The sequence below is a fragment of the Nicotiana tabacum genome, chromosome 7 (genome assembly GCF_000715075.1).
Source record: "Nicotiana tabacum cultivar K326 chromosome 7, ASM71507v2, whole genome shotgun sequence".
In the NCBI taxonomy this organism is placed as follows: Eukaryota; Viridiplantae; Streptophyta; class Magnoliopsida; order Solanales; family Solanaceae; genus Nicotiana; species Nicotiana tabacum.
In genome coordinates this window covers 86,793,161-86,865,249 of record NC_134086.1, presented here as the reverse complement: position 1 = coordinate 86,865,249, position 72,089 = coordinate 86,793,161, and the positions used below count along the sequence as shown (strand labels likewise).

Here is a 72,089-nt window from a genome sequence, read left to right as displayed (position 1 = left end):
GTCGTTCTTTGAAAAAGGAAATCGAAAGAATGATTCAGGAAGGGGCAATTGTGATCGACGACAGTGACAGGGAGCAGGCGAATCATCTTGAGAACTTGTTGATTGATGTTGATAATACTGAAGTTGGGGATGGTCTTGGCAATGTTGATATAGAGCTCAATGGCTAAAATGTCATGCTTTGCAGTTGGAAGATACTCCATTTTGGGTCAGCCGGAGATGCCGTGCTTGGATAGTTGGAAAGACACTCCATTTTGGGTCAACCGGAGGGGATCTTTGATGGTCTATTTTGTTGTCATTTCCGTTGTTCGGATTATTAGGATTGTAATTCGGATTTGTTTTGTGTCAATGACTTTCCGCTTATCTTTCTTTTTTGTCATAGCGGTTTGTTTAAGTTTTGTCCAAGTTGTCTAGGATTTTATTCCGTTTTGCTTTGTTTTTAAAACCATTTGTTCAGTCCAATGCAAAAAATTCAGTCTTTGATTATTCCCAGTCATCTTTCTGTTTAGTCCTTTTATCATTTCATTCAATGTCGATTCTAGGGACATGACATGCACACACACTTTGGGCCTAGTCTTTAAAATTAATCATAAAACCCCAGAAAGGCGATCAGACCATTTAAAGAAAATAAGGACGGTTTGAGATTATTCAGAGCCCGAGTCATGTGGAACTGGGGCGAGTTAAACACAAAGAAAATCGTTAAAGAAAGATTCGCCTAAATTGGCATGAGGGTCGTTCATAATAATGAGAATGAGAGTGTCGCCCAACGGTGCTTTAGAAGTGACAAATGAACAAACAGATGTTGAATCTAATTGTCAAGTCCAGCACCATCAGAAGAGACTACAAATTTAAATCGTGTTGTTTGCATTTGGCATATTTTGAAGACTGGAATGACGAAGGCATTTTGTTCTGCTACCCAAACACTTTATCCTTCGTTACCCCTTTTGAGCCTTATTTATTTTTCTTTCATACCCCTCGTTCGGAATTAGTAGCAACGAATAAAATACGCAAGCATGGCGGATAAGAGAAAAGAAAGAAAAGAAAACAACAAAATGGAAAAAGAAGAATAAAAGAAAAAGAGAGAAAGAAAAAAAAACGACAAAAGAAAATGAGAAAAGAAAAAGAGAAAAGAAAAATGATAACAAAAAGCAAAAAAAGGAAAGTCAAATGAAAAAGAGGAATTGGGAACTATGTTTGACCTGATTCCTCAAAGAGGATACGTAGGCGCTTCACGGCTCGGTCATAGTTTTGAAAAATGAAAAAAAAATCAATTAAAATATCCCCAAGCAAGAAACTGGGGCAAAGATTGCGTTTGTGGTAAATAAATCTGATTCCGAAGGTTGTAATTAATAACCCAAAATTAATGTATTCTTTGAGCCTTTTATACCCTTTCTTTCTAGCCTATCCAAAACCCACATTACGGTCCAAAGAAAGACCTTCCGATCAGTCTTCAAAAGATGCCAAGTCAGACAAATGAGAGTCTTACCGGCGAACATAACATTCTTTTCCACAGCAGAAAAGACTCTAATCTCCAACAGAAAGAGTCATACCGGCGACACTCCAAATCCCCCAGCTGGAAAATGATACAAATGAGAGAGTCTTATCGGTGAAAACCTTCACAGGCACCATAAGGCGATAAAAGCTGAGAGAAAACCAAAATGAGAGAGACTTGAATAAGATTGAGAATCAGATGGGGAATCGCCAATTGAAGATTTTGAAAGATGATTGACGGTAGAGGATAAGCCACATACGCATGTCATGGCCATTAGAGTCGGTATCTGCGTTTGATAGGTTTTTATTTATAGTTTCTTTTGTAAAAGAGTCATCGTGTCCTTTGTCTTTTATTTTGTTTCTGTTGTTTTTCTCCTTTCACAAAATTTCCCCAATAGAGTCTGTCCGGTCAGAACAAGTATGAAATGACTTCAAAAATATGCCATCAGCTTTCCAAGATGAGATCTGACTAGTATATCCAAATGGTATAGTCAGCAAGGAACAAGCGCGAGACCAGTGTCAATAAAGATATCCCCAGCAAAGGGAATTGACAAAAGGATTGACGAGCATCAAGAGGGATATCCTTGCCAAAACCAAGGTTATAAACCTCAAAGACAAGGCCCGTGAACAGAGCAAGGAGAGCAGTGAGCATGATTTGGCGAAATCCATACTAGACTAAAAGGTCGGGAAAATGCCAGTTTCCGAGCTATGCCACAAAAGAAGATGGATATCCCCAGCAGGAAGGGATTATCCCCAGCACATAATATCATCCTCAACAAGTTGTGGAACACAGAGCAAGGAGGGAGGAAGGGAGAACCATCCCAGCAGGAGTATCACAGCCAACCACCATGTTTTAAACTAACAAATTTTGTTTGATTTGAAACAGGTAAAGGAAATGGCATTGATGCAGAAGCGCATGCCACAAGGGATATTATCAAACTGGGGCAGAAAATTTTCCTTCCATTTAGAAAATTTTCTGGAAGTCAGGTACCCCCAGCTGATAACATTTTACCCCCCAACAGGTAAGTAAATCAAGGGAGGTATTCTTTGAAGGGAGAAGCTATGCAAAAACAAAACAAAAATAAAAAAGGAATAAAGAAAAAAAAAGAATAATAATAAAAATGGGGAAGGTAGAAAAGGAAAATTCATCCCAATCCCCAGCAAGTATTCAAGGTAAGACATTTTCAAGTCTTAAAGATATTTTGGGTTCATCCGCCCTCAAATAGGATATGTCGGGTTCATCCGCCCTCAAATAGGATCTGTTGGGTTCATCCGCCCTCAAATAGGATCTGTTGGGTTCATCCGCCCTCAAATAGGATATGTCGGGTTCATCCGCCCTCAAATAGGATATGTCGGGTTCATCCGCCCTCAAATAGGATATGTTGGGTTCATCCGCCCTCAAATAGGATATGTTGGGTTAATCCGCCCTCAAATAGGATCTGTCGGGTTCATCCGCCCTCAAATAGGATATGTTGGGTTCATCCGCCCTCAAATAGGATCTGTTGGGTTCATCCGCCCTCAAACAGGATATGTCGGGTTCATCCGCCCTCAAATAGGATATGTCGGGTTCATCCGCCCTCAAATAGGATATGTCGGGTTCATCCGCCCTCAAATAGGATCTGTCGGGTTCATCCGCCCTCAAATAGGATATGTTGGGTTCATCCGCCCTCAAATAGGATCTGTTGGGTTCATCCGCCCTCAAACAGGATATGTCGGGTTCATCCGCCCTCAAATAGGATATGTCGGGTTCATCCGCCCTCAAATAGGATATGTCGGGTTCATCCGCCCTCAAATAGGATCTGTCGGGTTCATCCTCCCTCAAATAGGATATGTCGGGTTCATCCGCCCTCAAATAGGATATGTCGGGTTCATCGCCCTCAAATAGGATCTGTTGGGTTCATCCGCCCTCAAATAGGATATGTTGGGTTCATCCACCCTCAAATAGGATATGTTGGTTTCAGTCTTTTATTTCAAGTTTTGAAGACAGGCGCCCACCTGAATAACGAGAGGAATACATTTTTGTCTTTTCATTTCTGTTCTAGGTCACCCACCAGTATAATGCGGGAATACATTTTTGTCTTTTCATTTCTGTTCTAGGTCACCCACCAGTATAATGCGGGAATACACTTGTGTCTGTTCATTTCATATTCTGGGTCACCCACCAGTATAATGCGGGAATACATTTTTGTCTTTTCATTTTTTTGTTCTGGGTCACCCACCAGTATAATGCGGGAATACATTTTCTGTCTTTTCGTTTCTGTTCAAGGTCACCCACCAGTATAATGCGGGCATATCATTTTTCATATCTTTACAACCAGGCGCCCACCTGTATAACGAGAGGAATACATTTCAGTCTTTTTTTTACTTTCAAGTGTTGAAATTGGGAGCCCGCCCAGATAATAGAGGCATACATTCAGTCTTTTATTTTAAGTGTTGAAATTGGGAGCCCGCCCAGATAATAGAGGCATACATTCAGTCTTTTATTTTAAGTGTTGAAATTGGGAGCCCGCCCAGATAACAGAGGCATACATTCAGTCTTTTTATTTCAAGTGTTGAAATTGGGAGCCCGCCCAGATAATAGAGGCATACATTCCACGTCTTTACCCATAGGAGATGCATTTCCTCCTAAGTTTTAGTTTTACCCATAGGAGATGCATTTCCTCCTAGGTTTGTTCAGTTTTACCCATAGGAGATGCATTTCCTCCTAAGTTCAGTTTTACCATTAGGAGACGCACTTCCTAAGAATAGGTTCACCAATAGGAGACGCACTTCCTAAGTTGATTTCACCAATAGGAGACGCACTTCCTAAGCTAAGTTTTACCAATAGGAGACGCACTTCCTAGATCTATTGTACCAGTAGGAGACGCACTTCCTAAAAGTTCAGTTTCACCAGTAGGAGACGCACTTCCTAAGCAGTTTCACCAGTAGGAGACGCACTTCCTAAGAACAAGTTTCACCATAGGAGACGCACTTCCTAAAGTTCAGTTTCACCAGTAGGAGACGCACTTCCTAAGCAAGTTTCACCAGTAGGAGACGCACTTCCTAAGCAAGTTTTATCAATAGGAGACGCACTTCCTAAGTTCAGTTTCACCAATAGGAGACGCACTTCCTAAGTCCATTGTACCAATAGGAGACGCACTTCCTAAAAAGTTTCACAAGTAGGAGACGCACTTCCTAAAATGTTTCACAAGTAGGAGACGCACTTCCTAAAAAGTTTCACCAGTAGGAGACGCACTTCCTAAAGTTCAGTTTCACTATAGGAGACGCACTTCCTAAAGCAAGTTTCACCAATAGGAGACGCACTTCCTAAGCAAGTTTTATCAATAGGAGACGCACTTCCTAAGTTTAGTTCTACCAATAGGAGACACATTTCCTAAGTTCAGCTTTACCATTAGGAGACGCACTTCCTAAGAACAAGTTTTACCAGTAGGAGACGCACTTCCTAAGAAAAGTTTCACCCAGTAGGAGACGCACTTCCTAAGGACAGTTTTCCCCAATAGGAGACGCACTTCCTAAGTTTATTTCACCAACAGGAGACGCACTTCCTAAGTTCAGTTCTACCAAGAGGAGACGCACTTCCTAAGTTTAATTTCATGCACAGGAAACACACTTCCTGAATTAAGTTTTCATTATTAGGAGACACACTTCCTAGTCTGGTTCACTCAGGTTATACTTTTGCTTTAGGGGACGCACTCCCGAGTTTGGCTTTTTAGATTATATTTTATTTCCGGAGACGCACTTCCGGAATTGAGATTTCATCCCTAGGAGATGCACTTCCTAGTTTGATTCATTTTAAGTCCGACCATAGGAGACACAATTCCTAGTCCAGTTTTTAAGTTTACTCGTAGGAGACGCACTTCCTAATCAAGATTTTATTCATAGGAGACGCACTTCCTAGTTCTGGTCACTGAAGTTTTCACCCTTAGGAGACGCACTTCCTAGTTTAGCTCATTCTGATTCAACCATAGAAGACACATTTTCTAGTTTGAGTCATTGAGGTTTCTATTTTAGCAGACACATTTGCTAGCAAGAGTTTTGGTTTTACTCCTAGGAGATGCACATCCTAGCCTAGTCTTTAGTTTACTCTCATCATTGCATCAGTAGTGTAAGTGAGTTACAATTTTACTAACGACTCACAAACCTTCCCAGTACAAACTGGGTTAGGAAATTTTGTTTGTTTTGTTTGTTTTGATTGTCAGGGACCCGCCTGTAGAACGGAGAAAACATTTTTCAAAATCAAACAGTGACCCACTGGAGAACAGAAGGATTACAACAAAAATCCCCAGCACGCAATCCAAGATAGAAGCAACAAGAATCTCGCCCCAAGAATGCGAGTCAACAGTCTTAGAGGGTCAACAAAAGCTAGTCACAAAAAAAAACAAAAAGAAAAAAAAAGAAAAAAAAAAGAAGAAAAAGAAAAAAAGAGAAAAATGAATGAATCCGAAGCACGGATGTGGAGAACAAATATGATCTGCTCAAGAACTAGCACCTACCACTAGCAAGTATCAAGGTTCAGATCCAAAGTCTGTATGAAGCACCATTCAAGACTCAAGACCAAGTTTCAGAAGACTTAAGAGATAGGAATCCTTGTAACTAGTAGCTGATAGACTTAGTTAGTCTTTTTCAGTTTTCATTTTTGTTGTAATGACAGGACCGCGGACCGGAACCTCAACGGAACGGCACCTCGATCGGCTCTTCACCTCGGTACACTCTACCATCTCTCTCATTTCCGAACTACACGTGGCCTGATTCCTGTATAACCAAGGATATGTAGGCAGCTCGGATACCAGGGCTCGGTCACATTCCCTCCCTTTCCTCAAGTGTAGTCCGTCCAAGTAATGGTCGGGTCAAAAACACGTCTAGTCGTTCTTTGCCGGAAAACTCTTCGTGTTTCCAGTCAAAGAGGGGCAGCTGTAAGCACGTGATTTTTGACCCTCCCCGGGAATTTTCACGTTCTTAAGCTTAAATATCTAATTTAGGACTAGTATAGCTATTTTAACTATTTTACTTTATTTCGTTGCAAAAAGAAAAATTTCAAAAAATATATATATAAATTTTAGTTTATGTATCTCTCATAAATTTGAAAAATACAAAAATTGTACTTTATTTTTATACCTTATATAATTTCGAAAAAATACAAAAATAATAATTCTATTAAAGTTTTATAGGCATTTTAACTTTGAAAAAATACAAAAATATTACCTCATATTTTATCTTAATATTTAAAAACGAAAATTACAAAAAATAGTTTTATTAATATTTTGTAGCTATTTTAAACCTTGAAAAATATTTAAAAAAGATATAGTTTTGTTTAAATACTAGTCTTATTTTTGGTAGTTATTTTGCTTACATAGGACTAGTTAAGCAACGTGTTTCTATTTCTCGGGTCCGGGCAAAAGAATAATATTCGGGTTCAAACTACCCGGTTTTAGGCCTAATTTTCGGACCTAGCCCATAATAAACCGTGTCCAGGACACGTGGGGAACCCCACCACGCGTGGGGGACATATGCCTCGAACCCCACCACGCGTGGGGCTCATTTTCATGGGCATGCCAATACAAAACACGGACGAAAGCCAACAGGGGAGGGGGACTTTTGAATTTTTGGGAAAAGTTCGACACTGTTCATCATCTTCTTCTTCTTCAAAAGAAGAAGAAGCAAACCCTACTGTAAAAAAACAAAAAAAAAACGATCCCTACTGCCCCCAGCTTCAAAACCCACCGGCAACCAACGCCAAAACGACCCCAAACCCAAACCAGTCCAACCCCGTCTCCTCCCAAACTCCTCCGAACGACCACCATCGTCGTTACCATCTCCGCCATCGTTGACCACCACCCCTACTGTCGCACCCAAAAACCACGTCCAAAACTACAGCCCAGTTCGTCGACCACTGCGTCGTCAACCTCCGAACAGCCCACCACCGACACTCCATTAACGAACCAGTCCAGCATCGTCAAAACCACCCAACACCACCGTCCAAAACCACCGGCAGCCCCCACGCACCAGCTCCGTCGAGCCGCTGCTCGCTGCATCGTCAGATCGGCACCCCCACGCACCATCCCCATCGACCTACTGTCACAAACGCCCGCCTCCATTAACGCCGGCACCCCTACTGTCGAAAACCACCAACTTCACGTCCAAAACCACCAACATCACCAAACGTCCGACTCCCTCACGTCAGCTTCCCGTCATTGCAGCCTCATCGCCTTGCCCAAGCGATCCCTTCTGCTTTAACTTCTCGTATCAATCTGCGGCGTCGAAAAGAATAGAACCAGCAGTCAGCCAACGCCTCGGGTTGTCGACAGTCTTGGTCCGAGTTTTCTGTTTCAGTCCGTTGAGGTCGTCTCTTGTTCGTCGAGGTCCGGTACGTCGAGGTTGTTCGTCGAGGTCGATGTAGAGGGTTGGTCCGTGGCTCTATCCATTTTCTGTTTTTTTCAGGTTAGTAAACCTCAAAGGGAAACGTTACGTTGAATGTTTGAGATGCAATATAAAAAATGGTATGGAAATTTTCTGCCTATGTTTCACCGTATGCATTTTAGTTCATTTTTGTGTTATGTTATTATTGTTTACTTGATGTCATTTGATTTAGTTGTATTAGTAGTCCCAAGATTAGTATTGTTATTATTTACGTTCAATGTGTTATGTTATTATTGTCTTAGTTTATTTGGACAAAATTAGTATTAGTGCCTGTTGTTGCTACGCCCGAAACACTCATTCGCTTAACTTCTTTTATCAAATCTTGACAAGTTATGAGATGGTAGTTGGGAAGAAGCCGTAAGGTTTATCATTGTTAAAGGCGTAAAAATGGCATCCTTTTTTAAAAATATATAAAAAATAAAAATAAATAATAATAAAAAAAAATAATAATAAAGAATAAAATGAGACGAGCCTCGCCAAATAAAAGGGACAAATTGCGGGGCCCTCACAAAAATATATGTATTAAATACTTAGATTCCGGGACGGGCCGTTAGCAAATTTCACGGCCCTACCCAAAAATAATAATGCGCTAGTTGCTTTAGGCGCGCCTTTAATAATGTTATCTCCTTAAACTCGGGTGCACATTTATGTGACCCAAATCCAAATCTCAACGAAATCGAAATGTGTCTCTAATCACGGGTACATTGACTGTGACGTGGCATGAGATGCATTTCCATGACGTTGCAAATTCCTTTTAAAAAAATAAGAATGAGACGAGCCTCGCCGAATAAAAACACAAATTGCGGGGCCCTCAGTAAATACGTGTTTAAAATTACTTAGAATTCAGGAGGGTCGTTTAGCGAATTTCGCGGCCTCCGCAAAATAATAACGCGATAGTCTCTTTAGGCGCGTCTTTAATAATTTACTTTCTTAAGCTCGGGTGTGCATTTCATGCGACCCAAATCCGATCCCAAAACATCAAATAAAATGTGTTCCGGATTATGGGTGCATTTCATGTGACGTAGTCCAAAGACGTGTTTTAAATGATGTTCACATTTCTTTTAAAAACAATAATAGTAAAGCGGTTAAAAGATAAATTTGCACATAAGTTCATATTGTATTAAAAATCAGATAAATAAGCCAAATATAACAGTTGAGCGACCGTGCTAGAACCACGGAACTCGGGAATGCCTAACACCTTCTCCCGGGTTAACAGAATTCCTTATCCGGATTTCTGGTACGCAGACTATAATATAGAGTCATTATTTTCCTCGATTCGGGATTAAAATTGGTGACTTGGGACACCCTAAATCTCCCAAGTGGCGACTCTGAAATAAATAAATAAATCCCGTTTCGATTGTCCTTTAATTGGAAAAAACTCCCCCTGCGCCCCCCAGGTGCGGAAAAAGGAGGTGTGACACTCCCCTTCTAGGGCGACCTCTACCCACCTGTCCTTTACCTCTAGCTGGCTCTGCGGGTGGAGTGGAAACTGGGGCAACAACCATAGCTTGAGAAGTGGACCTAACTGGATCCGTGGAGCCTGATTAGTCTGGGAAGGTGCACCCCTACTGAGTCTGGGGAAGTCTCTGATCATGTGGCGGGTATCACCACACTCAAAACAAGCTCTCGGTGGGCATGGTGGCTGGAACTGGCTCAGGTCTGGCCGGCTGGACTAACCGCTGAAGGCACCCCTGTGAGCACGTGATTTTTGCCCTACGAGAACTACTCCCAAAAATTCAAAATAAAATGGTTTTGTGTTGTTTGTAATTTATTTGTATTTTGTCTGTGCATGTTTATTTCTACTTTAATTAATTAAAATACAAAAAAATAAAAAGAATACGTTGCATGTGCCCTTAGGATTTTTATTTCCACAATTAGGAATTAATTAACCATAGTTTGGTTTTTTAAATAAAGAAAATCACAAAAAATACATATTTTGTATTTTTGGCATTTAATGTCCAAGTGCCCGATTTTGTTTGTAATTAATGTTTTATTTTAGTGCGATATTTACTGTTAAAGGTCAATTAGTATTTTCTAAGTTAATTTTGTTTTTACAATTTAATTTAGGAATTTTGGTTTTTAGGAATTAAAAGAAAATGAAAGGAAAAAAAGAAAAGAGTGAAAGTTGGACCAAATCGGATTTGGGCCAATTTCAATGCAAAAACCAGCCCATACCCGCCCCAAATCCAGTCCACCTGTGACTAATCCAAACGACGTCATTTTAAGTCAGTCAATCTCAACCATTCGTTTGATTGGATCGAATGGTCCAGATCAACTCCTCTAATACCCGACCCATTCCCATCCAAGACCGATCTGGTCATCTCAGGAGTGCCGAAACGATGTCGTTCCACTTAAATGATCAATCCAGGCCATCGATCTCATCATATCAAACAGCCAGGATTCGTTTCCCCCTCTGGTATATAAGCTTAACCCGTTACCCGTCCCCCCCCAAGCCAAACCCCTCCCCTTCGTCTCCAAGAACCAGAGACCAAACAACCCCTGAAACCCTAGCCGCCCTCATACCCCTTCGCTTGAAAGCCGGCGGCAACGATGTCGGTGACCACAAAATTCACACCACTGAACCTCCTAACCACCCTCAACACAGATCCCTACCCCTTTAACCTCGAATCATCCCGGTCTGTCTCGAATCTTCAATCGAAGATTCGAGCAAAACCCTAAACCTACCCAACCAGTCCCAAGTTCACACCCCAGCTCCACCTGACCTCCCTCGTTCCCAAACCACCCCTACTTTGGCTCGAGTCTTGCTAGAACTGGTCGAAGTTTAAATCGATTGAAAACCCTAGAAGGACCAAACCTGGAGTCGATCCGAGGGGAAAAAGAAATTGGGGTTTTAATCAACTTTAGTCGAGTGTTCTCAGTCGAGAACACTTGATTAAAGTTCGTTTTTACCTCAAAAGGTTCAAGTCGAAGGTCAAACTGATTGGAGTTCGATCTATAGATTTTGAGGTATTTCCTTTCCATTTCTTTTTTCATTTTTTTTGTTGTTTGTTGTTTATCTGTTTAAAGTTTCATTGTAGCCCGGTTTTGTCAATGATTTTCCTCCTCCTCTCTTCGGACCTTTTTCTCGGTCCAAATTTTCTGTTGTTGATTATATGTTATAACTGTTTAATCAATCGAATAAGTTTCTTCGATTAGTCCGGTAGGTTTGAGTGTTAGTTTAACACGATAGTAGTTTAATTTTTGGTTTTGATTTCATAGCTCATTCCTGCCTGTTTCCCCTCTTGCTTCGTTTGTGTTCTAAATTTTGTGTTAAAATGAGCTCGTTGGTATATTTGAACTTAGAACTGAGCCTGTTGGTATATTCAGTTCATTGAAATGAATTTATAGGTCATTTGTTATCCTGAATTTGTCAATCCCCTTAAGGCTCTTCTGGATGTTTCTTCTTTTGTATTCCAATCTGATTAAGGCATATGCTTGTCTAGTTGATTTCAGTTCATCTGTTGCTGAGCTAAATATGATTGGTTCCCCAATATAGTTAGTTCAATATGTGCTGCCCTAACCCTTAGTCTTCATTTTGGTGCCATTTGATTTGATATCCTGAATTACTAACTGATTTGAATTGGTTATAGCTATTGTAGTTTGTTGGATTCAGCTTAGTTAGTTTGGGGCTGAGGTTTGGGTATAAAAAAGGGGTCTGGACAGAATTAGGGGGGATCATTTTTTAGTCTGGTCTGGTTGTTCTTTGGGGCAGACTTTAGAAGAGAAAAGACTCGTGAAATCTTAAGGGTTTGAACATTCTGAAAACTGGTTTGAACATTCTTAAGGGTTGGAACATTCTAAGAGCTAGTCTAGTTCAACTAGTGATATCCCATTTGAAACTAAAAAGAGTTTCAGCTTTAACTGTGGAGTTGTATTTTCGAGTTTTTCTTGATTACTGAATTCCAGGGGTGTTTCTGCTTGTGTTTTGATTGATATTTGGTTGCTATCAAGCTGTTTTTGGGGTCAGTTACTGGGTGTTTGTGTTTCTGTTGGTATTACTGGGAATTCTGCTGGGTGTTTGTGTTTGCTATTGGTTATTTGCTACTGTTTCATTGGGTTTGCTGGAATTCTGCTGGTTCCTTTTAAATCTGTTACTGGTTTGTTATGTCACTGTGTTGTTGTTTGTTGTTGTTGTTTTGTGCTATCTGTTGTGTTGATCACTCCTTCTTCTTCTCCATTGTATTCCCTATCCAGGTACACATTCTAAAAATATGTGTTGATGTAAGCTCGAATTTGAAGTTGAAGTTGAGATGAAATGGAAATGCAGCTGTTAGTTCTATTTGACATGACTGTATAAATAAACTAAAACTGTTTCTTTATTAGCTAGATTATCACTCGATATGTCTTGAATGTATATAAGCATGTAATCTCGAGCAGTGGTTGTATTTAGTTTTATGTTAGGTTAATAGGATAGTTAGATTAATTTTAGTTTTGGTAATTTGTTTCGTGAAGTCATTTGAAAGCGATTCACATTGCAATGAATCTTTAGTAATGGTCGTCATGTGTTTTGTACTAAAATAGGACTGTTTATTTGCTACATCATGGCATGTTAAAATTGGCCCATAAAGAGTGTTGTGGTTATTTTGTTCAAGTTGTTCCAAATAGAACGACGTATTGCTTTCACTATAAAATCAGGATGCTTACCTAATGACATGCAAATGAATAAGTAAATGCTTGACTTCAGGGGCTCGATCCCTCGATCTCTCCTACGAAGCTTGGCACGCTCCATTCGATTTTGGGCTTGCCTCAAGGCCCACCGGTTGTTGTTCATTCACAAGTAGAATTAGTTGGCCCATTTAATTTGGGCCTGATTTAAAGGTTTTAGTATATAGTTAACACAATATAAGTTTGGGGCTTTGAGTTAGGTAGCGGGTTCAAATTAAAAGGTCCGTCCTTTTGTTTGGACTCGAACTTGAACTCGAAGCCCGATTTTATAATATTAACTAATTAGGACTTCTTCTCTTTTATTTTAGAGACGAACTCAATAGAAATGTAGTCACTTTAAGATTGTCCTTTTAAAATAAACGAAATGAGCCTCGCCAAATAAAGCACCTAGATTGCGGGGCCCTCGACAAATGTATGTATTAATTACTTAGAACTCGGGATCGGCCGCTTAGTGAACTTCACGGCCTTTTTCCCAAAATAACCACGCGTTAATCTCTTTAGGCGCGTACTTTAAATAACATTACCTTCTCAAATTTGGGTGCACATTTATGTGACCCAAATCCAAATCCCAACGGAGTCGAAATGTGTCGCTAATCACGGGTACATTGATTATGACGTGGTTCTAGATGCATTTCCACGACGTTGCAAATTCCTTTAAAAATAATGAATGAGACGAGCCTCGACAAACAAAAGTACACAAGCTACGGGGCCCTCTATACGTGTTGGTAAAATTACTTGGATTTTGGATGGGCCGTTTAGCAAAATTTTACGGCTTTACCCAAAATAATAATACACTAGTCGCTTTAGGCGCGCCTTTAATAATATTACTTCCCTAAATGTGGGTGCGCATTTATGCGACCCAAATCCAAATCTCAACGATGTTAAAACGTGTCCAAAATCATAGGTGCATTGATGTGACGTGGTTCAAACGTGTTTTAATAACGTTGCAATTCTCTTTTAAAATAATAATAGTAATAAGAACTGTAAAAAGTTAAAATTTGCACATAGGTTCAACATGTATTAAAATCAGATAAATAAGCCGAATATGACAATTGAGCGACCGTGCTAGAACCACGGAACTCGGGAATGCCTAACACCTTCTCCTGGGTTAACAGAATTCCTTATCCGGATTTCTGGTTCGCGGACTCTAATAAAGAGTCAATCTTTTCCTCGATTCGGGATTCAACCGGTGACTTGGGACACCATAAATCTCCTAAGTGGCGACTCTAAATCTTTAAATAAAATCCTGTTTCGATTGTCCTTTAATTGGAAAAAAACTCCCCTACGCCCCTGCGGCGCGGGTAAAAAGGAGGTGTGACAGCTCTGGCGACTCTGCTGGGGATAAACAAACCCAGAATCCCCAGTTCAGGGTTCAAGAATTCGAGCCTGGAATAATTGTTATTATTTGGCTTCATTTATTATTTGATCTTATTACATGTTTTGGCCTAAATGTGCAAAACGTTGCTTTTATCGCTTTGATATTATCTGAACTATATATAAACTGCTACAAAACCCTTCCCTTCTCACCTCCGGGGATGTGCTCACTGGTTGAGAATCTCTATTCTGTTAGTGTCATACCCTGAAATAAGAAAGAGGCCGGACAAGTTACAAAGTCGGACGATCTCGCGGGTCCCGGTACGTAGCCCCCTCCTCGACTCGAGTTGTCCGCTCGGGTACACAATCTAGAACAAATACCTAGGTTACAAACCTAGAATAACTCAGCTTCATGCCGGATCCCTAGTAGAAACATTTTTTTGCATTATGTGCATTTGACTTTGGAAGCTCAACACAGGGGTTGGGTCTGTCTAGGACAGGTGTACCAAAATGACAAAAGACCATCCTGATGCATCCTACTTGCTACCTGTGCATTTGTTTGCCTCGGACTTGCATGCTGACCGGCTTTTGAATACTTTGAGGAAAGAGAGATAGAGGTAGTTAATCGCCTGTTTTGAAAAAAAAATCAATGTCCAAATAGCGTCGAAACTCTGTCGAATTTTTGAGAAAATGAAAAAAAAAAGTTTTGTTTATGAAAAATGGTTTTATTTGTCATTGAAAAGAGTCTTGTTTTCAAAAGAAGTTTGTTTTATCTACCCGAACTACGCCGGTTTGATTCTCACAGGGTGCGGGATACGTAGGCAACCCTCATCGGGTCCAACCTCCCCTTTAGGCAGAACTACGTGCGGTCTGATTCATACGGGGACATGATACGTAGGCAATCCACATAAAATTTGACCACCACTAAAAAGAAAAAGAGAAAAGGCAAAGTGAATAAAAGAAAGGAAAAGAAAGAAATAAAAAGAGATATAAAGAAAGTTTCAGAAACACTTAAACGAGGCACAAACAAAGTAAGCCGGAATGACGCATGCGGTCGAAGCAAAGACATGTTAGAAATGGTTAAACTGCCTAGGAACATTGCATTCCCCAACGTGAAATTGCAATATGTGTTAAACTCTAACGCTAACAAGTTTGTTGTCCTTCCAGAGGTTTCGAACCAGTTAGTTTGTTAGAACGTTCTGGCAGATTACCGTTACCAAACAAGATCCAAAGGGCCCATACTAAAAAGCATGACTAGTTCAGACCAAAGTGTCGAGGATGAAAGGACGGAGAATCAAATCCTGAAGGAAGAAATGGATAAGATGAGACAGGAGATGAAAGAAATGCAGCTGGCCTTAGCTAGGGTACAAAACGTGCCTAACCCTCCCGTTACTCCCACTCTCCCACCAGGACACTCGCCGGAATACCCTCCCCCTGGCCCTTCGACAAGCTTCCCCAGTCACCAATACTATCAGGGAAGAAATGCCTATGATCCCCAAGATTCACAACCCAATCAGAACCCTCCTCCACCAAATGTTCCTGTTTTCGTGGCACCCCCACCAGCCACGCTGCAAAGATCATCTAGCGAGCCGTTGTTTTAGGCTCACGATAACCAATATTACCCCCCTGAACCAACCTTCAAAGCACCCGAGCCTCATACTTATAATACTCACTTCGAGATCCCGGTAGAGACTGAAAAGCCGGCTAAGAGCCCAGAGCAAGACGAAGTGCTTCGAAAGTTTAAAAGCCTGGAGCAGTCCTTCAGGAATATCCATGGGTTAGGCAACCAAGTCAGTGTGGCCTACAAAGATCTGTGCCCTTTCCCTGACGTTCAATTGTCGGCAGGGTTCAAGATGCCAAAGTTTGATCAATACGAGGGGCACGGCGATCCTATGGCGCATTTGCGAGGTTTTTGCAACAAGATAAGAGGAGCAGGTGGTAAAGATAAGTTGTTGATAGCTTACTTTGGTCAGAGTCTGAGCGGTTCTGCACTGGAATGGTACACAAGACAGGATCCGAGCAGGTGGTACACTTGGGACGATCTAGCACAAGCATTTGCAGGTCACTTTCAGTACAACCTTGAGATCGTCCCTGACCGTCTCACATTGCTGAAACTTGAGAAGAAGCCCGGGGAAAGCTTCCGAGAATTTGGGTTCCGCTTGAGAGAGCAGGCGGCAAGAGTTGATCCTCCGATGAGAGAGGGGGAATTGGTGGACTACTTTCTGCAGACTCTGGAGCCAACTTACTTCGGTCACCTGGTGACGTCAGTTGGGAAATCTTTCAACAAAGTAGTAAAAATGGGCGGTATGATTGAAGAGGGACTTAAGTCCAACAAAATCCTGAGCTATTCGACGATTAAAGCAACCACTCAGGCCATCCAGAGCGGCATGGGAGGTTCGCTCGGAAAGAAGAAAAGGGAAGATGTCGCAACAGTCAAGGCAGGTACTTGGTCCAGATCCAGAGGTCCCCCCCCCACTACCAAACTAGACTCCATCACTCAAATTACCCACACATTCCATACGGCCCTCCACAGCCCTACTACCCACCACAAGAGCCACATTTCTCTGTACATCACGCCCAAACTTACACCCAGCCTCCAGCTCGCCCGCAATGGCGTGCGCTGGCTCCCCAGAATACATATACACCTCCACAAAATACATATCCACCTCCACAAAACACATATTCACCCCCATAAAACATATATCCACCCCCAAGGGCCTACAGGAATCCTTCGGGACCAGGTTTCCGTGGGAATCAAACTTTCAGGAATGAAAGGGTGCAGAGGTAGAGAACATTCACTCCACTGGGAGAAACCTATACTACTTTGTTCCACAAATTGAGGCAGTTAGGCCTATTGAGTCCTGTGGAGCCCAAATTTCCAAATCCCCTTCCCAAAAATCTGGACCACTCGGTAAGCTGTGAATATTATTCGGGGGCTCCCGGGTATGATACTGAGAAGTGTTGGAAGTTGAAGACTATCGTACAAGATCTTATTGACACAAATAGGATCGAGGTCCAGGAGCCAGAGGCACCTAACATCAATCAGAACCCGTTGTCGGCACACCATGAAGCCCATATGATCGAACTAGTGCACGAAGGAGGGAAGCTCAAGAAGTCCTCATAAACGGTAATGATGATCCGTGCCAGTCCGAAAGAAAACTCGATCAGTGGAAAAGCGGTAGTACAGTCGGAAAGGGTAGAAGGTAAGCCAGTGGTGGTGATAGGGAAGAGTTCGTCTGATGTTGCCAAGAATCCAGAGCCGGTCAAAGTAACGGTGCAAGGGATATCAAGCAAGCCAGTAGCCGTGAAGGGGGCATGCATAGGACCAGTTGTTATCAGGACAGTAATGCAATTGCCGATAATCAGCAAGAAAGCTGTGCCATGGAGCTACAGTCAAGTAATGGTAATGCATAAAGGGAAGGAAGTTGTGGAGGAAATATGTGAGGCACAGGGGTTAACTCGTTCGGGAAGGTGTTTTGCTCCTGCAGAGTTAAGAAGAGCCAATCCAGTAGCGACAAAGAATCCAGACCGAGGAAGAGGCGGAAGAATTTTTAAAAAAAATGAAGGCGCAAGATTACTCCATTGTGGAGCAACTAAGAAAGACCTCGGCACAGATCTCACTGTTATCATTGTTGATCCATTCAGACGAGCATCGCCAGGTATTGATGAAAATTCTGAACGAAGCTCATGTTCCGAATAAGATCTCTGTGAATCATCTGGAGAAAATAGCAAACAAGATTTTCGAGGTCAACAGGGTCACTTTTTCAGACGACAAGTTGCCCGTGGAGGGTACAGAACATAATAGAGCCCTTTATTTGACTGTGAAATGTGAAGACTCGGTAGTCACTCGAGTAATAATTGATAATGGGTCCAGTGCCAATATTTGTCCTTTAGCCACATTGAACAAACTGAAGGTCGATAGTGACAGGATTCACAAGAACACCATCTATGTTCGAGGGTTTGATGGTGGTGGTACAGACACAGTGGGTGACATCATACTTGAATTAATAATTGGTCCAGTCGAGTTCACCATGGAGTTTCAAGTGCTAGAGGTGGCAGTGTCATATAATCTTCTGTTGGGGCGACCCTGGATCCACGCTGCCAAAGCAGTGCCTTCTACATTACATCAGATGGTCAAATTCGAGTGAGGTTTGGGTATAAAAAAAGGGTCTGGACAGAATTAGAGGGGATCCTTTTTTAGTCTGGTCTGGCTGTTCTTTGGGGTAGAATTTAGAAGAGAAAAGACTCGTGAAATCTTAAGGGTTTGAACATTCTGAAAACTGGAAGAGAGTTCTAAGAGCTAGTCTAGTTCAACTAGTGCTATCCCATTTGAAACTAAAAAGAGTTTCAGTTTTAACTGTGGAGTTGTATTTTCGAGTTTTTCTTGATTACTGAATTCCAGGGTGTTTCTGCTTGTGTTTTGATTGATATTTGGCTGCTATCAAGCTATTTTTGGGGTCAATTACTGGGTGTTTGTATTTCTGTTGGTATTGCTGGGAATTCTGCTAGGTGTTTATGTTTGCTATTGGTTATTTGCTACTATTTCATTGGGTTTTCTGGAATTTTGCTGGTTCCTTTTAAATCTGTCACTGTGTTGTTGTTTGTTGTTGTTGTGCTGTGCTATCTATTGTGCTGATCACTCCTTCTTCTTCTCCATTGTATTCCCTATCCAGGTACACATTCTAAAAATATGTGTTGATGTAAGCTCGAATTTGAAGTTGAAGTTGAGATGAAATGGAAATGCAACTGTTAGTTCTATTTGACATGACTGTATAAATAAACTGAAACTGTTTCTTTATTAGCTAGATTATCACTCGATATGTCTTGAATGTATATAAGCCTGTGATCTCGAGCAGTGGTTGTATTTAGTTTTATGTTAGGTTAATAGGATAGTTAGATTAATTTTAGTTTTGGTAATTTGTTTCGTGAAGTCATTTGAAAGTGATTCACATTGCAATGAACCTTTAGTAATGGTCGTCATATGTTTTGTACTAAAATAGGACTGTTTATTTGCTACATCATGGCATGTTAAAATTTGCCCATAAAGAGTGTTGTAGTTATTTTGTTCAAGTTGTTCCAAATAGAACGACGTACTGCTTTCACTATAAAATCAGGATGCTTACCTAATGACATGCAAATGAATAAGTAAATGCTTGACTTCAGGAGCTCGATCCCTCGATCTCTCCTACGAAGCTTGGCACGCCCCATTCGATTTTGGGCTTGCCTCAAGGCCCACCGGTTGTTGTTCATTCACAAGTAGAATTAGTTGGCCCATTTAATTTGGGCCTGATTTAAAGGTTTCAGTATATTGTTAACACAATAAGTTTAGGGCTTTGAGTTAGGTAGCGGGTTCAAATTAAAAGGTCTGTCCTTTTGTTTGGACTCGAACTTGAACTCGAAGCCCGCTTTTATAATATTAACTAATTAGGACTTCTTCTCTTTTATTTTAGAGACAAACTCATTAGAAATGTAGTCACTTTAGGATTGTCCTTTTAAAATAAAAGAGATGAGCCTCGCCAAATAAAGCACCTAGATTGCGGGGCCCTCGACAAATGTATGTATTAATTACTTAGAACTCGGGATCGGCCGCTTAGTGAACTTCACGGCCTTTTTCCCAAAATAACCACGCATTAATCTCTTTAGGCACGTACTTTAAATAACATTACCTTCTCAAATTCGGGTGCACATTTATGTGACCCAAATCCAAATCCCAACGGAGTCGAAATGTGTCGACAACCACGGGTACATTGATGTGACGTGGTTCGAGATACGTCTTCACAACGTTGCAATTCTCTTTAAAAATTATGAATGAGACGAGCCTCGACAAACAAAAGTACACAAGCTATGGGGCCCTCTATATGTGTTGGTAAAATTACTTGGATTTCGGATGGGCCGTTTAGCAAAATTTCATGGCTTTACCGAAATAATAATACACTAGTCGCTTTAGGCACACCTTTAATAATATTACTTCCCTAAACGCGGGTGCGCATTTATGCGATCCAAATCTAAATCTCAACGATGTTAAAACGTGTCCAAAATCATGGGTGCATTGATGTGACGTGGTTCAAAACGTATTTTAATAACGTTTCAATTCTCTTTTAAAATAATAATAGTAATAAGAGCGGTAAAAAGTTAAAATTTGCACATAGGTTCAACATGTATTAAAATCAGATAAATAAGCCGAATATGACAATTGAGCGGCCGTGCTAGAACCACGGAACTCGGGAATGCCTAACACCTTCTCCCGGGTTACCAGAATTCCTTATCCGGAATTTCTGGTTCGCGGACTGTAATAAAGAGTCAATCTTTTCCTCGATTCGGGATTCAACTGGTGACTTGGTACACCATAAATCTCCCAAGTGGCGACTCTGAATCTTTAAGTAAAATCCCCTTTCGATTGTCCTTTAATTGGAAAAAACTCCCCTACGCCCCTGCGGCGCGGGTAAAAAGGAGGTGTGACAACCCCGTGCAGGAGGTTCACTAGAAAGTGGCTGAGCAAAGTGTGCAGTATGAGATCTCGGAACAACCGAAGCACCACTAGAAGCTGGAAGTGCTGAGTGGACTGGACTGCTCACATAGACCCTATCATGATGGGCTGAAGTTGCAGTATGACCACCACTAAATCCCCCAATACCACGAGGCCTCTTGATCTCCCTATCATCTCTATCGTGGTCTTGCATAACCTCTAATCTCCGTGCAATCTCAACTACCTGCCTATACGGAGTGTCTTACTCCACTCCCTGGCAATGCTGTAGCTAATACTCTAGTTAAGCCCCTTGATGAATCGACGGACTCTTTCCTTGACTGTGGAAACCAAGGCTAGTGCATGCCTGGACAAACCACTAAATCAGATGGCATATTCCGCTACTGACATAGTACCGTACCCTGGTGTAGCCACTCAAAATCCGCGCGCTAAGAATATTAAAGGGTCTAAGGAACAAACTCCTTCAAGAAAAACTCTGAAAATCGATCCCATGATAGTGAAGTTGCCTCGACTGGGCTACCCATCTCGTACTTCTGCCACCACTGATAAACCGCTCCCTTCAGCTGGAACGTAGTAAAGGCAACCCTACTCGTCTCCACAATTCCCATTCTGTGAAGAGTGCGGTGACACTCCTCAAGAAACCCATGCGCACCCTCTAAATCCAAACCACTGAAATTAAGAGGGTGGTATTTCTTGAACCTTTTGAGCCTAAGCTGCTCCTCCTCAGATGTTGTTTCCCTAACCACGGGCTGAATTGGAGTAACAGGATGTACAAGTATAACCTCTGGGACCTGATCAACCTGGACCCACTGCTCTGGGGTACGGGTCGTGAGAGTCTGTGCTCCTCCCCCAACCTGAGATGTGGCTGGTGCAAGTGGTATCAACCCCGCCTAAGATAAGGTGCTAAACATGCTCAGATATTGTGTGGGAGTCTCCTGCAGTGCTGGGGCGGCAATAGGCACCTCGGGTGTCTGACCTCCGACTGGAGCTACTAGTGGCTCCCATGTCGCATCTTGGACAAGTGCTCTTGCTGCACCATGTGCCCGTCCTCGGCTTTTTCCCAGGCCCAGCCTCTTGCGGCTCTAGCAGAGGGCGCGAGTGTCTGATCGTCAGATCCTGCGGTGCGTGACCTCACCATCTGTGAGAGAATAAAAAGTCAAAGGTTTAGTTTTCGTAATCAACCAATTCGTACGATAAGGAATCAAAGAAGTGAAATTTTCCTAATAGTCCGTAGCCTCTCAAAAATAAGTACAGACGTCTTCATACCGATTCACAAGACTCTACTAGACTTGCTTATGACTCATAACACCTATGAATATAGAGCTCTGGTGTCAACTTGTCACGACCCCAATTTCCCTCTGCAGGATGTCATGATGGCACCTAGTCTTTATGACTAGGTAATTCTAACAATAATGAAGACTGAGCAGATATGAATTAATAAATAGTAGAAAAATAACAAAACGATAGATAAAACCTCCAAAAAGCAGAGTCTCACAAATACACATCCCAAAACCGGTGGAACTGAGTCATAAGCTCTACAGAATAAAACTAGAGTACTACTATATCATTGTCCGATAAGGAAATACAACGGTAATGAAATAGAGAATGTGACTCTGATGCCTGCGGACGTCGAGCAAGCATACCTTGAAGTCTCCGGTAAAAGCAGCTAGCAGGAAATCTCCATCGACTGGCACGAGCTGACGTACCTGGATATGCACAAAAAGATATGCAGAAGCATAACATGAGTACACCACAACGGTACCCAGTAAGTATCAAGCCTAACCTCAGTAGAGTAGTGACGAAGCCAGATCGAGACACTTACTAGGATATAAATAAGCAGTATAAAAATGAAATACGGATATAAAATGGAAGTAAAAAGCAACTAATACGGAACAAGATGATAGCATGATCTAATACCGGAAAATCAACAGTAGATTTAGTATACATAAGCAACTAAAGGACTACAATGATCATGTACGGACAACAACTGAAAGAATAATAAGGAATGAAACAACAGATATATTTCCCACCAAAACACTTTGCAACATGAAATAAATAGCAAGACTCACATCGAGTTACCGCCTCGTGTATAATGAAATCAAAACCGATGTACTGCCTTGCATAATCAAGGATCACAACCGAGGTACTGCCTAGCTATGAAAACATAGTTCCACCTTATACCGCCGCTGAAAACAGTTTTTCTGAAATAGCTACACGCACTTTAGCCCACCTTATGTCGCCACGTGGCTTCACGTAGTTCCCCCACAAGAAACACACACATAAGTTCCACCTTATACCACCGCATATACATCAATCCAATCCTTATACTGCCGCATGTGCATCAAGATCGTATCACAATAATAATTCACACTACAAGTACCCATATATCACAACTTGCCAACAACAATAACATCAAAATTTCCGCAATAATAGCCCATGGCTCCAACACGACGTATACGAGAATATCAACAACAACGATGAATGGAAAATACTCAATAATATAGACGTTTCAACAATAACCAACATCGCCTCAATGTATTAATGAATTCCACAACTTCAACACCAAATAACTCGACAATGAAAGAATATAATTTATATAACCACAATATTAGATAAAACTATCTTCATAGTAAAAGAGAGAATATTCAACATTGAGTCTCAAATAATGAAAATCAACAGGTAAACAGATAACATGGACAATTACTTCAACAATGATAATTAACAATAAAGAATTAGCATGTAACAATAAAGGAGACAACAAGTTCAACTAAAGCATGGGAGCAATTTAGCATGTAAAATATAGAACAACTACTAAACAAGTCAACTAAGGCAGTTAATGATATTCTAACACAATTAAAGGTAATTTGACTATGAGGGTGAGGAAAACAATATGCCATTTCTATTTAAGTATGGAAATAGTCTAAGTAGCCTAAGTTGGTCAAATACACGTACAACCCATGTACCCACTCGGCACCTTGCGTACACAGATTTCACTTAGCACAATGGAATCAAACAATACCAATCCTAAGGGGTAGTTCCCCCATTTAATTAACTAAAATAGTCATCCACCGAATCGCTTAAACTCAAACCTCACAATCGGAGGCATGTGCAGAAACTAGCAACCTTTTGATTCCAACCACACTCCGCTAAGCGTCTGAAACTCACCCGAGCCCTCAGGGCTCCAAACTAAACATCCACACAAGTCTAAAAATATCATATAAACTCGCTTGCATGATCAAAATACAAAAATAACATCTAATACTATGAATTGAACACTAAAACCCATGATTTTCAAAGAGATTTTCAAGTACTTCTATAATTTCAACTATCGTCCGAATCCTATCAAATCAACTCCGAACGATGCCAGATTTTGTATACAAGTTCTAAATGCCATAAAGGGACTATTCCAAGTCCCAAAATCAAATTTCGAGCTCGATATCTAAAAGTCAACCTATGGTCAAACTTTTCAACTCAACCTATGGACTTTCAAAATCAATTCCGGGCATACAACCAAGTCTGAAATCACGATACGAAGCTATCGGAGTCATAATATACAGTTTCGGGGTTGTTTTCATAAAAGTCAAAGTGTGGTCAATATTTTCAAATTTCAACTTCTAAGTATATAATTAAGGGCCCAAATCAACCTGAAAGCTTCTCGGAATGAAACTAACCAACTCTGCAACTCATAAAAGCATAAACTCACATATGTGAAGCAATAAAAGGGTAACGGGATGCAATTACACAAAATAATCGATTGGATCGTTACAAAAGCCTTACCTAATTTGAATTACCTTCTCGTATAACTGTTGCTAGACATTGTTTGAGATTTATCAGGAAGAGAAGGAAAAACTTAAAATCTTATTAAACCAATCTGTATGTCTCACTAATGATACATGGACATCACTCTATAACTTAACTTACATGGTTATCACTGCACATTGGATAGATGATCAATGGAATTTACAAAAGAAAATTTTGAACTTTTTCCAACACCGAATCACAAGGGTGAGACTATTGCTAAGGGAATTGAAGCATCTTTATTTGGTTGGGGTAATAAGAACTTGTTTGTAGTGACTTTGGATAATGCAAGTACTAATAATATTGTCATTAAGCATTTGAAGTTGCGTGTTGATGATTAAAAAGGGGTAATACTTAGAAATGAGTTTTTACATGTTAATGTAAATGCTCATATTTTGAACTTGACTGTAAAAGATGGGTTAGATGAACAAATTGAGTCTATTTCTCGTATAAGAAATGCGGTAAAATATATTAGGTCTTCTCCTTCAAGGTTTGCTTCTTTCAAGTTATTTGTTTAGAAAGTTAAGATAGATACTCATGGTCTTGTGAGTCTTGATATTGAAACAAGATGGAACTCCACATATACAATGTTGTTACAGTTGTAAAATTTGAAAAGGCCTTTACAAAAATATATGTGGATGACCATAAGTACCAAAAGTATTATCGAGAAATAAGTGCTTTAAGAGGAAATCCATCTGCAGTTGACTGGAAGAATGTGAAAGCCTATATCAAGTTTGTCAACATTTTCTATCAGACAACTTCGGCATTTTCAAGCAGTTTATATGCTACTTCCAACTCTTTCTTCTATGAATTTTTCAATCTTCAAAATGCAATTATAAAGTATATCAAAGGTGATGATCTTATTTTGAATGATATGGGGGGAAGATGAAAAGTAAGTTTGAGAAATAAAGGGGTAAATTCGAGGAATATGAATATGTTATTGCTTGTTGTTGTTGTGTTGGATCCTAGATACAAGATAAAGTATGTGAACTTCATTCTTATTGATGAATATGATTCTTTATTAGGAAGATTGAATTCTGGATATGTGGTAAGCATTTTGACTCGCTTGTATAATAGCTACAATGATTCTTTTTCTAAGGAAACTAATGATAATATTGGAGGCGATACTAGTACGAGTGAAGATGGTGATTTATTGCAATCTAAGTGGGAGAAACTTTTGGAAGATGAGGGAAATATTTAAAAAAAATCCGATCTTGAGATATACTTGATGGATGATATGTGAAGATAAAGGATTTTAATATCTAAGCATGGTGGAAAGTTTCATCTAGTAAATATCCAATTATTTCAAAGATTGCAAGAGATGTTCTTTCTATTCCTATTTTAAATATTGCATTGGAGTCGGCTTTTAGTACAGGTGGTCGAATTTTGGATTCTTATCGGATTTCTTTATCACCAAAAATAATAGCTCTTATTTGCACACAACAATGGATATGATCACCTTCCAAGAAATACAAGTTTGAAGACATGTTAGAGGAAGTCTAGAAAATTGAGCAAGTTGAAGAAGGTAATAATTTATAATTAATTCTTAATTAATATAGTTATTTTTTATATTATTTAATATTAAATATGTTAATTGTTTCTTTTCTTTCAGAATATGCTAACTCAACTTTGAGGATAGGTTAGAGGGCTAGTTAACTATAATTTACTCCACAATTATTTTTGAAATGTTTACTACTTCAAAGTAATTAATTAAAACAGGTTCCATTAGTTTTTTCTTTACTTTTTCTAAATTTGGTGGTAGGAGGTTCTTCTGGGTAATTCCCAGACACCTAAGGATATATATTCCCCTTCATGTTGCTAAAAGCTTGCCTTAGATTTTGAATAATGCACATTTTCTCTCATTATTATGTGTCTATAAATGAAAATTCCTTATTTCTAGTAATGGTATAAATAGAGATAAATTCCAGTAAGTTCAAAGGTTAGTGATTAACAGTAATTGCTTGTAGTCTTTTTTATTTTCAAACTTGGCCCTGTTTAAGCTAATAGCTTAAATGACATACTTATTTAAATTTTGCTCTACTCAGTAGAGGTTATAATAGAGTAATCCAACAATGAAGAACTAATATGAGAAAAGGAAGTTGGTGCATAGTTTTTAATGATTAAGAAGCTTTTGTAGTACTCAGTTCACATCACTGGAGATTATTCATTTGCATGGTATTACAGCTTCCATCATTTCAGACAGAGGTATTCAGTTCACATCAATGTTTTGGAGCGCTGTACTGCATGAGTTGGGTACTCGGGTGGAGTTGAGCACAACATTTCACCCCCAGACGGATGGACAGTCCGAGCGCACTATTCAGATTCTTGAGGATATGCTCTGTGCGTGTGTGATGGAGTTTGGAGGTTCTTGGGATCAGTTCTTGAAACTGGGAGAATTTGCCTACAACAACAGTTATCAGTCTAGTATTCAGATGGCACCGTATGAGGCTTTGTATGGTAGGCGATGTAGATCCCCGGTGGGTTGGTTGAGCCGACTGAGGCTAGATTATTGGGCACAGACTTGGTTCAAAATGCCTTGGAGAAGATTAAGGTGATTCGGGATAGACTTCGCACAGCTCAGTCCAGACAGAAGAGTTATGCGGACCGGAAGGTTCGTGATGTTTCCTATATGGTTGGAGAGCGGGTCTTGCTTCGGGTTTCGCCTATGAAGGGCATTATGAGATTTGGGAAGAAGGAGAAATTGAGTCCGAGGTTTATTGGTCCTTTTGAGATATTGCAACGTATTGGGGAGGTTGCTTATAAGCTTTCTTTACCTTCCAGCTTGGAAGGAGTTCATCCGGTATTTCATATTTTGATGCTCCAAAAGTATCACGGTGATCTGTCATACGTGTTAGATTTCAGTTCAGTCCAGTTGGACAAGGATCTATCTTATATTGAGGAGCTAGTGGCGATATTAGTTAGGCAGGTTCTAAAGTTGAGGTAAAAGAACATCGCATCAGTGAAGGTTTAGTGGCGGGGTCAGCCGGTCGAGGAGGTGACTTGGGAGACCAAGCAGGATATGCACAGCCGTTACCCTTATCTTTTCACCACTTCAAGTATGTGTCTATGCTCGTTCGAGGATGAACGAATGTTTTAAGAGGGGGATGACGTAATGACCCGACCAGTCATTTTAAGAATTGACGCCCCGATCCCCTATTAGCTGTTTTCCCCGTGTTTGTCTATGTTATTGTGAGTTGCCGGGAGGATTCGTTTTGAGTTTCGGAGTGTTTTAGGACACTTAGTCCCTAAATGAGAGCTTAAGATTTAGAATTTGGACCGTAGTTGGAGCAGTGTGAATACAGCCTCGAAATGGAATTTCGTCAATTCTGTTAGCTCTATTGAGTGATTTCGGGCTTACGAGCGTGTTCGGATTGCGTTTTGGAGGTCTGTAGTTTTTGAAGTTTCAGGATCTATAGTGAGATTTTGATATCGAGGCTGGAATCCGATTCCGGAAGTTAGAATAGCTCCGTAATATTGAGTGTGACTTGTATGCAAAATTTGGGGTCAATCAGACATGGTTTGGTTGGTTTCGACATCGGTTGTAGAATTCTTGAGATTTCAAGATCTTTAGGCTTAGCTTGGAGGGTGAATCGTGGTTTTAGCATTGTTTGATGTGATCCGAGGGTTGGACTAAGTTCGTATGATATTTTAGGATTGGTTAGCATGTTTGGTTGAGGTCCCGAGGGACTCATATGAGTTTCGGATGCTTAACGGAAGTTGAATTTGGACTTAGGCTATTCTGAAATTTGCTACTTCTGGTATTTTTGCACCTGTAGTGAGGAGTCCGCAGGTGCGGCCCGCAGAAGCGAGGGAAGAGGTCGCAGGTGCAGTTTTGGGCACAAGGGCCAATGACCGCAGATGCGGCTGAAGAACCGCAGAAGCAGACCACATCTGCGGAGAAGGGACCGCAGGTGCGGTGAGCGTGGAGTTAATGAAATTCCACAAATGCGGAGCCCTAGAGGCAGGTGCGGTACCGCGGGTGTGGCTCCATGACCGCAGAAGCAGAAATCGATGGGCAGATATATAAAAAATCGAGGGTTTGAGTTCATAACTTGAAAAAATCAAATTAGAGCTCGAGAGAAGGCGATTCTGTGAGGATTTTGAAGAGAATACCATTGGGTAATGATTCCTAATCCCTTTTCAATTGTATCCCATTAATCTAAGCTTAAATTCATCAATCAATTTCGGATTAGGGGTGAAAATTGGGAGAAAAGAGGAAAAGTTCTTAAATCGAGTTTTGGGATTTTGATCGAGGTTTTGGTATCGGATTTGAGTGATTTTGGTATGGCTAGACTCGTGAGTGAATGGGTGTTCATAATCCGTAATTTTTATTCGATTTCGAGATGCAGGCCCAAGGAGATTTTTGGGCGTTTTTCTATTTTCTTACCTTAGCTCCAATTCTTTTAGCTAAATTCGTTGTTTGTAGTTATATTTACATTATGATATTGATTTGGTTAGATTTAGGCCACTCGGAGTTGGATACTCATGGCAAGAGAGTGATTTTAGATTGATTTTTAGTTGATTCGAGATAAATGGATTGCCTAACCTTGTGTGGGGGAACCCCCCTTAGGATTTGGTATTGTTGTTATATGAATATTGTGTACGTGAGGTGACGAGTGCGTACACGTGCTAATTTTTGAAAAACCCCATTTTATCAAGTAAATATCTGTGCTTTTTTTAATTGAGCAATACTTGTACTTGGAGCCTCCTCTTTAGCTTAGGAAAAGCATACTTATGTGACCTAGTTTCCTTACCTTTTTAACTGCTTACGTGGATTCTGTGCAGTATGTTTAGGGTAGAAATTCCTATTTATCCTCGAATAAAATTGTAAATTTCCTTCTTATAACTATTGTGTGTTTACTTTGGGACTACGGATCGGTATTCCGGGAGATCCCCCTGTATGTTTACTTTGGGACTACGGATTGATATTCCGGAAAATCCTCCTGCATGTTTACGTTGGGATTAAGTATTGATATTCCGGGAGATCCCCCTGCACATTTATATTTGGGACTACAGGATGACATCCCAGGAGTTTTCTCCTATACTGGATATTTACTTTGGGACTACGGATTGGTATTCTGGGAAATTCCCCTGCATATATATGATTTGGACTACGGGACAATATCCCTGGAGATCCTTTCACATTTACTTTTGGGATTACAGGACGATATCTTGGGAGATTCCCTGTTGTTACTTCTGTGTACTGAGTTATATTTCTTCTGTGATTTATTCTTTATCGACTGTTAGTATTTTAATTATACTGTCTCATTTCATATTGTTTTACCTTGTTTATGTATATATCCAGTAGGTCCCTGACCTTCCTCGTCACTACTCAATCGAGGTTAGGCTTGGCACTTACTGGGTACTGCTGTTGTTTACTCATGCCCTTTTCTGCATATGTTTTTTATGTGCAGATCCAGGTTCTTATACTCAGCCATCCTACCAATGAGGCGAGCGATATCAGAGACTACGGGGTATATTTGTCCCGTCCGCAGATCCAGAAGTCCCTATCTATTCTCATCTCTAGATTTAGACCTCGTGTATGTACTTTGATTATACATTCTTGAGTTAGAACACTATATAGTTTTTCTACAGCTTGTGATTTCATGAGATTCCGGGTTTTGGGAGTTTGATTCAGTATTGAGAGTATGTATTGTATATGCCGAGCAGCATTTTTAGACTCTTTTATTATGTTTTATCCGTAACTTGCCAATTTCGTATTTCATTTCCTTTTTCCGCAATTGTTAGGCTTACCTAGTCGTAAAGACTAGGTGCCGTCACGACAGTTCACGGAGGGAGAACTTTGGTCATGACATTAGAACTAAGATTGGAACCATATAACCTATTAACTAACATATTTGAGGTCAATGCTAAAAAATACAAAAAAAAAACATGGTTGTTATTGGTAAAATCATATTTAGGACTAAAGAAATACTTGGAGCAGAAGTTTACCGGGGAAAAAAATCCAAAAATTGGAGAAACCCGAGAAAAATCGAGATTGAAAACCCAACTTTAGTTGGTTTGGTTTGGTGTATAAATTTAAGAACCCGATTAAATTGGTTTGGTTTGGTAATTGCAAAGTCCGAATCAACCCGGTCTATATACACCCATTATCAATAACGACTCTCGTATCTAATTACCCAATTATTATTTGATTCTGAATTACACTGGCATTAGGTTATGTTGGGCTAAAACGGTCCAAGGACACTCTTATCATGGTGTGATATTGTCTGCTTTGGATCAAGCTTGTATTGTTTTTCCCCAGAAGGCCTATAATGACCCGGTTGGTTATTTTGAAAGTTGTAGCCCCGTTTCCCTATTTACTACCCATTTTGTGCTTTACAGCTATTATGACTTAGCGGGTTAGTCGGTTCGGGCCCGGAGGGATTTCGGAATAAATTGAGACACTTAGTCTCAAGGTTGGAAGCTAAAGATGAAAAGATTGAGATGTTGACTTATGTATAAATGACTCTAGAATGGAGTTTTGATGGTTCTGTTAGCTCAGTTGGGTGATTTTGGACTTATAAATATGTCCGGATTGTGATTCGGAGGTCTATAATTGAATTAGTCTTGACATGGAGAAAGTTGGAAATTCAAAAAGTTTGACCAAGACTGGACTTTTTGATATCGGGGTCGGATTGAGATTTTGGGAGTTAGAGTAGGTCCGTGGTGTCATTTTGTGACTTGTGTACAAACTTTTGGGTCAATCGGACGTGATTTGATAGGTTTCGGCATCGTTTGTAGAAATTGAAAGTTCAAAGTTCATTAGCCTTGAATCTATGTGCGATTCGTGTTTTTGATATTATTTGACAGGATTTGAGGGCTCGACTAAGTTTGTATGATATTTTGGGACTTGATGATATGTTTGGTTGAGGTACTGGGGGCCTCGGGTGAGTTTTGGATGGTTAATGAATAAATTTTGGACTTGGTATTTCAGGTGAAGACTGTTGGTTTTCTGTTACTAGTTTCCTCCTATGCGATCGCGGGGGCAGGTCCGCGATCGCGTAGGCTTGTTTCAGGGGCGGTGGTATTTTGCTCAATGTGTTTGTGAATGAAGGTCCTTATTCACGTGGGTATAACTAGGCCATGAGTCGCGAATGTGTGGGCAGTTCCACATTCCCGAAGAGATAAGGAGGGAAGCTGGGTGTCACACGTTTGTGATTCGCGATCGAGTGAGGTGAGACATGATCTCATAGGTTGGAGGAGGCAGAGGTCCGTATTCACGGGAAGGTCATCGCATTCGCGAAGAGTAAGTTTGAGGGGTAGGCTGGTTTGTGCTATACAAACGTGGGAGGATGGTTGCGTTCACGATGAAGGCTTAACTGTGCAGATTTAAATGTTCAAAATGAGGCTTGGAGTTCATAACACAAAAATTGATTTGGGAGCTCGGTTAAAAGGCAATTTTTGGAGAGATTTTCACATGGTGTTTGGGGTAAGTGATTCCTACCTAGTTCTGATTAATTTCCATGATTATGCCTTTGATTTCATCATTAAATTTGTGATTTGGGTTGGAAAATTGGGGAAAACGTTTTTTTTTTCTTAGGCTAGATTTTGAGGTTTTTATTTGGATTTTGGTATCGGATTTGAGTAATTTTAGTATGGGTGAACTCGTGGTTGAGTGGGTATTCGGATTTTGTGACTTTTGCCCAATTTCGATACATGGGCTCGGGGGCTGACTTTTGAGTCGACTTTTTGACTTTTAATTTAAAGCTTGGTATTTTCTTATGGAACTAATTCCTTTGGCTCGTGTTGATTGTATCAAATTATTTATGGCTAGATTCGAGGCATTCGTAGGCTATTTCACGAGCCAAAGGTGTGTTATAGTAGAGATTTTCTCGGATTGAGGTAAGTAAAACTTATAAACTTGGCCCTGAGGGTTCGAAACCCCGAATTATGTGTTATATGATTGGTGTTGAGGTGACGTACATGCCAAGTGATGGGGGTGCGGGCGTGTGTCATGAGAGTTGTGACTTGGTCGATTCCATGGAACTGTATAGTGGGTTTATCTTGTTGATATCCATGTTTTCATTATGTGATAAAGTAATTGAGGTGTCATTCATGCTAAAAATCATGCTTAGGCTATATGTTGGTACTACTAGGGCCCATAGTGGTCGTTTCTTACTGTTGACTTATTGATTTTATTGAAACTTCGTACTCAGTCATATTCATTCATTACATACCATATCTCAGTCTCTGTTGCTATTTATTGATACATCATATCATCATTTTCGGGCTAGTTTCATGAAATTGTGAGCCTATGAGAGAGAGACTAGAGAGATTCATGACTAAGTGAGGCTGGGGACCTGATTATGAGTGACATTTATGGGATCGGGCTACACACTGCAATAGGTTTTACTGATTTATACCTGGATCTGGCTTATTATACCGCTTGGGCTAAAGGAGCCTCTTCGGAGTTTGCACACACCCCTAATGAGCGCGGTTGATTTATACTAATGGATGGATCTTCCCTGGACATGGATCTTGTCCGAAGCATTTATACCTGGGGATGGATCTTCCCCATGGGCTGTATTGGCCCCACTCATTATTGGGTGACTGACTGTCAGTTGATGTATATACTTCCGGGATGGATCTTCCCAGGGCCGAATTGACATATATAGTACTGAGTGATTGAGCATTTCAAGAGTGTGAGCACACGAGGTTTTTAGCATGATGCATCACCCACAACATATGCATTGGCATGTAGAAGTGGAGAAGTTATATTCTTTATATCATTCAGAACTGATCTATCTTACTGGTATTGAGTTTAATTGCTAAACTTGAAAGCATGTCTATGTTTTCTATACTGTTAATTCTATAATGAACTGTATTGGTTGAGTTCGTCACTACTTTTAGTCCAAATGTTAGATTTGTTACTTATTGAGTTGGTTATACCACGCTACACCCTGCACCTCGTGTGCAGATCTAGGTGCTTCCGGTTACGACGGTTGCTGAGTTAAGGAGTCCAAATTTCGAAGACTATCGAGGTAGCTGCTTAGTGTTTGCAGACCTTAACTCTCCCTCCCTATCTTCATTTACATTAAGTCTTTATTCTCTAGATGTTGTATTAGACTATAATCCTGTATAGATGCTCATGCACTCGGTGACACCCCGATTTGGGATAGATTTTGTTTTGAGCTTCAAATTTTATTCTGCTTTTAAAAGGTTTTCCTTAAATATTAATTGCTTCCGTATTTTTGAAAGATTTTGATGTGTTGAAATGGTTGAGTTGTGGTCTTGCTAATTCTATGATAGGCATCATCACGACGATTTGGTTTTGGGTCGTGACAAGTTGGTATCAGAGCCTAGGTTACATAGGTCTAATGAGTCATGAGCAGGTTTAGTAGAGTCATGAAGATCGGTATGGAGACGTTTGTACTTATATTCGAGAGGCTGCCGAACCCTTAGGAAACTTCACATTCTTGTATTCTTGTCTGCGGATATGTTGATTCCGATAACTAAACTTTTTATTCTATTCACTCACTGATGGTGAGGACACGTGGTACCGGGCAGGAAGGACAGCCACTAGTACCACAAGCTACGGCCACGAGAGGGCGAGGGCGCGGTAAGAGTCGCGGTAGGGGAAGTGGTACAGCTCGTATAGCATCTAGGGCAGCACCTGCAAACCCACCAGTTGCTCCAGCTCAGGAGCAGGTACTAGATACAGTTGAGACAGTGGAGTCAGCTCAGGCACCAGCTGCGCGCATTGTGGTTCCAGGCCTTTAGGAGGATTTGGCTCAGATTTTGATTATGTGCACCAGCCTTGCTCAGGTGGTCTCAGTTCTGGTTGCAGCAGCCCCTTCTCAGGCCGGGGAAGGTGCTTAGACTCCCACCGCCCATACACCAGAGCAGGTGATGCAGGGACTTTAGACCCCAGGGGCACTACTAGCCCAGCCGGTTGTAGCTGCTCAAGACCATGTGGTTCCTGTTATGACTTATGATGAGCAGAGGAGACTAGAGAGGTTTGGGAGGCTCCAACCTCTATCTTTCAGTGGGTGAGAGTTAGAGGATGCCCAGGGTTTCTTGGACAAGTGTCAGCGAATTCTTTGTACAACATGTATTCTGGAGACTAGTGGGTTTTGTTCACTACTTTTCAGTTTTCTGGGTCTGCCTTCAGATGGTGGGAGGCTTATGAGAGGCGCGGGCCGGTTGATGCCACTACTAGAAAATGGCAGATTTTCGACGGCCAAAACAGTCAGAATACGGTCGGAAATCACGTATTTCTGACTACTTTCTTACCGAAATTGGTCGGTCGGAAAAATGTTGGTCGGAAAACAATTTCCGAACGAATCTATCAGTGATTTCCGACCAAAGTGGTCGCAAATTTCAAAAAGGGCAGACAACGAAATAATTCACGTTTCCGACTAAAGTGGTCAAAATTTACCGGCTGAATCGGTCGTAATAATATACGTAAAATTAATAATTAAAAATTAAATTTTATTTAATTTCCAACGGAATTCGTCGAAAATTGTTGAATATTAATTTTTTTTGTTGTTGAATTTCCGACCGAATCAGTCCGAAATTAATAATTTAAAATTCAATTTTTTTTAATTTCCGATGGAATCTGTCAAAAATTTCTGAATATTAATTTATTTTTTTACATTTCCGACCGAATCAGTCGAAAATCTGAGAATTTATGGTTAAATCTGGGGAGCTGTTCGACCGTTTTTATTGGAATTCAGTCAGAATTTTGTATAAAACTGGGCAGAATTCTGCCCAATTTCGAGCTATACCACCAGTCAAACTATCACAAACAAAAAATACCAACCAAGAATACATTAACAATAATATAAACCAACGACACATTAATACAATAATACGAACCGACAATACATTAACACTATCTAAATTAGCAATACATTAACAAATTCTAAACTAACAATGCCAACGATTAACACAACTTAAACCAACAGTACCAACCTTTAAACCTAACAATTTTGAGCATAAAAATATCCAAATAGTAGACCACCTTCAAGTTTAAAAGCAATACATAAAATTGTCTCTCACAATCAAGTTTACCAATCAACCAAAACATCACAACTAAACTACTACACATCGGATTCAGTTTATTCATCCTCATTATCAGATAAATCATACCCATGTTTACGCATGAATTTCTGCATCTTAACAAATGTTCCGTATTGGGAGTCCAGTTGTTGCTTCAATTCATGAATTTTGTTTATCATATCTTCCATTTGTTCTTGATTTTGAGGAGAAGAAGAATTGGCTAAGAGTGAGTTTGGATGACCTGTAGGTCGACGTACTCCTAGCCCGTAGACTTTGCCTTTGTTTGCTCCACCTGCTGCCTCTGTCCACAATGAAGTCATATCATCAGGTGTTGGTTGAGTTGAAGGAGGCTAGGTTTGTTGCCATTCTTCCAACCTTTTATGATAATCTTCGTGAAATGAAAAACATAACTATTATGTAAACAAACTAATATTAATAAACCATAAATAATTATGTAGTTAGAATTTTACATATGTGTTTGACGCACGCGTCTCCACCTAGTATTCTCTTGTACCATCCTTCTTCTTTTTCTTATGCAACTCTTCGAAGACCTCAGCGTGACTCACATCTCGCCCTCTTTCCTTTTCCTTCATAAGAAAAAGTATGAGTTAGACTTTACAAACGTAAAATTCTATATGTAAAACTAAGAAATTTTTTATAAATAATTACCATTCTTAGTTTATGGGCCTCAAAAGCAATCGAACCTCTTGTGTGCAACGAGCCACATTATTTAGAGGCACGGTTTGCCTTTGCTTGTTCACTCTTTGCCTTTCATTCTGGGGTATTCCATTTCTTAAGAAGTTTATCCCAAACATCTTCTCTTAACCAATCCGGCATTTTACCGGAGTTCCGAGCAGCGCACATAGTATCTTTAATCCTTATACCTGCTTTCTTCTCGAAAATACTATTAATTGCATTTTGATGATAAGGATGACATGTACACCTTGTTTGCAATATAAAAAAGTAACATTATATGAAGACGATAATTATTAAATAAATACAATTAAATTTTTACCCTAAATTGATTCAACATTTGCTCTCTGATGTTGTATGGCATCTTTCTCCAAGAAGTTCACAACTCATGATAAAATGGCTTCATAGAATCTGTAACCAAATGTGTAGCTTGAAAGGATGGCAAAAACCTGCATTAAAGTTAACATATATATAGATAATGCATCGCTTTAACTGGAACTTTCTTTTTTGTATTGGCATTTGTGACTTCCTTAAAACGAGGCTGATTACAAAATTTACAGTTCTCTAGAGATGCGTCATCCTTATAGAATAACATGCAACCTTTCTCACAACAATCAATTCTCTCTGATGAAAGACCCAACTTAGAAACTATTTTTTTAGCAGTGTAGAAATCTTTTGGTAAGTCAATGTTACTCGGATTAAGTTCATTCATAAGCCCAATAATAGAATCTATGCCCGTTTGGGAAATAGAACTATCCGATTTAATACTTAGCAATTTAACCACAACAGACAACTTGGAATGTACCGAGCCTTCATACAATGGACGACTAGCTTCTAATAATTGTTCATAGAAACGCTTAGCCTCATCATTTGGTTCGGATTGGACCCCAGTAAATGTCTCAAAAGCATCCTTCATCATTTCATTGTATCGAGAATTTTCAACATTATGCTCCGCAATGGGGCTACCTTCACCACCAAAAAATTATGAAAGTTAGCATCATCTAAACTAGCATGATTCTCCCCGTGGGCAGTCCATATATAAAAATTTTCTACAAACCCTTTCTTGTAGAGATGGACTATAACTTCGTCTAATTTCAATAACTTAACACACTTACATTTCACACAAGGACACCTAATCCTTCCTCCAATAAGAAAATCATCAAGTGTTTGAGCCTTAGCAATAAATTCAGCAACCCCTTCAATAAATTCATCCCTCAACCCCGCATGATTAGGCTGATTCTTGTTATACATCCATCTACGATGCACAAATTTTATCTACACAAATAGAAATCTATAAATGAGATATTCAAAGTAATTTGATTTATTTAAACTGGTTACAAAGTTATGCACTTTCAAAGGTTCATTTTAGAAATTTATTTTATTTTTTAAATTAATATTTTTTAACACTCGAAATCTTACATTAATCCCTATTCTAAATAATATAGGTCTTTTAATATACTAATTAAATTTGAATAGCTTCTTAAATGTTCATATAATCCAAATTAATTAATGATTTCTCAAATTTACAAATTAATGTTAATGTTGAAACTGAAAAAATTAAATTTAATATCATTCTAAAAAGTGAATATAGAAATATTACTATATTATTTTATATGTTTCTTTGATTATAATTTTTGGAAAAGTTAATCTTCATCAGTCATTTTCTCCCCGAAAGCCCTCAAACCATTAAGAGTATCCCTACACATAGTATGTAGTTTCACAATCTTTATAACTACAAATGTGGGATAACAAAATGAAATAGAAGGATACAGCTACTCCAAGTGGAATCAGAGGACATGGCGAAAAGAAAGTTCTTTATGATACCATGGTTTGACTACCATCAACTAGTTATAACTAGCGGTTTAAACAGTATTATACAAACCTCCATTCTCTGTTAATTACAGCTTCACACACCTTTCTTAGATTTCTAGAAAATCAGTACAATTGTTTTGTAGTGAGGAGGTGGTTAAAGAACCTTAAGGTTAGATTAAAGTCTTAAAGTACATAAAACTAGGAAATGTACAAGAAAATTCAAGGAAATTAAAAATGCCGAAAAATTACAAGACTATCAAAGTCAAAGAATATGATGAAAAACCCGTACCAACATTCTAAGCATAACACATGGCAAATATTTCAGCAATAAAGACCAATAGAGAAAACTTGTTACACGTAAACACAAAGATCATAAAATTCCTAGAAATCAAATAACAAAACCTTTAAAGAACTTGTGAAATTTTATATCAACCTCTCAAAAAATAACAGTAAAGACTCATTGACTCATTTATATCATTCTAAAAAAGGCTCTATAGGTATATTATTTTGTTTTTGTTAATGCTAATTTTCATAATTATTACCAAACAAATTCTATTATCAATCAAACAATGAGATTTCTAATACTTAATGTGGTTCAACGAAACACTTACCTCGATGGAAAAGATGTCGGAGACATCGACTGAGGAGTTGTTGTCGCCGCTGCCGACGATGACCACGCGAGCTGCACCTGCAAAACAAAGAAAAAAATAATTAATTAAGAGGTAAAGGGAGGAGGAAGGAGAGGGAGAATGGAGGAGAAAACGAGAGAGAGGGCAAACATACGAGCTTGGGAGGGGGGAGAAAAATGAGAAGACCTTGGGGACGAGAGGGATATATGAGAGAATGAAAACTAAGCTTCTGTTTTTTGGGGAGGGGGTTGTAGGGTTTGTAAAAAAGAATTCCGACCGATTCGGTCGGAATTATTATTTTAATTTTTTTTAAAAAACTACCGACCAAATCGGTCGGAAATAAAGTCAAACCAGTCAAAATAATTTTTCCGCCAAAATTTGCGACCGATTTGGTCAGAAATGTGATCGAAAAAATTTTAAAAATATATATGAAATATTTTTTTGAAAATTCCAACGAATTCCGTCGGAGATTTCCGACAAAATATTTCAGTCGGAAATTAGCGTTTTTCTAGTAGTGTGCAGTACCACTTACATGGAAGGAGTTCTCCGATCTCTTTTTGGAGAAGTTTATACCGCAGTTTGAGCAGCTACGCCATGATGGCATGTCTGTGATGCAGCACAAGATGAGGTTTTCTAAGTTGGCTTGTCACGCAGTTTGGTTAGTTCCCACTGATAGGGAGAGGATCAGGAGGTTCAATGATGGCCTCACATATCAACTGCGGTTGCTTATGACTAGGTAGAGGGTATCTGGTGCTACTTTTGATGAGGTTGGTGATATTGCTCGGCAGATAGAGATGGTTTGTAGTCAAGACCGAGGTGAGAAGGAGGCCAAGAGGCCTCGTGGATCGGGGGATTTGAGCGGTGTTCCTTCTGGGGGGTTAGTTCTACCACAGCAGGGGATGTCCATATAGGCATACCCAGATAGATCGTCCAATTCACCGTGAAGCATTATCCGACCATGGTTCATACAGTGCACATCAGGGCCACACATCTCTTAGTGCCCTTCTAGCTCAAAGTTCATCTCATGCACCATCAGCTCAGGGTTTATTTGTACCAGGCCCTTTTGATAGTTATTCTGGTTCTCGGTGTCCGTCTTAGTACTCACCGTCATTCATAGGGAGAGGTTGTTTTGAGTGTGGAGATTTGTGTCATATCAAGAGGCATTGTCTCTGCCTCTCGGGAGGTCCAGCTCAGTAGAGGAGTCAGACTACGACTTTAGCACCAGTTACTTCACCACCCGCTCAACCAGTTTGGGGTGGAGCTCAGGCAGCTAGGGGTCGCCCTAGAGGGGGAGGCTGATCAGGTGGCGGCCAGCCCAGGTTCTATGCCTTTCCTGGCAGACCAGATGCCATTGCTTTAGACACAGTGATCACAGGTATTGTCTCAGTATGCCACAGGGATGCCTCTATATTATTTGACCCTGGTTCCACTTATTCATATGTGTCATCGTATTTTTCTAATTATCTGGATATTCCCGTGAGTCCTTAGTTTCATCTGTTCATGTATCTATGCCGGTAGGTGATATTATTGTAGGCCGTGTATATCAGTTGTGTGTAGTGACTATTGGGGGATTAGAGGCTAGAGTTGATCTTTTTCTCCTTAGTATGGTCGTTTTTGACGTGATCTTGGGTATGGATTGGTTGTCTTTGTATCTTGTTATTCTGTATTATCATGCTAAGACCACGACGTTTGCGATGCCAGGGTTGACAAGGATCGAGTGGAGAGGTTCTCTAGACTTTTCTCCCAGCAAAGTGATTTCATATTTGAAGTCCCAACGGATGGTTGGGAAGAGATGTCTGTCTTATTTGTTCTTTGTGAGGGATATTGGTGTTGATACCCCTACTATTGATTTTTTTTCAATGGTGCGAGATTTTTTGGATATGTTTCCTGTAGGCCCGTCGGGCATGCTGCCCGACAGGGATATTAACTTTGGTATTGACTTGATGCCAGGAACTCAACCCATTTCTATTTCTCCTTATCGTATGGCACCAGCTGAGTTGAAGGAATTGAAATAGCAGCTTTAGGAACTTCTTGATAAGGAGTTTATTAGGCCTAGTGTGTCGTATTGGGGTGCACCAGTTCTGTTTATAATGAAGAAGGATGGTACTATGAAGATGTGCATTGATTATAGGCAGTTGAACAAAGTTACAATCAAGCACAAGTATCCTTTACCTCGTATCGATGATCTATTTGATTAGCTTTAGGGAGCGAGGGTGTTCTCTAAGATTGATTTCAAGTTTGGTTATCAGCGGTTGAAGATTCGGGACTCAGATATTCTAAAGACAACATTTTGGACCTGTTATGGTCATTATGAGTTCCTTGTGATATCTTTTAGGCTGACCAACGCCCCAGCAACATTCATGCATCTAATGAATAGTATATTTCAGCCTTATCTCGACTCGTTTGTCATAGTATTCATTGACGATATCTTGGTATAGTCTCGTAGCCAAGAGGAGCATGCCCAGCATTTAAGGATTGTGTTGCCTAGATTGAGGGAGGAGAAGCTTTATGCCAAGCTCTCCAAATATGAGTTTTGGCTCAGTTCAGTGGCATTCTTGGGGCACGTAGTGTCCAGTGAGGGGATTAAGGTTGATCCAAAGAAGATAGAGGCAGTTCAGAGTTGGCCTAGACTATCCTCAGCTACGAAGATTCAGAGTTTTCTTGGGTTGGTTAGTTATTATCATTGCTTTGTGGAGCATTTCTCGTCTATTGCATTGCCTTGACCAAATTTTCCCAAAAAGATGCTCCTTTCAGGTGGTCAGATGAGTACGAGGAGAGCTTTCAGAAGCTTAAGACTGCCTTGACCACAGCTCTAGTTCTAGTTTTTCTTTCAGCTTCAACCTCTTATACAACATATTACGATGCTTCTTGGGTTGGTATTGGGTGTGTTTTAATGAAGAAGGATAGAGTTATTGCTTATGCTTCACGTTAGTTAAAGCCCCATAAGAAGAACTACCCTATTCATGATTTGGAGTTGGCTTCCATTGTTCATGCATTGAAGATTTGGAGGCACTATCTCTATGGTGTGTCTTGTGAGGTATTTACAGATTATTGGAGTCTCCAGCACTTGTTCAAATAGAAGGATCTAAATTTGAGGCAGCGGAGATGGTTGGAGCTGCTAAAGGACTATGATATCACTATTTTGTATCATCCGGGAAAGACCAATATGGTGGGCGATGCCTTGAGTAGAATGGCAATGAGTATGGGTAGCCTTGCATGTATTCATGCTGGTGAGAGACCACTTGCAGTTGATGTTCATGCCTTGGCCAACCAATTCGTGAGATTAGATGTTTCGGAGCCCAGTCGGGTTCTAGCTTGTGTGGTTTCTCGGTCTTCCTTATTTGATCGCATCAGAGAGCGCCAGTATGATGACTTGCATTCATTATCCTCAAGGACAAGGTTCAGCACAGTGATGCCAGTGATGTTACTATTGGGGATGGTGGGGTGTTGAGGATGCAGGGTCGAATATGTGTGCCCAATGTAGATAGATTACGTGAGTTGATTCTTGAGAAGGCCCATAGTTTGTGGTATTTCATTTATCTGGGTACCGCGAAGATGTACCAGGACTTGAGGCAGCATTATTGGTGGAGGAGAATGAAGAAAGATATAGTGGGGTTTGTAGCTTGGTGCCTTAATTGTCAGCAAGTAAAGTATGAGCATCAGAGACCAGGCGGATTGCTTCAGAGGCTAGAGATTCCAAAGTGGAAGTGGGAGTGGATCACCATGGATTTTGTAGTTGGGCTTCCACGGACTTCGAGGATGTTTGATGCTATTTGGGTGATTATAGATCGACTGACCAAGTCGGCACATTTCATTCTAGCTAGGACTACTTATTCTTCAAAGAGGTTGGCCAAGATTTACATCTACAAGATTATTCCCCTTCATGGTGTGCCAGTGTCCATCATTTCAGATCGGGGCACGTAGTTTACATCGTAGTATTGGAGAGTGGTGCAGCGAAAGTTGGGCACCTAGGTTGAGTTGTGTACAGTATTTCACCCTCAGATGGACGAACAATCCGAGCGTACTATTCAGATATTGAAGGATATGCTATGTGCGTGTATCAATAATTTTGGGGGTTCATGGGATCAGTTTCTGCCACTCGTAGAGTTTTCTTACAACCATAGCTATGTCGAGCATTTAGATGGCTCTGTATGAGGCTTTGTATGGGAGGCAGTGTCGATCTCCGGTAGGTTGGTTAGAGCCGGGTGAGGCTAGGCTATTGGGTACTGACTTGGTTCAGGATGCTTTGGACAAGGTAAAATTGATTCAGGATCAACTTTGCACGGCGCAGTCTAGACAGAAGAATTATGCCAATAGGAGGGTTCGTGATGTTTAATTCATGGTTGGGGAGAAGGTCTTGCTCAAGGTTTTGCCCATGAAAGGTGTTATGAGGTTCGGGAAGAAGGGCAAGTTGAGCCATCGGTATATTAGGCCATTTGAGGTATTTTAGAGGATTGGAGAAGTGGCTTACAAACTTGCCTTGCCACCTAGTATTTCATGTTTCTATGCTCTGGAAGTATGTCGGTGATCCGTCTCATGATTTTGGATTTCAGTATGGTTCAGTTAGATGGTTATTTGACTTACGGTGTGGAGCCGGTGGCCATTTTGGATCGGCAGGTTCAAAAGTTGAGGTCAAAGTATATACTTTCAGTGAAGGTGCAGTGGAGAGGTCAGCTAATTGAGGAGGCTACTTAGGAGACCGATCGGGAGATGCGGAGCATATATCCACACCTATTTGACACTCTAGGTATGTTTCTAGACCCATTCGAGGATGAACGTTTGTTTAAAAGGGGGAGGATATAACAACTTGGCCAGTCGTTTTGAGATTTGTAGCCTCGTTCCCCCATTTACTGCTCATTTTGTGCTTTACACTTGTTATATGACTTGTCGGGTTAGTCGGTTCGGGTCCAGAGGGATTTCAAAATGAATTGAGACACCTAGTCTCAGGTTGGAAGCTTAAGTTGAAAAGGTTGAGCGGAAGTTGACTTATGTATAAACAACTCTGGATGGAGTTTTGACAGTTCCGTTAGCTCTATTGGATGATTTTGGACTTAGGAGCGTGTCCGGATTGTGATTTGGAGGTCTATAATTGAATTAGGCTTGAAATGGCGAAAGTTGAAAATTTGGAAAGTTTGACCGAGAGTGGGATTTTATATCGGGGTCAGATTGGGATTCCAAGAGTTGGATTAGGTTTGTGGTGTTATTTGTGACTTGTGTGCAAAATTTGGGGTCAATCGAACTTGATTTGATAGGTTTCGGCTTCATTTGTAAAAATTGGAAGTTCAAAGTTCATTAGCCTTGAATCTATGTGTGATTCGTGTTTTTTATGTTGTTTGAGGTGATTTGAGGGCTCGCCTAAGTTTGTATGATATTTTGGGACTTGATGGTATGCTTGGTTGAGGGCCTGGGGGCCTCGGATGAGTTTCCGATGGTTAACGGATCAATTTTGGACTTGGCATTTCATTTGAAGACTACTGGTTTCCTCCTATGCATCGCATGGGAAGGTCCACGATCGCGTAGGCTTGTTTGGGGCAGTGGTATTTTGCTCTATGCATTAGCGAATGAAGGTCCACGTTCGCGTGGGTGTGGCTAGGATGTGAGTCGCGAACGCATGGGCAATGCCATGTTCGCGAAGAGATGATGAGGGCAGTTGGGCGTCACGCGTTTGTGTTTTGTGATCGCGTGAGGTGAGATATGAACGCATAGTTTGGAGGAGGAAAAGGTATGCATTCACGGGAAGGTCACTGCGTTCGCGAAGAGTAAGTTTGAGGGTCCGGCTGGTTTGTGCTATACGAACGCGGGAGGATGGCTGCGTTCGCGATGAAGGTTTAACTGGGCAAATTTAAATGTTCAAAACGAGAGTTGGAGTTCATGACACAAAAATTGATTTGGGAGCTCGGTGGAAGGTGATTTTTGGAGAGATTTTCGCGTGGGTGTTTGGGGTAAGTGATTCCTACCTAGTTTTGATTAATTTCCATGATTTTGCCTTTGATTTCATCATTAAATTTGTGATTTGGGGTGAAAAATTAAGAAAACCTAAGAGAAGTTCTTAGGCTAGATTTTGAGGTTTTGATTGGGATTTTGGTATGGTTTTGAGTAATTTTGATATGGTGAACTCGTGGTTCAATGGGTGTTTGAATTTTGTGACTTTTACCCGATTTTGATACGTGAGCCCGGGGACCGACTTTTTGACTTTTGATTTAAAGCTTCGTATTTTCTTATGGAACTGATTCCTTTGGCTCGTGTTGATTGCATCGAATTGTTTGTGGATAGAGTCGAGGCATTCAGAGGCCGTTTCGCGAGGCAAAGGTGTGTTGGAGTAGAGATTTACTCGGATTGAGGTAAGTAACACTTCTAAACTTGGCCTTGAGGGTTCGAAACCCTGAATTATGTATTATATAATAAGTGTTGAGGTGATGCACATGCCAAGTGACGGGCGTGCGAGCATGAGAGTTGTGACTTGGTCGATTCCATGGAACTGTATAGTGGGTTTAGCTTGTTGATATCCGTGTTTTCATCATGCGATAAAATAATTGAGCTATCAATCATGCTAGAGATCATGCTTAGGCTATGTGCTGGTACTGTTGGGACCCATAGTGGTCGTTTCTTGCTGTTGACATATTAATTTTATTTAAATTCCGTACTCAGTCATATTCATTCATTACATATCATATCTCAATCTCTGTTGCTATTTATTAATACATCATACATCATTTTTGAGCTAGTTTCATGACATTGTGAGCCCGTGAGAGAGAGAGAGAGATTGGAGAGATTGATGACTGAGTGAGGTCGAGGACCTGATTATGAGTGACATTTATGGGATCGGGTTGCACGCCGTAGTAGGTTTTACTGATTTATGCCCAGATCTGGCTTATGATAGCACTTGGGCAGAAGGAGCCTCTCCGGAGTCTACACACACTCCCAGTGAGTGCAGTTGATTTATATTGAGGGATAGATCTTCCCTGGACATGGATCATGTCCGAAGCATTTATACCTGGGGATACATCTTCCCCATGGGCTGGATTGGCCCTACTCAGTACTGAGTGACTGACTGTCAGTTGATGTATATATTTTCGGGATGGATCTTCCGGGGGTCGGATTGGCCATATACAATATTGATTGATTGAGCATTTCAAGAGTGTGAGCACGCGAGGCTTTCAGCATGGTGCATCACATACAACATATGCATTGGCATGTAGAAGTATAGAAGTTATATTCTTCATATCATTCAGAATTGATCTACCTTACTGGTATTGAGTTTAATTGTTGAACTTGAAAGCATGTCTACGTTTTCTGTACTGTTAATTCTATAATGAACTGTATCGGTTGAGTTTGTCACTACTTTCAGTCCAAAGGTTAGATTTGTTACTTATTGAGTTGGTTATACTCACGCTACACCCTGCACCTCGTGTGTAGATCCACGTGCTTCCGATCACGACGGTTGCTGAGTTGAGGAATCCGGATTTCGGAGATTATCGAGGTAGCTGCTTGGCATTCGCAGAGCTTAACTCTCCCTCCCTATCTTCATTTACGTTTCATTCATTATTCTCTAGACGTTGTATTAGACTATATCCCTGTATAGATGATCATGCACTCGGTGACACCTCGATTTGGGAGAGAATTTGTATTGAGTTACAAATTTTATTCTACTTTTATAGGTTTTCCTTAAATATTAACTGCTTCCGTATTTTTCAAAGCTTTTATTGTATTGAAATGGTTGAGTAGTTGGCTTGCCTAGTTCTATGATTGGCGCTATCACGACGGTTTGGTTTTGGGTCGTGTCAAGGCCTCAAACCATTAAGAGAGCCATATACCTTATAAGTATACTCTTATTCTTTTCAGCTACCAATGTGGGACTTTGTTCGCATACCTAACTATCTCCCCCCGAACTAAGTTCCACGTGGTCCACTACCATAATCCATGGGTCTCTACCTCAAACCAGTTCCACGTGGCCTATTACCACGATCCACGGGTCAATTTTCGAGATTCACTGTGTGCCAACATCATTGTTAGAGTATTTATGGGCAATCGAAGTCCACAACTAGCTTCTTTATGTGTGTGTATCTCCAAACCGAGTCTCGCACCATCACTCTGCCATCGACATACTCTTTCCGTTGAACCTGGGATCTGATAATTCTTGTTGGGCTAAAATGGCCCAATGATACTCTTAACCTGGTATGATATTGTCCGCTTTGAGTTAAGTCCACACGATTTTTCCCTAAAAAGCATCACACCATTAAGAGATCCCTATCTCTTTAGGCCCATTTTATCTCTAATTTGAATTGAAACAACAATTTTTTTTTGGCTGTACTAACAGCATGTAATAATTGAGATTGGAATATATCATAGAAACACAACCCTACCAAAAGCATAAAATACCCATTTTCAAAACAAAACTATTTCTCATAAAAATGAAGGGGGGGAGGCAATAATGTATAACTATATGAAATGCTTACCTTCCCTCCATCGAGACCCTAGCTAGCCTAATCCCATCAATTTGTTGTTAAGTTGTTATCATATGAGTAATTATTTATCTGAATCGTAACTACCAAACCAAACCTTAACATTAAAATCCAATTAAAAAAGAGATAATGAAGGTAGATGACATGGCTTGATATCATAATCATAATCCCTATATTCAAAACCTACATAATCTCTACAATACGACATCGTTTTCGTAGCGAAAGTAGAAGGCCCAATGAACAACCCCTATTTCTCAGCTGTAACGGCACGCAGACTTCTAGTTTTCGTTATAATTAATGTATTTTCTTTTACTAATTAAGCTTTAGATTAAGTTTCAACATCAAGTGAGTCCCCATAGTTACCGAAAACAATGACACTTTAATTTTTATAAGTTATAAGGTATGATAATTTACATCCCAACAGCTACTAATTGGTGCCTATAAAAAAATGAAACATCATATATCCTCAAGTTCAATTCATGCTCAGAAGCTCTTGTTTTCTGGAACTACAATTGAAAGAGAAATGTAAGAATAAGCTGTTACACTCATGGTTTTTATTTTTTCAGATATTAACTTATTTATTATTTTCATTATGCTTCTTATCACCCTTTTTGCTCAAGGTTAACTTTGTTCCTTCTGCTATCTCTTTTGATTTTCCGAGGGTTGGGGACTTGGGGGTGGAGGAAGAGGGGCGGAGCTAGAATATAATATACGAGTAGACGAACCTAGTGGCTCTATGTAAATTCCATATTTGTACTAAAAAGTTTATTAAATATATAAAAATATTTAACTGCGAGCTCATAAATGAAAAATCAAAACCCATAAACTTTAGATCTTAGTTGCCCTCGGGGACATTTCTGGTTTGTGTTTTTGCTTTTGACGGATTTTTTGGAAGGGAATGAAGTATATTCTTGTTTTTGGCTTGTCGTATAAGAAATGCCGTTTATAATTTAAGACCATTGCCACATGTACAAAAAACTAATTTTGGGATATGAGTTCTCCGGCTTTATAAGGAAATTTACGTATTATGAATTTCCAATGTGCCATAATAAAGATTAGCTCTTTAGTCTTTGTTTTTGGTTTATTGTCAAACCTTGAAAGCGTAAAATAAGTATATAACTATTTCCCTATTTATTCGGAGGAAATGGGAAATACGTACACGAAAAAGAAGTCGCAAAAAAGCCTTCTCTCCAATGTTAGTTCTTGCATAAAAATGAAAAACTCTATCTTTAAATAGAAATAAAATTGGATGGTTTGCATTTAGGAAGTTAATGGAAGAAGACTTGGCTTTTGTGGATAACCACATTATGAAAAAGTCAACACTCAATTTTCTTATTAGAGAAAATTTCTGTTTTGATTGGTTGTTCACTGAACTTCTCTCTCATTAATTATTTCTTCTTGATTTAAGATTATAACAAATTTAACAAACCATTAGAAACCTATAGAAAAACAATGGCCACGAACAATTCATTTTATTATTTAATGAGTTAGAAGATAATGTAAAAAGAAAGATGTAGCTAGAAATATAAGGAAATGTTGTTACACATCATTAAGAAAAAAGTCAATTAGGTTACCCAACTCTTGCTATTTTACGTAACAAGCGAGAGTGTTTTAGTCTCAATCGTTTAGCTTATTTAGATTTCTTTTGTTTTTTTTTCTATTTTATTTAATATAAAAGGAAGCATTTTTTTTTAACTTTTCCCATACTTGTGTAGAAACCTTACAAATGGCTGGTAATGGCTTTATGATTTATTAATTATGATTTCTAGTTTGTTCTATGTACGTTCCTTTTCTATTATTTCTTTTCTTGGTTTCTACTTAAAAAGATAGGTGTAGTTGAAGAGAATTAGTTGGTCATTTTAATTAAATAACCAGAATCTTCATTTTAATTTTCAAACCACAAAAAAGCAAAAAGAGAATATTAGATCCCCATAGTCCTAAATACGAGGCTGAAAATAAAACCATAGGAAACCCCAAATTCCTTAGGATTTTCCATTGACAACACGAAGCTAATACATATCCTTTTCCGCTATTATTATTAATTACAAAATCCTGAAGGATAAAAAGCTATACAAGGAATTTCTTACAGAAAGGCTATATAAGGAAAGGTCTTAGCTAAAATGAAATAGTGTCACATAATAGAAAATAAATAAATATTATTTTGACCATGTTCTTACTTCTATTTTAAATCATCTCATTTAGATATTGTCCTATATAAGATTTACACAAAAAGTTTAAATAGAAAAGAAAATAATTTATACACAAATCCTATCATAGGCATAGGAAATCTTAAAAAAGAAAGTTCTTTTTGGCGTGGATAATATGGAATTAAATATTGAACCAAAAAAAGTTTGTTAACCAAAAATACACTAGTAGTCATGATATATATCATTGCAAAATTATGGATAAAAGAAAGTTTCTCTAGGTAGAACAAAAAGATGGTCAAAAGCTGCAACACCCTCACCCCTCAACACACCCTCAAGTACGTGTATATATGAGTTTATATATGTATTTCATTTGTATAAGTTGAGCATATCGCGGGAAATCAGATAAAAACTTTCTTGGAATACCTAATTTTTCTACTTCTATATGGTTTAGAAGCTCTAGATCTATTTTTTTATTTTTATTGATCATAGCATCAAAAACACACCACTCTTTCTCTTTCTTTCTTCAAATCAAAAGAAACAAAACATTAAGGTAATCTCCAAATCCAATGATCATTTTGATTAGTGTGTAAGAATTTTCATCATTTCAATGACTTTCCATCTTCAAATACTATAAATATATAAATTAAACTACGAAGCCTGCACTGCAACATGTTTAATTATTATATTAGTTAAAGTTCTTGGTTAAGCACGATAAAATTCGTTATTCGCTTTTTTGTTTTTCTTTCTTTTGTTTGAGCAGGCCGGCATAGAGACAGAGATTTGTCTCATATTCTTGATACTTTAATTATTTATTAATTTCTTGAATTTCTTAATATTATTATAATAGCATGCCTAGAAAGAAGAACTTTTGTTTTGTTTAACTTTGGTTGTACGTAAAATTAGCAGAAGATTAATGGAAGCACAAACTCAAGGAGGTGCAGAAGTTAGAAGACTTCACATCATATATTTTCTCAGTAGAAAAGGTCGTATTGAACATCCTCATCTTATCAGAGTTCATCATTTTTCTAGAAATGGCATTCGTCTCCGAGGTTTGTTCTATAATTAATTATATATAAATTATTTTTCCCTTTTTGTTTTTCACTCGAGATGAAAATTTTACTCCTCGAATACTAATTAAAATGATTTGACATATATAAGCTTTGATTAATGGGGTTTAATTTCTTCAATGATTGGATAATTATAGATGTTAAGAGATGGTTGGGAGAATTGCGAGGAAAAGACATGCCTGAATCTTTTGCTTGGTCATACAAGAGGTTAGTGGCAAGTTTTATAATATAATCTCATGAAAAATTGATTGCTCGTTGAGTTGTTAGCTTAAAACTTAGTGTTCTTCTGTCAAAATAAAAATACATGAACACCCGTGGTTTTTCTTTTTCATTTTGTTTCATACTTAAAAGTCATTAGTTTTAAGGTGTTTTAATTTACTCGGAATTCATTTTTATATTAAGTCCACTAGTCCAGTACATATTATTCGTCGTTTTTCCAAATTGAGTTTGATAAAAAAATATGGGAGTATGGCATTTTAGAAAATTACAACCGTTAATTTATTTCTTTTTCAAGTTCATTCTTACTGCTCCACTTAGTAGAATGTTAATTGAGTGAGACATTTAAGAGTAAGATAAATGGTAGTAGTATAGATAAATACTTTTATAAATAGGCCGAAAAATTACATTGTAAATATAAGGAAAAATTTATTTTGTGCTTTTATATTATATTTTGAACTTCTTGCCATAACGTAAAATTATAGCACAGTGATCGTCAAGGGGATTCAAAACCTCCTTGAAGTTGTTAGTTCAATTTCCCGTTGGTCATATTCCTTTTTAATTTTTTAACATTTTTTATTTTGAACCCCTTAGCAGATATTCCATCTCCACCACTGCGGAGGTAGTACCTTGTTAAAAGAATTCAGCTAGTGTTGAGTGTATTATTGTGTGGTATAGTTGTATATTTGTATCTTGCGTAGAAAAATCAAAATTGAAGCACAATGCTCATTTACAAGTAATTAAAATTTAATGTTATGATTCTTATGCGATTGAGAATCAAAATCAGCATCTCTAGATCAATCTAACAAAATATTGTGCATATGTCGTGGAGAGATATGTATGATTCGGAAGTTATGATATTTCCTAAAAATAGAAAAAATGAGGAAGTCAAAAATGTGATGCAGGAAATACAAGACAGGATATGTATGGCAAGACTTGTTGGATGAAGATCTCATTACTCCTATCTCCGACAATGAATATGTCCTTAAAGGATCCGAAGTTTCTAAAGGCAAGTACACCCCCTCCTCCTCCCCCTCCCTCCTAATTTTTTAGGCTAAATATTGAGATACATATCAATTGTATATAGGGTAAGCTAAGGGGCCTAAGTGTACAGCTTTTGAAAGCTTTGTCCAAATGTGGAAAGGCTGTTATAGGTGGCTTGAAGTGGGTGTTTATATAAGAGCCCACACGTGTATTTCTTCTTCTTCTTCTTAGATCGATAAAATAGTATTTTCTTCTTCATCTCATTTTCTCTCCAGATTCATCACAAATTCACTTGCATGTTACATTACTGTGTAGATTCGATTAGTTTTAACATGGTATCAAAGCGGTTATCGTAATCTGTCGAGATTCAAGCAAAATATAGTAAATCGTAGCTCCGACGAAGCTGATTTTCAGATAACAATGGCGGAAAATGAAGTTGCATCCTTAGATCACAATCATCTGTTGTTTTTACAACCCTCAGATACTCCAGGACTTGTCCTAATACCGCTCAAACTCACAGGACCAGATAACTATACCCTATAGAGTAGAGCAATGAAATTGGTACTCCGGGAAAAAGGCAAGCTAGGGTTTGTGGACGAAACTTGTGTAAAAAGTAGATACAAAGGAGAATTGGCTGAACAATGGGAAAAATATAGTGCAATCGTGTTATCTTCGATTGGGAGCACTGTGTCAAGCGAATTGATGCCAAGCATTGTTTATGCCTCAAATGCAAGAAAAGTGTGGAATGATTTCCAAGAGAGATTTGATCGATCAGATTTGATGAGTATCTATCACCTCTGGACAGCCATCGCAACCCTAAGACAAAGTACTGACTCTGTCACTAGCTATTTTTCAAAAATAAAGGACTTGTGGGATGAATTGGATGTGTTAGTACCACTGTCTTTATGTGACTGTGAAGAAGCTCGACCTTCAATAGAACACCTAAGATCTCAACGTTTGCTGCAGTTCCTTATGGGACTAAATAAAAGTTATAGCAACATAAGGAGTAATGTGTTGGCTAAGAGGCCTGTTGTGACTGTTAATGAGGCCTATGTCATAGTAACTCAAGAGGAAAGTCAGAGGTCTTTAGGTGTCATTGATACTCATAGAAAACCACTCACTATTCTAGTAGGGAGAGGACATGACTTTTTACAGGGAGACCTATATGAGGAAGTCTATATGGATTTGTCACATGGTTTCCAGAAACAAGGGGAGAACAAGGTGTGCAAGCTGTTGAAATCTCTATATGGCCTCAAACAGGCCTCAAGGCAATGGAACATTAAACTTACTGATGCTTTATTGGAAGCTGGATACTCTCAAAGTGCTCATGATCACTCTCTATTCACCAAGAAGACAGGTTCTGACATTGTTATAATCCTAGTATATGTGGATGATTTGCTTATAACTAGCAGCAATGCAGAGTTGATAGAGGAGGTTAAACAGACTTTACATAGCTCTTTCAAGGTGAAGGACTTAGGAGAACTTCGTTATTTCCTTAGAATAGAAGTTCTGAGATCAAAGGAAGGGATACTGCTCACACAAAGAAAGTATTCTTTGCAATTGATCTCAGAAGCTGGCCTTGCAGCAGTCAAACCAATCTCTACTCCCATTGAACTTAATCAGAAATTGACTACAATTGACTATGACAAGCATGTAGGTGTCAAAGGGTATGAGGAACTGGCAGACATTGGAAGCTATCAAAGACTTATTGGGAAGCTACTCTACTTAACCATCACTAGACCAGACCTCAGCTTTGCAGTTCAAGTGCTTAGCCAATTCATGCAACACCTCAAACAATCCCATTGGAATGCAGCATTACGTGTAGTCAGATATGTGAAATCAGCTCCTAGGCTTGGAATTTTGTTAAGTGCTGGTCCTATCGAAAACATATCAGCTTATTGTAATTCTAACTGGGCCTCCTGCCCAAATACCAGAAGATCAATCATAGGATACATCATCAAATTGGGGAATTCACTGCTTTCCTAGAAGTCCAAGAAGCAGCAGACTGTGAGTCGAAGTTCTGCAGAGGCTGAATACAGAAGTCTAGCAGCAGCAGCAGCAGAAATTACTTGGTTTCTGGGACTATTAAAGGAACTTCAGGTTCATGTTCATCAACCAGTTCCCCTGCATTGTGACAGTAAGGCAGCCTTACAAATAGCATCCAATCTCATCTTTCATGAGAGGACCAAACACATAGAAATAGATTGTCATTTTGTTCGAGAAAAAATCAAAGCTGAACAATTAGCACCACGATATATCTCTACTAGTTTACAGCAGGCTAACCTATTGACCAAGGGTCTAGGATTAGCACAACATCACTTCCTCTTGTCCAAGCTTGGTGTGCTTGATGTGTTTCACTCACCAGCTTGAAGGGGAGTATTGAGATACATATCAATTGTATATAGGATAAGTTAAGGGGCCTAAGTGTACAGCTTTAGAAAGCTTTGTCCTAATGTGGAAAGGCTGTTATAGGCGGTTAGAAGTGGGTGTTTATATAAGAGCCCACACGTGTATTTCTTCTTCTTCTTCTTCTTAGATCGATAAAACAGTGTTTTCTTCTTCATCTCATTTCCTCTCCACATTCATCACAAATTCACTTGCATGTTGCATTACTGTGTAGATTCGATTAGTTTTATCACTAAATACAAAACTGACTAGTTTACTGAAACTAATTGCATTTTCTAGTTGAAAAGTATATAAAATATATATATATATATATATAGTTTCAGCAAACTAGAAAATAATATATATTTTGTACGCTATTATTTTTGGGAGCGGATAAAAGTATTACATTCCCTCCCCCCCCCCCCCCCGCACACTCCCAATTTTCCCATTCTTCATTGCTAAATAACCAACCATTTTTCCTTTTCCCACTTGTAATTAGTCATTTTCTAATGTTTTCAAAGGGTACAAATATGCAGAATGTATAAGTCCTAATCGAATTAAAATTTGTAATGGGAGCATGATACATGTAATTAAGCACATAGTACAATAACTCCTGTATCTCTTCTCATTAAATGAATTGCTTAGCATATATTTAGTTCATTTTAGTTTTGGAAAAGGCATTCAAAATCAGTAGTAGTTTACGTGTTTTACTTATTACAATCACTTCCAAAAATGCAAATCCATTGATTTATTGAATAGTTGTCGACCAATCAATCAGTCTTAAAGTCAAATCTCAAAATTCCCTTTCACAAAATTCCCTTCCATTCAAGAAAGTATAAGCTGAATTTCTCTTTATAAATGTTTTAAAATTTTGCAGATGTTTCATGTGGTGAAAAAGGAGTACTAGCAACCATGCAAAAGGATCAAACCAATCAAGAAGATCATATTCAAGATCCATTCATGGATTCATCAAAGAAAACCCCATCAGAGATTGAAGAAGAATCTCAAAATATTGCTTCTGAAACTTCCACACTCACCACAGATTCACCAAAACTCCAAGAAGAAGAAGAAAAAGATTCAGAAAACAAAACGAAACCAGAAAAAGTTAACAACTTTGAGAACAATTCTTCTTCTTTTTCTTCCTCTTCTTCTTCATTTGGCTCAAAGAAAACCAAGAAGAAAACAGAAGATCATGTTAAAGAAAATGGAGAAAAGATTACTACTACTCCTAGTTCAGAAAAGCCATCAAAAAATCCAAGTTTTGATAAGAGTAGAAGCTATTCAAATGGAGCTTCAAGTATTTTCAGGAATTTGATCACTTGCGGAGCTGTGGATACTAATGATTCTGGAATTATTCCAATCCGAAAAAATAGGCCTTCATTTAGTAGTTCTGGTGAAAAAGCAGTGAGCTTTTCATCTGAGATTTGTAAAGCTGAGAAAGTTGGAGGATCTCAAAGGATTTTTGGCACTGCTTGGAATCAACAGCATCAACATACTAATGGAAGGTAATCTTTTGCATTTACATTTTCACTTATGTATCAACTTCCTTTTTAATTTCTTATGGTAATTAGTGATTGGTTTAATTAAGTGCAATTAAAAATGTTTTCCCGTCACTTGATCATCAGAATGTTTATATAAAAAGAGTATAATCACAAAATACGACTCTCATCGAAATGTATAATACATAGTTGAAATCGTGAGCAGTGACAGAACTAAAAGTTTTATTAAAGGGTATTAAAATATGAAAAAGTAAACACATGAAAAAAATAAGATTTTTCAACATCTATTATATATACTTAAAAAATATTTTCTTTTTACCTATATAAATAATGCAATTTTTCGACGAATGGATGTCAATTGGCACACTTTAGTATAAGGCGATTGTACGTGAACAATAATGATATTATCCTTGTCATTGATGTCATATTTCTTCGCATACATTATATTTTTCTTTCCGAACATTGATGTAGTCGGTTGGCAGTTTCTGTATTTAAATGAATAGATTATATTTTTAGGTTGAGAGCATAATAACATATGGGTGTACTTTTTATAAAAATCAATGTTTTGTCAAATGATGGAGTACTTTAACATTAATTAATTGTGGTTTAAAATTTGATTGCAGGAAAAGTTGTGATGGGGTATACAGTTCGTCAAAGAACAAAAATGAATTTGGTAGTCGTAGATCAGTTTCTGCTAATTACAAGCCAGTCAATGGACCCAACTGCTCGTAAGTTCCTTGGCAACAACTATACATAACAAAATATCCTTATTACATTATCGAAAATCATAGTCAAAATTTTGAAGTTTGAGTGCCTTTAAAATTAGACGTACATAGGGAATTGAAGAGTACGACATTTTTCGTGTAGTTTTCCTTTTACCTCTTGTCTTTTCTGTTCTATGTCGTGAATCTACAAAGGCACAATTCTTGCACAAATACACAAAGTTCCATAACACATTCTACTTATTGCTATACACAAAGTAATATTTTTGAGTTTAAGCGTTTACATAGGTTTTTTCTTTTTGTGTATGCGATAGCTTGAGCGCACTTTTATTATTCCTCCTAATATTTGTTATGTCCCACTTACACATATAGAGCAACTTTGCCGACCAAGTCTTAAATAGAAGAGAAAATCACATACTAGCTTTTTCTGAGTTGCGTGTTTAGTTCTTGCAAAGAAAAATTGTAATTCTTATGATATTGCCTGTCTAGGATTGGAGTGATCTTGCAGACTTCTTCCATCTAAGTATTATTCCTTAAATAAAAAACTTAATGGGGCAAGTGCACCTATAGCCGTTCTAAGGGATGTTATTTAGAGATTAGTCAGTTCTTATTTTGTCCAGGATTTTTAAACTAAAAATAACAATTCCAAACATTTTTGTCCTAATTTTTAAATAGCAACCTTTTAGAATAGCTACCTTTTAGTTTTACTTTTGACCTTTTCAGTCCACTTGGACAAAAAATAATCCTTTGGATGTGATTTTTTTTTTTTCTGTGTAGAAAAAAAAAAGACAAAAGGAGAATATGTCAGCAGTATTAATTTTATTACTGTGGTTGCAGGCAATGTGGAAAGCCATTCAAGCCAGAGAAACTTCATACCCACATGAAATCCTGCAAAGGCATGAAAGCTCTGGCAAAGGGTGCTAATTCTGTTACTTCTGCTACTGAGAAGACTTCCAAAGATGCATCAAAAGTGGATTCTGTTTCTGGAACCTATTTGACTCATTAAGTGCCAGCTTTCATTTTTTTAAATTATCTTTTTCAACTTCTTTTTGAATTAGATTAAGTTTTTTATTAAAACTTTGACAAGCCTTCTATGTAAATTTTTTAGCAAGAAGGTCCACAGGCAAAATTCCATGCAATTCAAGAATGTAGAAGTCACGTCTCCTTTACTTGCTTTCAGTAGTTATATTTCTGGTTTTCAACCTTAATCTCAAGTTCTAAACTATACTCATTGCTGAAGCTCAAACTACTACATACAAACCAAATTAATCGAGCCGATGGATAAGGGATACCGGATGGTTAAACAGAAGAAAAAAGAGCTCAAACTTCCCAAATGACAAATGAATTTTGATGGTTGAAGGCAACAAATGTACATAGGAGGCAATGAATATTTGGAGACATAGCAAACTTGTCTATGTGGAAAATCTTCGATTTAAGTTGAGTTCCCCAGTTCAAAGAAGCAATGAAGCTAACTTCTATACATTTGGATACTGAATCACTAGCTACATCAACTCTCTCTTAATTTCTTAGAGCCTCTGCTGAGTTAATGCTACAGCAGTCAGAAAGATGAGACAATCAACTAGGTATTGTGTTAATGACCATATTCATGTTTCCAGGAAATATCTAAATCTAAGGGCATCAGTAGTTGAAACCATCGCTGATTACTTACCTCCAAGAATGGAGGAGTCAACATGATCAAGCAAAAATCTATATAACTTCTTTCTTAATCCTTCTACCCTCTCATCTACTCGGCTTCCTAACTTAACCATGTCGTCCAACCACTGATTGACCCTTTTCAGCTGACCAAGAAGACCTGCAATTTCAGAATTCCCTTCCACGGTATTCAGCCCAAATCCCTTGTTCAAAGAATCTTCCAAAAAGTTCAAGAACCAAGCACGAGACGAAGCAAGCAGCTTTTCGGCTAAAATTGCAGCCTCCTTCAGCCCACTCCCTTTGGACCATTGTTCTCTTTCAGTATTCGTTCTTCTCGTAGCTGGTAAACGCTGCTTCGAATGAGATACTGATCTTCTTCCACCGGAATCAGGACCAGATGGCCCATTGGTTTTAGGGCTTTGCTTGTTTTTAGGTGACTGGTTCTCTGCTTCACTATTCTTACGATTGTTCTCTAATATGACATAATGAGACTTCTCATTATCTAAATCCCCCTTCTTGCCTTCCTTTATGAACAAACAGAAATTGGAAAGCTCGGAATCAATTGCAGCTTGAATCCAAGAGGCAGCATTCTTATTTGTAAAATTATGGCAAACTTCTGGAAAGGGATTCTGCAGACAGAACTTGTCACTGCCTTTTGCTTCAGGAGTTCTTCTCATCACCAATGATTTTACAACAGCTGCCGCTTTCTGCATGTTTTCATGAAGGTTCAAATATTGCTCCACCAGTTGTCCAGCAGGTACTTTCTTCCATGATTCACATAGTTCTGCAAACATACTGTAAAGAGGTAGCTGGTAAGGAAAGTGTCTTACCTTTTATGTCTAAAGGACTGAACATAATTCAAAAAAAAAAAAAAAAAGCTATCACCGCAGTGGAGATTTTATATCAAAATATCAATTTTAAACAGTATTCAGATAATAACCAATCGTTGGCAACAACACCTGAAGAGTGTTTCCCTTAAAATCTGATGACTACTTTTGGGTAATTATTCATGTGCATAACACGAGCCAATGGGAAACTATTAAAGAAAGGTATACATTGACCCTAACACATAGTCTTGCATGGAACCCATCTATAACACAGTCTTGCATGGAACCCATCTATAAACTATGTACCTGTTGCAAGATAAGATTGTAGCATGAGCACTCGGGTGGAGCAAAATGTAGTGAATGAAAATGAAAGTATGTAATCAAGATTGGGCCACATAGCCATATAGTAGAGCTAAGCAAACAAGACATTTCGTGGAATTTATTTATGAATACACACCAATAAATGATGTATCTCATTTTCTGCTCAAAAGGTAGAGCTTACATTCCAGTAGTCTCAAGTCAAGTATCCATATAAATACATGTGAAGTAAGTAGAGACATCAAAAAGAAAAGATGAACCATTTACCTCATGCACTGGATTACACCTTCAGCAGCAGCAGTTTCTTCTAGTGCATGCATAGCAGACAGAAACACGACATTCCTATAACTTGTAACTTCCTGAAGAGATTATAATTCGCACTTTGATAAACGAGCAAAGCACTAACATAGACTAAAAAACTACAACTTTCATTCCTTATGTACCTTGCCAAGGTAGACTAAAAAACTACAACTTTCATTCTTTATGTACCTTGCCAAGATCACGCACCGTTGATGGAAGTGAACTCCATGAAATCCTAGAGTCAGACCAATTCTTAAAACTGAGTGCCACCTTAGTCAGATTGCACGGAAGAGTCTCATCTTGTAAAAGGTCTAAATCTTTTCTAGTGGGCTTGGTAACTGATCTTGGCGAGACAATAATATTCTTGTTTGTAAGTGGTGAAATACTTGCAGTTGAATGCCTTGGTGTTGAAACTTTGTCAAAAGAAGGCTTTTTCACATAAGGAAGCTGCAAAATATCAGACTCATCCAATTCAAACACAATCAACACAACATAGGCATGATATTTTTCTTTAAAGGACTTGGTCAATATAAAATAACCAACTAAAATTTCAGATTCTTCAGATAAAAACAGCACCAGTAACATGATTCTTGATAATTCACTATCCGCATTCTATAAGATACTATGAGAAGCCATACAGGAGCAAGCCATGTAACTACAGGATACAGTTCTTAGCATTTCTAAGGTGACGAAATAGCCAGGTAACTTGAGCTACAACATTGTGTTGCAACATCAGGATTTAGCATGAACAGATTGATCCAGTAACCAATCCATCCGTCCATCCACTATCAAACTGAAAGACCTCTACATTTTTAGGGTTTAAGTCTAATCCAGATACAAACTTAATTAATCTGATCTCTTTGAAGAACCAAACCAAGAACCAGACAAGCACAGTGAAATTAACCTAGTGCATTATTGTCTAACCATTTCTGCGCTAGGTTTAATAATTGAATCAGCGCATTGAACTAAAAAGAGGAAAAGAAAAAAGAAAAGGTCCCTCCTAACAAACGCAGCAGTAATAATAATAATAATGCAGTTGATAACAACATTAAAGCACAAAACTAACACCTAAAAAGTAAAACTTTACAACTTTCTCAAACCTAAAATAAATGAAGTCACATTCTGCCAAAAGTCCATCAAAAACCTACAAGTGGGGTAACTTACAGAATCCGAACCCGAGAAACCGCTTTTGGAGTTGGACCTAGGTGTAGCTCCAGCACCATTTTTCTCACCGGGGCTCCGGTCCCATCCTTTTCTCACTGAATCCAAACTCAATCTCCTCATCTCTAACCCCTCCATCTTCCCATTTCCAATGGACTGCCTTCTTGATTTTGTATCTCTATCCTCACTGACAACCACTCTGTTAACCTTGGTTTTAGCCTCGACCCGTTTCACTTCAGCATTCTTCTTCCCCCTTTTCGGGTCGGGTCGGTTGCGGGCAGTCAAAAAATCACTGGAGATCAAATCTTTAGGATCTCCAACACATGGACGCCTCTTGGGAACCGGCTTGATACCACGGAGAACTGGAACGGGAGAACCGGAGTCAAGCCGGGTCACGTGAATGAACTGACCGAGTTGGATCTTGTCACTCAGTATCAACTCAACATCATCTTCTGATACAGAAACATAAGCTGAATGCTGAGAATCTGATACCCTTAGATAAAATCCCCTGCTTTTCCATGGATCATCATCAAGTGATGGAACTATACTAATAACCTGAAACCCCCATTAAATAAAAGATCAAGAAATGTCCATAACAACGTGTTAGATATGTATAAATGAACCTAATAGTAAAATTTATTCTTTTGAAAGGAGCTTGCCTGAAGAAGAGCAGAGCGGTGTTCACCAGCAACTTTGGTTTGTTTATCATCGAGGTGTTGCAAGAGTTTAAGCAAAATACCAGGCGTTAGAGACGCCATTAATATTACAATGAGGAAGAAAGTTCAGAAACTGAAGCACAAGGAACAAAGAAAGAGTAACAAACATGGCAGTGTAAGAAGCAAAGGGGTAAACGGGGGGAAAACAAATGGAATTGCAGCTGCAAGATTTGAGAGTAGTATGGGGAAGAGTGAGTTTAGAGGGGGAATCTCAAAACGGTGACATTGGAGGGAGAGCTGAAGGACACGTGTCAAATGGGGATGTGGTCTTTAGCTGACAGAGAGTTGCAGAAATAAGAAGAGAGAGGAGAGGGGAATCAGGAATGGGCGCGGATATCAGAGAGTACATCCAGAAGCCCAGTAGTAAAAGACAAGATTCAACTAAAAAGGTCGTATGCTCCTACGTGACATTGCCAACTATTGTTTGTTTCAACTGCACGGTTTTGGATTCCCTAAATTATTAAATGTGATTATTTTTTGATCCTAAGTTTTTGGGATCAATTTTAGAAAAACTTTATAAACTGAGGAATTTCTTCATTTCAATTCACCACCTAGCATACTACGCTACGCTGAAGTCAGCAAAGCAAAACCTATATTAACTTGGCCGTAATGCGCATTGTTGTTCATTTTTTGGCGACAACTCGTATTTGTAAGTAGTCACCGCTGCTTATTAGCTAGGCCAAAATTTTCCACAATATTTTTTGTGGAAACTATTTTTCATTAAAAGGAAAAAAAACTACTTTTCCCACTTACGTTTTTCTCTGATTATTCATGAAATAGTTTCTAATTTTTAGTCGAGTTAGATAGTGAGACAAATTGGCCAGAAAATATTTTTTGGAAAATACCATAAGAAATGAAACCAAACTAAAGGACAAAGGGGTACTTCAATAAATGACACTCATGATACGATTTATCCAACAGACGGAGAAAAAATTTAACCATAGACCCTAGTCAAGATAGTGACTCTTCAATTGTGGTGACCTGACATCCTTTTACATTCATACCAGGAAGTTTTTGATAGCAAAAGATTTTTGTACTATTTTGAAATCTTTTTTTGCCTTCTTGATGGTCAGTTCGTAAGTTGTAGTTTAAAGAAACTGGCCCTAGTAGTTACTAAAAGTTGCATACACCTCCCATTTCTTTTTTCTTTTACCATTCTTGCGTTCTCTATTCATAGGCCTTTCCGGCCTCAAGGGCAAAGTGCATCAATAGCCACTTTTAAGTCCATTATTTAAAATATATTCATAATTTATAATGTATTTAAAGATTAGTTAATTCACTCAAATTTCAGGTAAGTATCCTAAATTTGGAAATTCAAAACTTAGTGTCTTGAATTTTTGAGCTGCTAATTTGAAATTCGGGACTATAAGTATCCTGAATTTTTAAACTACTAATTTAAAATTCAGGACATAAGATTCGAATTTTCGGACAAAATTTTCAAACTTTCTGACACGATGTCCTGAAGTTTGAGCTTTGAGGTACTCTAGGACGTCATGTCCTGAAATTTGAGCAAAATTGAGTAATCTTTAAATAAATTATAAATTATGGATATATTTTAAACATCATGCTTAAAAATAGCTACCTGGTGTCATTTCCAGCAAACATGAAGGAAAAGAAATCAAAAACATTTAGCTAGCATTTGAACATAGATTTGGTTGAAACTCAAAAAAGAATTTTTGAACTTATGTTAAAAAATACTTTTTAGAAGTTGAAATTGTGTTTGAACATGCATTATACTTGAAAAACTGTGAAGTTTTGTTAGTGGAAGGGCCAATTTTTGGAACTTGAAAAAATTTCTTCAAATGTTTTTCAAAAGTTTGGCTAATTTCCTCGAACAAACAATGTTTTTAAATTTTTTTATTTAAAAGGTAGCCAAAATTTACATCCAGACAGAGCTTAATTATCGGAAAAAGGCTAGCAATAGTTAAATATATTGATGATTCCCATGTGCTTAAAAAAGTCCGTCCATATCTCTTAACCCTATACGATTCTATGATCTATATCATATAATTTCCTTTTAATTTCTAAACTACAATTTTACCATCTTCTTGAAAAGTTTAATCTTTTCTTCGATGCCATTAGAAAACAAATTGTTTAGAAAGAACGAAGGTTCATATCAATTAGCTATTCATCATAGTTTATAAATTGATTTCATGGTAGTAATACATGTATTATAAGCAGAGGTGGATCTAGGATCTAAATTTTATTGATTCAACTTAAGCATGTTTAACGGGCCAGGTTAACCCGTTTCTGAATCGGCCCAGACCGGTTTGTAACTCGGACCGACCCGGTAATTAAGAAGTCGGGTGGGCTAGGTTAGGGGGTTGGTCCGTTTAAAAAAAATCGGTTAAGCGGGATGGTCAAACCCGATCAATGAAAAATACTGTTGAACCGGTTAATTGGCCCGGACCGGTTCAACGGCTATTTTCTGAAATTGTTTTTTTAGATGTCATATGATTGTTGCCCAACGGATTGATTGCAATAATAGTCCTTTTTTGGGCAATATTTTTTAAAAAATAACATTTTTAGCAATTACTAATTTAGCCCTTTGAAAAACTAAACGCAATGTTTAAGAACACTTTGAGGTGGTAGAAGAAAATGAAGAAGTTCACAAACTAAAGTGCAAGAACTGTAGTCTAGTCTTAAATCTTCATCTAAAGTGGGTGGGCACATGCTGTTTAAGGAGGCATATGAAGAGTTGTCTTGAACGTCCTTCAGAAATTCGTATTTAAGTTGATTTGAGACCATTTGTGTTATTTAAAATTATTAGACGTATTTATGCTTAATGTCTTAGTTTGTTAGATTAATTTGAAGTATTATTATGCAATGAAAATTTAGTTTTACTCCTTTTTCCTTAATTTTGTGGTTGTTAAATGTAAACTTTAATTTGTAAGTTTGAAATAAAAAAAAGAACTTGCAAATTATAAGTGCAACTTTTTTCCATCTTCATTGTATTCTATTATCTTAAATTCTTAACAAAATATTTAAAATTTCAAATATAAAGATTTTAAACCCTTTGCATCTTTTTTTTCAAACACTCTTTTTATAAGATTGTTTTTATGTTTTATATTTTTACTCTATATTAATATAAATTACGATAGTTATACAAAATACAAAAAAAAAAAATAACACTAACCCGGCTCGATCCCTTGGACTCGTAACCCTTTAGGGTTCATTTTTTTACCCGGATAGGCCCGGATCTATTAAGCCCGATTTTGAATAACCCGTAACCGACCCGCATTGAAAACCGGTCGGTCACCTTTTTTTCAACTCGTCCCGGCCCAGCCCACCCGTTAAACATTCATAGTTCAACCTTTAAGATTTTTAGCATTGAACCATTATATTTTAAGTTATGGATTCATATCTATTATTTATTATAATTTTAACATATTTTTGCACATAAATTTATACTCCACAATGAAAGTACCGGATTTAACTAAAGGGTTGGATCCGCCCCTGTAATTATAAGAACATTTCATTCTAAATGGGCACTGCCCTCTCTTGAGCCTTTAGTATTTGCTTTTCATTCTCATGCTCTTCTTTTTCTCGAAAAAACAGCTTACAAGAACAATATTTATATAATCGTGTCACTTATAAAATATTTATAGGTAATTTAACCATAAGCATTAATTAATAATTTAATAAATTGTTAGCTATCTTATATCAAAAGTAAACTGTATTAACAGGGTAAAAATTTCTTGACACCAATAGCGAATATAATTTAGACCGTCAAGTAAAAGTAGATGTGAGTTGGATTACCGATAATCTGGTCAATTTTTTTTCTCTATCTGGCTATTCCATTCTTTATTTTTGATACAACAACCCAAAAAAAAGTATGATCTTACAAAGTGGAGTCTGAGAAGGATAGTGTGTGTACAACTTTACTCCTACCTTGTGAAGATATATCTTCGGTATAGGGAAAGCATAGTAACATCACCATTCTATATTTTTGATAGTTTATGTCGAAAATTAGTAATAACTAGTTTTGTTCAAAATAAAATATTGATTGGGTTTCACTCTTTTAGCCCTTTTAGCACAATCTGACAGTCCATCTTCGTCCATTGTTACTCGTATCTCATTCAAATAATAACCTAACTTTAGACAAGTTGAGCATATTATATAAGCTTAGGCTAATATTGCACATCTTGCATCAAGAGAAATAAAACAGGATTTTTAGGGTAACAATAAGTATTTAGAAATAATTTACCAGAGTGATTATGTGCATAGGCGAAAGAGATCGAGTATAACATAAATTATAAGCAAATTTGCTACCAAGCAAAACATTAATCTTTATACATCTATGCATTGCTAGGAATGACATATATCTTAAATGGTGTCACGATCCGGATTTCACACATTCGAGAGTCGTGATGACGCCTACTAGTGAAAGCTAGGCAAGCCAACCATTTGAATTATTTACCTTATTTCCGTTTTAGTCCTTTTACAATTGATAATCAACAATTGATAAACAGTGAAAATCTAATAAGCGGAAGACTGATATGTAATAATTTAAGAAAGATGCTAATACCAATCCATACAATAACTACCCAAGACTGGTGTCACAATTTCACAGACTGTCTAGGAATACTACAAATAAAAGTCTGAAAGATTTATTACAACACTATCTCTGAAATATATAAAAGAAACAGATTAAAAGGATAGGAGAAGACGCCAAGGCCTGCGGACGTCTGCAGGACTACCTCAGAATCTCCGACTGGACTGAAGGCAGCCACCCAAGCTAAGGTCCGAATGTTGTTGCTCCGGGATCTGCACACAGTGCAGAGTGTAGTATCAGCACAACCGACCTCATGTGCTGGTAAGTGCCTAGCTTAACCTCGGCGAAGTAGTGACGAGGCTAGGACCAGACTACTGAACAAACATGTGCAGTTAAAGCATATATACCTAGCGAGTAATAATAAAGGAAACTAGCAGTTAAAGATGGGAAGGGGACATGCAGTGGGGATATCATTTACAAACAGTAACTCAGGAAAAAAACATAAAGAACAATTTAAAATTCGCAACAGAAAGAATAACGAAACAGTAACGGATCAATATCCAATTTTATCGTTTACTGTTGCGGCGCGCAACCCGATCCAAATCATAAAAAAATACTATTGCGGCATACAACCCGATCCATATCATATATCACTGTTGCGGCGTGCAACCAGATCCAAATATAATATTGTTGCGGCGTCCAACCCGATCCAAATATAATATTGTTGCGGCGTGCAACCCGATCCAAATATAATATTGTTGCGCCGTGCAACCCGATCCAAATATAATATTGTTGCGGCGTGCAACCCGATCCAAATATAATATTATTGCGGGGTACAACCCGATCCAAATATAATATTGTTGCAGTGTGCACACCGATCCAAATATAATATTGTTGTGGCATGCAACCTGATCCAAATATAATATTGTTGCGGCGTGCAATCCAATCCAAATATAATATTATTGCGGCGTGGAACCCGATCCAAATATACAATTCAACACCAATCACAAAAGAGTCCCAACAAGGGAACAACAATATCCCGGCAAGGGAATCGACAGTATAAGTAAATACGTCCCGACAAGAGAATCAACTATAACCCAACTCGTCAACATTTAACTTCACAAAAGAAACCTCAACTAGCACCAATACTCAACCATAAGCAATATCCACGAGAATAATCATAATTCTTGCCCAACACAGAAAATCAACAACTTAGGCATTTGTAGTATCTATTAAGAACACAACGACTTCAATTTAAGACTCATGTGCATGCTTGACAACGACGTATAGATACTCGTTACCATGACTATACGTCATACTCAACAAATAGCACATAGCAAACAGGACTCGACTCCTAATCCCTCAAGCTAAGGTTAGACCAAACACTTACCTCAATGCCACGAACACAATTCAAGCCTCAACTATCGCTTTACCTCTTCATTCCACCACCAATTCACTCGTATCTAGCCAAAAGTTACTTAATTGTATCAATAAATGCTAAATGAATCAATTTCAATGCATGAAAATAGGTTTTCTAAAGTTTTTTCCAAAAAGTCAAAAATCGCCCACGGGCCCACATGGTCAAAACCCGAGGTTCGAACCAAAATCCGATTACCCATTCCCCCACGAACCCAAATATATAATTTGTTTTGAAATCGGACCTCAAATTGAGGTCCAAATCCCCAAAATTTGAAAACCTAGGTTCTACCCAAAACACCCAATTTCTCCCATGAAAATTATTGATTTTGAGTTAAAATCAAGTAAAAAGATATTAAAAATTGAAGAAAACGAGTTAGAAATGACTTACAATCGATTTGGAAGAAACGTTATCTTAGAAAAATCGCCCAAGAGTGTTTTGGTTTTGAAAGGGTTTAAAAACTAAAAGACTTTCGGCTAAGTTATGAATTTGCAAGTCGTAGATATCACAATTGCGATGACGTTCGCAAATGTGAACTCGCAATTGCGAAGTATGCCCAACTATGCCATCTTCGCAAATGCGAACAATCGTTCGCAAATACGATACCTACTAAGGTCGCAATTGCGAAATAAGCTTCGCAATTGCGAAGGTTCCCTTCCCATCCAGTCTTCGCAAATGCGATGGGTTTATCGCAATTGCGAAGCCTACAGGTCTGAAAAATACCAGCAGTTTTTCTAAGTTAAATTTCACTCCGCGGCCTATCCAAAACTCACCTGATCCCTCGTGGCTCCAAACCAAACATGTACACCAACCTAAAAACATCATACGAACTTCCTCGTGCAATCAAATCCTCAAAATAACATCAATAACCATGATTTTACCACCAAAATCAAAGGAAATCTCATGAACTTTCAAAGTTCCAAATTTTTACAACTAAAGTTCTGAATCACGTCATTTCAAGTTTGTTTCTTACCAAATTTTACAAGCTCAACTTAAATCATATATAAGAACTACCCCGGGCTTCGGAATCAAAATACGGGCCCGATACTAATGGTTTCAAACATAATTTCTTTTCTTTATTTCATAAATAATTCAGCAAAATAATTTTCTTTCAAAAAATCATTTCTCGGGCTTGGGACCTCGGAATTCGATTCCGGGCATACGCCTAAGTCCCATATTTTCACATAAAAGCTTTCCGGATATAGGTCTGGACCATGCACACAATCGAGGTAAGGTAAAAAAGAGGTTTTAAGGCCTAAGAACACAGGATTTATTTCTAAAATCACATCCTTCATCTCTAAAATAATCGTTCGTCCTCGAACGGACAGAAGAAGGAAGTACCTGAATCGGGGAAAAGATGGGGATAACGGCTCCGCATATTGGACTTGAACTCCCAGGTCGATGCCTCAGCAGGCTGACCTCTCGACTGAACACGAACAGAAGGAAAACTCTTCGATCTCAACTGACGAACCTGCCGGTCTAGAATAGCTATTGGCTCTTCCTCATAGGACAAGTCCTTGTCCAACTGGACAGTGCTGAAATATAATACGTGGGATGGATCACCGTGATACTTCCGAAGCAAGGACACATGAAATACTGGATGCACGGCTGGTATGCTCGGCGGCAACGCAAGTTTATAAGCCACCTCTCCCACTCGATCAAGAATCTCAAACGGGCCAATGAACCTAGGGTTAAGCTTGCCCTTCTTCCAAAATCCCATCACGCCCTTCATAGGCGACAGCCGAAGCAATACCCTCTCACCGACCATGAAATCCAAATCACGAACCTTACGGTCGGCATAACTCTTTTACCTGGACTGAGCTGTACGAAACCTATCCTGAATAATCCTGACCTTGTCTAAGGCATCCTGTACTAGATCTGTACCCAACAACTGAGCCTCTCCCGGCTCAAACCATCCAACCGGTGACTGACACCGCCTACCAAACAAAGCCTCATAAAGAGTCATCTGGATACTTGTCCCACCTCCTTTTTCGCCCGCGCCGCCTCAAAGGGGCGCGGAAGGGAGTTTTTTCCAATTAAAGGACAATCGAAACGGGATTTATTTATTTATTTCAGAGTCGCCACTTGGGAGATTTATGGTGTCCCAAGTCACCGGTTGAATCCCGAATCGAGGAAAAGAATGACTCTGTTTAATAGTTTGCGCACCAGAAATCCGGATAAGGAATTTTGTTAACCCGGGAGAAGGTGTTAGGCATTCCTGAGTTCCGTGGTTCTAGCACGGTCTCTCAACTGTCATATTCGGCTTGATTATCTGATTTTATACAATTATGAACTTATGTGCAAACTTTAAACTCTTTACCGCTTTTATTATTATTATTATTTTAATAGAGAATTACAACATTGTGAAAAACGTATCTCGAACCACGTCACATCAATGTACCCGTGGTTATTGACACATTTCAACTCCGTTGAGATTTGGATTTGGGTCACATAAATGTGCACCCGAATTTAAGAGTATATCATTATTAAAGACGCGCCTAAAGCGACTAGCGTATCATTATTTTGGGTAGGGCCGTGAAATTGACTAAACGGCCCGTCCCTAAGTCTAAGTATTTTAAAACAAATAATTATTGAGGGCCCCGCAATATTGTATTTATTTTGGCGAAGCACGCCTCATTTGTTTTAAGGATATCCTAAAGTGACTATATTTCTATTAAATTCGTCTCTAAAACAAAAGAGAAAAAATCCTAATTAATTACATGCTTTAACTAAATTTAGCTACATATTCACGATTAACCTAATGTTGACAATATTAAAACCTTCATAGCTAGTGAACTAATCAGTTTTGCCAAGCCGATTCACTAAAGACACTAACTTATGTTATTTTCCTCTTATTCCAATTATTAAACAGTTTGACAGTAATGAGCATGCTTAAATATATACTACCTAATAATCAAGCTAAAGCAAAGTATTATTTAATACATCACTACAAGATGTCTAGTTATGCAAAGCGACCGAAATTTACAGAATAATAATACATGAAATAGCCTAAATACAATTAGTAAAAGAAACAAAGAAAAAGCTAAATTAAAACTTCAAAGTTCCATTCTTCATATGTATTCATGGTTTCACATTTCAGCTTACAATATGTCAAAGTTACAGTTGTGTACCTGGTATTGTCAATACAAGAAGAAGAAGGTCAGCAAAGTAGTATGTAACATAGCAACATACAGCAACAGAAAGCCCAACACAGTAGCTTCAACACCTCAATCCAGAAATCCCAGCAACACGAAGAAAACTAGTAAAAATGGAGAAGAAAAATAGTCCGGAAATCTCTCTTTGTTTTTTTTCTAGCTTTGAACTCTCTATGGTATTCTTTCACTCTCAATATTTCAGAAAATTTGGTTCTATCTTTTTTACTCTCTCCAAAATGAATTCTGTCCCTGTATATCCAGTGTATCCAGAAGTATATCGAGTGTATATCGCTCTCTCCGCCCCCTCTTTTTTTCTTCTCTCTATCTAGTTTCTCCTCTTTTTTGAACCTCCTTTTTCTAAATTTTCTCTTCTATTTATAGCAAAATTTTTGAAATTTTCAGATTTGTTTTTTTTAATTAAAAGAAATCCCACTTACAAATTGCTTTTATTTTTTTAGAAAAAAGAAATCCCACCTTTATTTACTTTTATTTTTAAAATTTCAACTTTAATTACTTTTATCTTATTTAAAATCCCACTTTTTATTTTTTTAAAAGAGAATCTCACTTTATTTAACTTTTCTTTAAAAAAACAAACCACTATCTTTTCTTTTTCTTTTAAAAATGCTACTTTCAATTACTTTAAATTTTTTAAATTTTCAGATACCTTTATATTTATTTTTTAATTCCAACCTTCTTTTACTTTTTAATTTTTTTAAAATTTCCACAAAACTTTTTATTTTTTTAAATTTTCTACATTCTTTTACTTTTTTTAAAAGAGAATTCCACCTATTTTTACTTTTATATTTTTTTTATTCAATACTTCCATTTTTCTTATTTTTTAAATCAATCCCGAAATTATAATTTTTTTTTTAAAAAAAATATATATTTTCGGATTTTTTTATATAAAAAACACAAAAAAAATATTAATAGTGATAATTCACCTTTTATTTTTTTTTTGGTATTTTTATCCTATAATAAAAACTGTAATAAAACTAAAATAATAGTAGGTTAAAACCCCCTAAAATATTTACATAAAAGAAGTGATAAAAAATTAAATGTTGTAAAAAATTAGGTGTTCACAGCTGCCCCTCTTTGCTCGAAAACACGAAGAGATTTCGGGCAAAGATAAAGTGAACAATGCGACTAATTTTTGATCATATCGTTATTCAAAAGAGGAAGAAAATAAAAAAGGAAAGGCGCAACCGAATCCTGGTTTTGGACATCCTACATATTCTTGGTTATAAGAGAATCAGGTCGCGTGTAGTTTAGAAAGTTTTGGTAGCTGGGACTATCTTGGGATTGCAATGTTACTGTTACTGCTGTTGCATGCTGTTACCACTGCTTTTCGATCTCCTTATTACACCATTTCTAGAAAGAAAACAAGAAGTTGTACTAAGCTATGATCTATGAATTACAAAGATTTATTCTTGAGCTTGGTCATGTGATTGTTGCTACCTTGTTGCTTTGTGTTTCCTCTAGTATTTCTTTACTTATAGCTCGACTTGTGGTCTTCCTTCTGATTTCTGCTGGGGATTTTTGTTGTAACCCTCTGCTTTACTGACTTCAAACTTCAATGTATTCCCCTGTTCTGCAAGTGGGCTCCTGACTCCACCTTGACTTTTGAAAGATGACACAACCTCCATTCTCCAGGCGGGCTCCTGACTTCTTCAACAATCTTAGAATTTAACGCCCTCCATTCTCCAGGTGGGCTTCTGATTTTCATCAGCAACTTTGAAAATAAAATGCATTTGGCAATGATTTATGAAAATATATATTTTGGCAATGTTTATACAAGCAGGACCACTCGGGTCGAAATAAATTAAATGTCCTTTTATGGAAGAATTAAATTCAATATCCTATTCGAGGGCGGATAGACCCATCATATCCTATTCGAGGGCGGATAGACCCATCATATCCTATTCGATAGCGGAAAGACCCATCATATCCTATTCGAGGGCGGACAAACCCATCATATCCTGTTCGAGGGTGGACAGACCCATCATATCCTATTCGAGGGCGGACAGACCCATCATATCCTATTTGAGGGCGGACAGACCCATCATATCCTGTTCGAGGGCGGACAGACCCATCATATCCTATTTGAGGGCGGAGAACCCAACATATCCTATTCGAGGGCGGATGAACCCAAAATATCCTATTCGAGGGCGGATGAACCCAAAATATCCTATTCGAGGGCGGATGAACCCAAAATATCCTATTCGAGGGCGGATGAACCCAAAATATCCTATTCGAGGGCGGAT

General features: G+C 38.4%; 2 protein-coding genes across 5 annotated transcripts; one reads left to right on the top strand and one right to left on the bottom strand.

Annotated features, from left to right (window-relative positions):
• The first annotated feature begins 47,219 nt into the window (after positions 1-47,219).
• Positions 47,220-57,045, top strand: LOC107808968 (protein SOSEKI 1-like). 3 transcript variants are annotated; one of them, XM_075257349.1, is made up of 7 exons: positions 47,220-47,291; positions 49,820-49,962; positions 50,118-50,187; positions 51,102-51,205; positions 54,443-55,070; positions 55,688-55,792; positions 56,624-57,045. In XM_075257349.1, the coding sequence occupies exons 2-7, from the start codon at positions 49,827-49,829 to the stop codon at positions 56,790-56,792; spliced, it is 1,212 nt and encodes a 403-aa protein (XP_075113450.1). In that variant the 5' UTR covers positions 47,220-47,291; positions 49,820-49,826; the 3' UTR covers positions 56,793-57,045. The 3 variants fall into 3 exon arrangements, with proteins under 3 accessions (XP_075113450.1, XP_075113448.1, XP_075113449.1); XM_075257347.1 differs by lacking the exon at positions 47,220-47,291 and adding an exon at positions 49,178-49,248; XM_075257348.1 differs by lacking the exon at positions 47,220-47,291 and adding an exon at positions 49,307-49,463.
• A 135-nt stretch (positions 57,046-57,180) lies between these two features.
• LOC107808967 (uncharacterized) lies at positions 57,181-61,211 on the bottom strand. 2 transcript variants are annotated; one of them, XM_016633532.2, is made up of 5 exons: positions 60,705-61,211; positions 60,049-60,600; positions 59,092-59,331; positions 58,852-58,943; positions 57,181-58,234 (listed from the first exon to the last, which is right to left on the bottom strand). In XM_016633532.2, the coding sequence occupies exons 1-5, from the start codon at positions 60,801-60,803 to the stop codon at positions 57,448-57,450; spliced, it is 1,770 nt and encodes a 589-aa protein (XP_016489018.1). In that variant the 5' UTR covers positions 60,804-61,211; the 3' UTR covers positions 57,181-57,447. The 2 variants fall into 2 exon arrangements, with proteins under 2 accessions (XP_016489018.1, XP_016489017.1); XM_016633531.2 differs by having other exon boundaries at positions 59,074-59,331; positions 60,705-61,206.
• Positions 61,212-72,089: the final 10,878 nt, after the last annotated feature.

Excerpts from the sequence above, each read along its gene's own strand:
- LOC107808968 (XM_075257347.1), top strand. The coding sequence starts at position 49,205 with ATGGTCAAAAGCTGCAACACCCTCACCCCTCAACACACCCTCAA. Across the intron at positions 49,963-50,117 it reads AAATGGCATTCGTCTCCGAG|ATGTTAAGAGATGGTTGGGA; the intron begins GTTTGTTCTATA and ends GGATAATTATAG. Across the intron at positions 55,071-55,687 it reads CATCAACATACTAATGGAAG|GAAAAGTTGTGATGGGGTAT; the intron begins GTAATCTTTTGC and ends ATTTGATTGCAG.
- LOC107808967 (XM_016633531.2), bottom strand. The coding sequence starts at position 60,803 with ATGGCGTCTCTAACGCCTGGTATTTTGCTTAAACTCTTGCAACACCTC. Across the intron at positions 58,944-59,073 it reads CGGTGCGTGATCTTGGCAAG|GAAGTTACAAGTTATAGGAA; the intron begins GTACATAAAGAA and ends TAATCTCTTCAG. Across the intron at positions 58,235-58,851 it reads GGTGTAATCCAGTGCATGAG|TATGTTTGCAGAACTATGTG; the intron begins GTAAATGGTTCA and ends ACCTCTTTACAG.